This window comes from Cornus florida, unplaced genomic scaffold (assembly GCF_030987335.1).
Source record: "Cornus florida cultivar Cherokee Brave unplaced genomic scaffold, ASM3098733v1 CherokeeBrave_3.0.0_Hap2_Chr10, whole genome shotgun sequence".
Classification (NCBI taxonomy): Eukaryota; Viridiplantae; Streptophyta; class Magnoliopsida; order Cornales; family Cornaceae; genus Cornus; species Cornus florida.
In genome coordinates, this window is record NW_026775580.1 from 100,120,901 (window position 1) to 100,192,989 (window position 72,089).

The 72,089-nt window shown below is 37.0% G+C and overlaps 5 protein-coding genes and 1 pseudogene across 8 annotated transcripts in view; 4 read left to right on the forward strand and 2 right to left on the reverse strand.

Annotated features, from left to right (window-relative positions):
• LOC132276353 (pentatricopeptide repeat-containing protein At4g02750-like) overlaps positions 1–10,642 on the forward strand; it is a 20,463-nt gene extending 9,821 nt beyond the window's left edge. The window contains exons 3-5 of one of the 4 annotated variants that reach the window (XR_009470874.1): positions 4,359–4,437; positions 4,518–4,645; positions 10,370–10,642. Coding sequence is in view for 2 of the 4 variants with exons in the window: in XM_059777745.1 (XP_059633728.1) it covers positions 1,107–3,075 (1,969 nt within the window). In the remaining 2 variants the exon portion in view is untranslated. Of the gene's footprint in view, positions 1–1,106; positions 3,099–4,358; positions 4,438–4,517; positions 6,419–10,369 lie in introns of those variants that run through there. The other 3 variants (XR_009470873.1, XM_059777745.1, XM_059777746.1) reach the window with 3 other exon arrangements.
• Positions 8,261–9,900, reverse strand: LOC132276354 (F-box/kelch-repeat protein SKIP25-like; annotated as a pseudogene).
• An 18,204-nt stretch (positions 10,643–28,846) lies between the features above and the next one.
• LOC132276357 (F-box/kelch-repeat protein SKIP25-like) lies at positions 28,847–30,376 on the reverse strand. Its single transcript, XM_059777747.1, has one exon. The coding sequence runs from the start codon at positions 30,325–30,327 to the stop codon at positions 29,092–29,094; it is 1,236 nt and encodes a 411-aa protein (XP_059633730.1). The 5' UTR covers positions 30,328–30,376; the 3' UTR covers positions 28,847–29,091.
• Positions 30,377–35,934: 5,558 nt separating this feature from the next.
• LOC132276358 (uncharacterized) lies at positions 35,935–41,519 on the forward strand. Its single transcript, XM_059777748.1, has 5 exons — positions 35,935–36,195; positions 36,310–36,359; positions 36,685–36,790; positions 36,890–36,948; positions 41,339–41,519. Exons 1-5 carry the CDS (start codon positions 36,067–36,069, stop codon positions 41,388–41,390), a joined length of 396 nt encoding a protein of 131 aa, XP_059633731.1. The 5' UTR covers positions 35,935–36,066; the 3' UTR covers positions 41,391–41,519.
• A 6,735-nt stretch (positions 41,520–48,254) lies between these two features.
• Positions 48,255–50,135, forward strand: LOC132278240 (transcription factor bHLH91-like). The gene is made up of 3 exons (XM_059780044.1): positions 48,255–49,286; positions 49,439–49,861; positions 49,961–50,135. Exons 1-3 carry the CDS (start codon positions 48,255–48,257, stop codon positions 50,060–50,062), a joined length of 1,557 nt encoding a protein of 518 aa, XP_059636027.1. The 3' UTR covers positions 50,063–50,135.
• Positions 50,136–56,638: 6,503 nt separating this feature from the next.
• On the forward strand, positions 56,639–57,457 carry LOC132278241 (uncharacterized). The gene has a single exon (XM_059780045.1). It carries the CDS (start codon positions 56,639–56,641, stop codon positions 57,455–57,457), a length of 819 nt encoding a protein of 272 aa, XP_059636028.1.
• Positions 57,458–72,089: the final 14,632 nt, after the last annotated feature.

Below are 72,089 nucleotides of genomic sequence, written 5' to 3' on the forward strand. Positions count from 1 at the left end.
TAAGAAAGTGAAAATTACATTAACTTCTCATAGAGTTAGTTTGGTTAGCGTAGAAGAAATATAAAATTTTTAACAGTTTGATTAGTGTGAATTTTTTTTTTTTTTTTTCCATGAAAGTAATATTCTCGCAACTCATTGATTTTTCTGAAAATATTTTTTTCAAAAAATAAGAGAAAATTCTAATTTCTCGTGAAAGTTATATCATTATATTTTGATTCTCTATTATACCCTCATTAGTTATTTATTCAATCTTCCCTTTCCTCATAGATATATTAGAATTCTGTTATTAATTTACAATTTTAAAAATTTTTAAATTATGATTCTTCCTCACGCTCACAAAAGAAGTGAGCTAAACTAATACAGTAATAGAGTTCTGATATATATTGCAAAAAAATAAAAACTATTTAATTACCCTCATTTATTCTCCTTTAAAGATTCTAACCTTATTAATTAAACGTGGGGCACTGGCTTATAAGATGTCCCACTTAAGTATCAAAACCTAGTTATGTGGGGTCATATAAGTAAAAACACTTTTTGACTGAAGAATTGGTCTCACTGGTTGCTTATGTAATTAGAAACCCAATAATTTGGAGTCAAGACAAACATTGTGCATAAATAATGTCAATGCTAAATATTGAATTTTACGGTGCGAATGCGATTCTAAAGTGCACATATATATATAAATTGATAGGAAATAAATAATCTGAAAATCCTAAAAAGTGAAAATCCAAGCTTGTGGAAATCATCGAGTGACATCAGTGTCAAGATTTGCGGCAAGCTTTGGCATTACATGAGTTTGGTGGGATAAGGCACTTTTATTAAGGGAATGGGTTGCTTGAATATTAATTTCATTTCCAATTTCAGGACCACCCCATTCAGAGTCATCATCATCTTCTTATTTGGACTGTGTTTCATCATGTCCTGTGACTTGTGTTTGCAACCAACAGTGTGGTGTGTCATATGGATTCTAATAATTATATTAAATGCCACATAGATGATGATAGAACTACTGTGGGATCTATGTTTGGTTCCACTTGTGGGTCCCACTTGTTGCTTGGATGAACGGGCTTATGTTAACCACGTGTTTACTTAATTATGTATGTTAGGTGCAAATTCAGTTCATGTATTGCGTTGGTGTTCACTGAAACTCATTGGTTATTTCGTTATATGAGCTCCAGTGTGAACAACTCACTATATCAGTGGAACTCAAAAATCACTAGTTGTTTCAAGCGTGGGGATGTTGAGAACGCATGCCGTCTGTTTGATGAAATGCCTAACAAGAATGTGGTGACTTGGAACTGTATGATTTCTGGGTATATTAGGAATGGGAGGGTTCGTGAGGCTCGTGAGATATTCAATGTTATGCCTAGTAGGAATGTTGTGTCTTGGACGGCAATGTTAAGTGGGTATGCCAAGTGTGGAAGGTTAGAAGAAGCTCGGAGTTTGTTCGAGGCGATACATGATAAAAATGTGGTTTGTTGGAATTCTATGATATCTGGTTATGTAAACAATGGACAAGTAGATGAGGCCAGAAAATTGTTTGATTTAATGCCTGTTAAGAATTCTGTATCGTGGGTGACTATGATTGAAGGGTATTTTCATTGTGGGTTTGTAAGTGAAGCCGAGGTGTTGTTTGGTCAAGCTCCTGTAAGGAGTGTTTCATTGTATAATGCAATGCTGGCTGGTTATGCTGATATGGGATATGTTGAAGATTCACACAAACTATTTTTGGGAATGCCTCGACGTGATGTGGCTTCGTGGACTAGTATGATAACTTGTTTCTTGAGAGCAAAAAAGATGGATAGTGCTAGGGCCTTGTTTGAGGAGATGCCTGAAAAGGATGTAGTGGCTTGGACTGTGATGATTCGGGGTTATCTGTATTATAATCGGATTGAAGAGGCTACAAAATTATTCAATGAAATGCCCCATCGGGATCTCATTGCATGGAACTCAATGATTGGTGGATATGTTCAGAATGGAAGGTTTGAAGACGCTCTTGAATTGTTCATGAAGATGCCACAGCGAGACATTGTGTCATGGAATTCAATACTACAGGGATATGTGCAACAAGATGATATGATAAATGCTAGGGGCTTTTTTGGACAGATGCTGTGGAAAGATGAGACCTCATGGAATACTATGATTTCAGGATGTCAATCTGAAGAAGCTTTTATTTTACATTACCACATGTTGCAGACTGGACTTAAGCCTGATCAAGGTACATTTACCACTGTAATCTCGGTCTGTGGTGCACTTGCTGCGCATGGGTGGGGTAGAGCAATGCATCTTTGTGTGATCAAAACTGGTTTTGAAAATGATACTGTTGTATTAAGTTCATTAATATCCATGTATTCCAAATGTGGCTTTATAAATGCTGCTACTCTAGTATTTCAAGGGATGATAAACAGGGATACGGTGGCATGGAATGCCATAATCGTGGCACAAGCTTATCATGGTTCTGCTGTTGAAGCTCTCAAGCTCTTTCATTCCATGACTCAAGCTGGATTGGAACCGGATCACGTGACTTTTCTTGGCCTCTTGATTGCGTGTGCTCATTCAGGTCTGGTCAATGAGGGCTGGAAATACTTCAAGTCTATGGCGAAACATTGGAATCTGATTCCAAAGCCAGAACATTATGCCTGCATGGTTGATGTCCTTGGTAGATCAGGATTGCTAGCTGAAGCATATGAACTGGTTAAACAATTGCCTGTGGATATCCCATCACATACTTGGGGAACATTAATAAGTTCTTGTAGAGTCCATGAGAATTTTGGTCTAGGCAAACTTGGTGCACAGATGCTTTTAAGTACTCAACCTTCAAATGTAGGGATGTATATACTTTTGTCAAATATATATGCTGCAAGAGGGATGTGGCAGGATGTAGCAAATATTAGAGCATTACTGAAGCATCACCGGTTGAAGAAGGAACTGGCACGCAGTTGGATTGAGGTGAGTGGTCAGATTCATCAGTTTGTGTACAATGACATATCTCATCCCCGAATAGAGGACATATACAAAGAATTGGAGAATCTTTCCGTAATCATCGAGGAAATAGGCCCAATAATGCAGTGTTAAGGATTTTTTTTTTTTTTGTTTTTCCTATACAGGAATGTACATGTATTTTTGTATCTTTGTGTCAGTGGTTCGTGTAGATCGTGCTTCATATATAGTACCACATTTTTAAAATCTTGTAGGAGTTAGAGAAGCATGAGGGTAGCTATCTGTCTCCAGGAATTAGTTTACAAATGCAAACTCGTGGTTCATTCAATGATGTTCCAGACTTGGATTTTAATGAAATTGTATCATGGATGGTAGTCCTTTTGCATTCCTTCCTTGGCAGACAGATTTCTTGGTGGTTTTATCATTAATTTTTGGTAAGTAAGACACATGCACACACCCACCATTTCCCCTTACGGGCACTCAAATCCTCAACATTAAATTTGGAAATTAAAGAAAGTACCACTAGAGCTAAGCTCTTGGTGGTGGTTTTATTTTTCACTTTACGGTATTTTCATCCTTGTAAATATAAATTGCATTCTGTATAGTAGCTGCGCAGTATGGATACCCTGTTTCATTGTGATAGATGCAACCTAATTTTGTGACTTAAGCAGGAAAGAAGGAAGGGATTTTTATGATTAGAATATGAATTGAAGTCTTGTTCTCACCAAGCTTAATCGAGTTTGTCTGTACAAGGCAAAAGAAGTATTGTCTTAGCAAGCAAGGGAAGCTCCAAGCACTAGAACCTCAATTACTTCTAATCCATCTTAGAGTTGTACAATTCTGGGAATGTTATTCGCTCATGCTCATATGTTATTCCTATTTTTTGTAACATTTTGATTCAAGATCAGCAAACAATCAATTACCCCCTCAATGCATATCTACAATCTTTTTGCGTCCATGCTGGATTTTTTATATTGTAAAGTAAGAAATTGGGATTGTAAAGTGCTTTCGATCAGAGTGGTATATTCGGCTTTATTCCTAGTAAGCATCCATGGTTTATTTTTCTGATAAGTGTTTCTATTGTTTGTGTTACACCTTGTAAATTTGTTTCACGAAGTTCTTGGTTGAATAAATTCACTATACAATAGAGTGTTGGTTGGTTAGCTAAGATGGGATATGTTGAAGATCTTGTACGTACAAGCTATTTATAGGAATGCCTCAATTTCATCTGGCTTCATAGACTTCTACTATAATATCTTGTTTTCAGGGAACTGGGCAATGGAAAGTGCTAGGGCTTGTTTGAGGAGATGCCTGAATGGGATGTAGTGTCTTTGTGATATTTTAGGATTATTTTACATAATATGTAATTTTATCAGAATTCTAAGAATTTAATGAAGTTCCTTATCGTGATGGTGCAGGGTACTCGATGATTGAAGCTATGTTGCGAATAGAAGGTTGGAAGATATTTTTAATATTTTCATGAAGATGCCGTGCATGGTAGAATACTAGTCCATTTAATTTAACACTGCAGGGATATGTAACAAGACATAATTTATGTTCAGTGCTTTTCTGACCAGATGTGTGCAGTGACGAAGTCTCAACGCATTGCATAGAAATGTGCACTTTGGTAATGGAAATGAGCGCATCAAGGCATCAGGTTTCAAGAGTGCTGGATAGTCTTGGCTGAGCCATTTTACATTTCCAGGTAAGTGGTACTTTATTGGGTTTGGTGTCCTTGATCACTCTTGTAGAACTTATCATAAGCTCTCGACTAAACTTTGTCTGAACCTTGCAGTTTAATCCGAATTCCCTATTTCTTTAGAGTAGATAGGAAGGACATGTTAGAAAGGACACATTTAAAAGGAGACTAATTCTATGAAATAGAATCTACACTAAAAAAAATACTTCAAAAACAGGATAGACTTCATAGATTAAGAAACTAAGGTATACTGAATACTATATTCAACTCACATCTATGTGTAAAGTCTAATCTGATGAAATTGATTTTTAAATGAGGTGGGACAAACTAAATCATGTTTGGTTTATGCCTAATTTATATGCATGTGATATCCTTATTTGTTATATAAATGGGTCACCAATAAATACATGTGGTACCAAGGCCAACATATACGGCCTTAATCTTTGTTACTAGAACTCTTCCTAAATAATTTAAACATTTGAATTAATTGTCACAGAGGTTTTAATGGTGCTTAAGTTCTTATGTTATTGGGGTTCGTAGATTGGGGAATTCAAAGATCATGGATCATGAAGCTAATCTGGGGTGGACTCAGGAATTTTTTATAGGAGGGGTTGGGCTAGTAAAAAGATAATTTTCTAAAAATAAACTATAAATTATTTTTCTTTTATAAAAATACTGGTATATATTCTTAATGTAACAGAAAATTTAAGATAAGATTAGTATTTTTTAACCATTAAATTCATGGATGAAAAATACATCTGGCCAACATTGTCACAAATGTACACAAAAATTAATATACAAAGTCCTGCCCAAGCAAAGATAGAAGAAAGTTAATGGTCTTGAAATGTGCGCCATAAATGGGGGTTATTTATGGTTCTAGTGGTTGGGCTTACTTTGGACATTTTCTGCTGCTGTGAGTCTCACATGGTGGCTGCATTTAGTTATTCACAGCGTCACCATTATTAGTGGTTACTGGTGGCCGTCATTCAGGTATATCCTCCCTTGTGAGACTCTTTTACTCATCACATAGGATTGATTAAAAAAAAAAAATAAAAAAAAAATAAAAAAATAATTGTCATGCTACACACACTGAAGGTTATGGATCCCACTTGAGCGCATCAAATGGCTGGGCATCCTTCGGCCAGCCTGTTCGGTGCACCCCTTTGGTGTTAAAAAGTATTTTCCATTAGGAAATACGTCAAGCTGTTAATCATGGATGAGACCTCCAAATTAGCTTCTCAAGTCTGATAGGATTTTATGGCATATTAGATGTTCCTCTAATAGATGAAACCTAATTATCTTTAGGTTTCTTGAATCTAAATTCATTGGTGAAGAAATATAGAGCTCCATTTCTGATCTGTCATATCTTTTTTTTTTCCTACTAATTGATCTAGGTATTCCCGAAGTGTCTCGGGTTTCTTTTTTTTTTATGACTGACGAAGCCTGTGATTGTTATGCCTTCAAGTGATAGTTTTATCAGTCAACTTTATTACCTTAACCAAATACTCGATGCTTTCTGACCGAAATGTGCATGGACCTCGGTCTGGATTACCAACACTTTGGAAAATTTTGCCATCCTTCCGTGTCACGTGGCAATCCGTCCATGGTGGTAACTGGCATCCATGTAGCTATTAGTCATTTGTGCAGAAACTAGTAAAAAAAGAGTGTATAATCAAGCAATTAAAAAACAGGAGATATATCATCTCAAGTACCTTCTACTCCAAATAATTACATGATTAGAAACGGTGCAATTATAATATCTATTTTTTTTTTTTTTTTGACATTTTTTTCTAAGTGTACACATTTGCACACTCAATCAACATTGCTGCAATGGGAACGTGAACCCTCAACCTCTCATGTGGGGGAAGGAAATACCATTAGGCCAGACCCTTGGTGGTATCCCTAGCCAATTTTAATTTTGCTTCATTCATTTAGTTTGGTGTTGAATCATTTTGGTTATCTAAAAAGGACCACCTTCATTTACTCACCTAGGTCTGTGAATTTTGAATGATTTTATTAATTAGTTTTTTCTCGGATTATATTTTCTGAAAAATTTCAGTGACATGTTCAAATCGTTAGTAAGTGAATTGGATAGGGACAAAAACAAAGTAATAATTGTGATGGACTTTTAGTTGGTTATAATTTGTGTGTGTGTGTGTGTGAGAGAGAGAGAGAGAGAGAGAGAGAGAGTGGTAGTTTGATAAAAAGGGGGGAATAAATAAGTAAATGTGGGGGTGGTTGGAGAGAGGTTTGCGTTGGGAGATGCCTTTTCACTTGCCCTTTTGATTTATTCTGTCAGAATCCAAAGAAGCTTTAATTTTTTATTTGGTATCTCTTTTTGCTTCATGTGATCTTATGCATCCTTTTGAATAATAAATTTGTTCTCATTCTTTACGTTTTGGCTCAACACTGGATGTTAATGTTTTTATAGTGAATGAAAAGCAGAAAAACCTTGCAATGTGGGCATCTCCTTTTTTTCTTCTCTTTTCCCCCTTTAATGCGGAATCACCTAATCACTTTGTAATTTGTATAAGGTGGATCTAACTAACGACGACGACCATCAAATTGATTTTTGTTTTTGGTCTTAATTTTTTTAATTTTCTGTTTCCATCAAATTAGAAACAATAGTAAGAAACTGAATATATATTAATTATCTTAATTTGATAAATATGATGCTAGTCAACATATTCATAAATGATCAAAGGGGTTTTATTATTTGGAAAAAGGGTATGTCATCTCTATGAAGATCTTTTCTTGCTATCCCATTTTTGTGTAGACACATAAGTTCTATATGTGACTAATTATTAACCAATTGTTTTGCTTCTTTGAGTTTGTACAAGTATTCTTATTGATCATGTGTCGTGATCATAAGAAACATTTAATACTATTTTGTACTTTTCCTGAATTAGTGTGGGATGGAGTAGAATTGCATTGTACCTATCTTTATAATAAAAAAAAATTACAGAGCAATCGTTGGCATAACGGTGGAGTGTGACTGTACTTTTGAAAGAAAATTATATTATTATTTTCATTTTTAAAAGAGAAAATAATTGTGCAAGTATAGAGCCCCAAATACTTGCTGAAAAAAAATAGTAAAAAAAGGGATTACAGAACCCCAAATATCAAAATTTCCATTAGTGCATGTCCATACTTTATCGATCCTTCAAGTACCTTGTCTGATATTGGTCCATATAAAGTTGTACATCCATTGACATTCTAATACTTTTAGATTCATAAATATGATTCAACCTTTTCTTTACCTCAAGTTTTCTTTGCATAGAAGATCCATACTTGATTAATGCGTATTTGGAATGAATAAATTACTTTACTGTGGATGATGATGACATTGCCGGTTTACAGTTAGCTGCTAACTTCTTCATATTATAACTTTAGAGTACTTTCTTTATTTCATTAGTATATGATTTCAATGGATTGTGATATGTGTGTGTGTGTGTGTATATATAACTTGTATATAAAGTGGAAACTCTTTTTAGGAAACTATGGCATGCTCTATATAAAAAAATATTTGCTGCTTGACAAAGAAATGATATCACGCATGCACAAAAAAGTTTTCAAGCATGTTTGAAAAGAAACGGCAACAAAAGCTTATTTTATAAGAAATGAAAGTAACATTGTACTAATACATTACAGATGATCCAAAAATATTGCAGCCCTATTATGGACAATTTTTTCATAGTTTATACAGAGAGTATACCATAGAACACTGATTAATACATTGTCTGACTGTAATACTCACTAAATTACATAGAATAATGATAGATTGATATATTATACATTCATTTGAGTCCTACATGATGTTACCTCATTCATCACTCTTCTTGACATTTGAACACTGTGTCAATATTCCGGCCTGCTCATCCTTGGCATTATATGAACTGCAACCACTTCCATTTCTGGCAGCAGATCCACAACCCAAAGTTTCACTGGCCTTGCCACCACGTCCACCACCACAATCTTTTGATTGTTGGCACAAACAACACAAACCCTCCCTCGGCCAGCTGCTATCTGCTCGGTGCCTTCCAAGTGCTCCGGAAACTCCATCACCTTTTCCCAGCAATTTATATCAAAATCAGACTTGCTTAGTACACCCTTTGCCTCATCCACCACGTACATTACAGCCTCACCATCCACCACTGCTGCCGGCCCATTCCACCCTGTAACCATTCTTTCCGGCATCTCCTCCCACCGGTCCATTTCAACGTCGTAGACTGCCCCTTGTTTCACTGCATTTCCCTTCACATTCACCATATAGAGCTTTCCTCTATACCCAACTGCTTCCACAGCTTCTCTACTAAACCTACCATCTTCAAGTGTCGCCATATTTTCCCAATTCCAGTCATCATTATTCTTCTTCATGTCCCATTTCAAAAGTGACCTTCCCACATCGCCCTGGTAGTGTGTGCCGACCCCACTTGCAATATTTACTGTGCCATTCACTGAGCCAGCGATGCACCAGCGGCGCGGTGTGGACAGTGGTGGGCCGGAGAACCATTGGCTAGACACCAGATCAAAGACTAATGGACGGGACAGGGCGGAAAGGAAACCGTGTGGTGGCAGCCACGAGAACAAGGTAGTTGTTGACCGTTAGGGATTGGATTGGGAGGTTTCGTGATATGAAAGATGGATGGCGGAGGAGTAGGTGGAGCGGTGGGTCCGGTGGCGGATTTGGAAGTTGTCTCCACATCGAGATGGGGTCTAAAGAAAGAATTTGATTGAATTTGACTGATCTTGATCCTTGTTTCTTGTTATAGACCATGACGATGGTGAGAGGAGAGCATAGAGAGAGAATAATGGAGGGAAGGAAGGAGAGTATATGAGGCGTCGCCATGAGCGGCACACGGAGTAGAGGAGTGGAGGGTGGAGAGATGAGAGGCAAAGCTGTGCAAGGTGGTTTGGCAAGCCTGGTAGTAATACAGACTCATTGTTGGAGTCCTTATTAGGCTGGTGGTTTTGGTCTATCTCGGAGAAATTTTTTCTTTTGCAGTGTTTTGGGGTTGTGCCAATGGGTGTAGTCGTGGTTTTGGTTGTGGCCTATTCTGTTTGCCATAGCACTTGAAGTTGTTCTCCTTTTATCCCATTCTGGGGTTTGCTTTGCTTGTTAGTTTTGTACTTGTTGGACCATTATTCCATTTGGGATAAATAATGTATATAAACTTCTAAGTCATTGAACTACTTACATGGAAAATATTCTATTATTGTTACCTATTTGTTTATTTTTATCTCGGAGGAAACTCGGACACCCCTCTTTATTTCCACAAGAACTTGAATTCTCCCCCTTCTATTTTTCGAAAAAAAAACTTGGAGCTCTCAATTTTTTATTTTGAAAGATGAAAAAATGCTGCTACAATAGGTCTTTGATAGTTCTTTCACACTCGAAAAGGTAGGACGGGTTCACAATACAGTATAGTGATTTTTATATTCGCTAGAGAGAATTTTGATCTGATTATCAAATAACGATGATAGTCCTTGTTTGTATAAACTAATTATTTAAAAACAATTTCTGTCGTTCTATTTTTTTTTTTTGGTCGTAGAAAGGGAAAATGTCTCCTTTTTTTAAAAAAAATTTGTGTAGAGAGTTGTTGGTCGGCACTGTAAAATATTAACTAATGGTTGTATGTAAATATTAATACTTGCTTGGAATCAGACAGAGAAACAAGAAGAAAAAGAATCTCAATGACTAATACTTCTTTTTTGTTATGTTGTGTCAAGTTGAAGAACAGATATGCAAAGCAACTTGGAAGGAATACGATGCGACAAAGACCTGAACTGACAAGTACTTCATATGTAGAATTACCGAAAAATAAAAAATAAAAACTATTTCGTATTGAGATTTGAGACATCAGACGTTGAAAATTCTATCTTGATCATTCAAGCAATGGGTATTTAGGAATGCAAATTTTTTTTTAATTTTTATTTAGTGCAAGTATGAACTAGAAATTCATAATTCAAAGAATTTAACTTTAGAGTGTCGTTTAGCTCAAATACGACATGAATTTCAATCCAACTTTATAGTAACGTTTTTTTTGCAGATTATTCGAAGTTGTAATCGTCATCACTATTCTTTATTTTCATACGATAAAAATTGAAATACAGAGACGTTTGCCCACCCCTATCCCTTTACGAAGGTTGGGCAAATAAACCAATCTGAACCCTGAGTTAATGTCAAGAAGACTTTAAGATATGATTTGATCAGCTGCAAAGCTTGATGCCTCCAATATAATCTTGATTCAACAAAAGAAACGCAAGTTTAAAAGGTAATGTTGAAGGCTTGTAACTAAATTGTTGCATATTGACCGAGTATATGAAAGCTAACGTAATACACAAAAGAAACACAAACAGATGAAGTTCAGTTGAGCCTGACGGTGTTTGTCTTGAAATGCCATAAATGGGGGTTATTATGGTTCTAGTGGTTGGGCTTGCTTTGGACCTTTTGTGCTGCTGTGAAGTCTCACATGGTGGCTGCATTTAGTTCTTCATAGCTTGAGCATGATTAGTGGTTACTGGTGGCCATTATTCAGGTATATCCTCCCTTGTGAGACTCTTTTACTTGTCACTTAGGATTGATTAAAAAAAAAAAAAAAAGGAAGAAGAAGAAGAAGAAGAAATCATACACACGGAAGACTATGGGTCCCACTTGAGCGAATCAAACAGCTCCAGTGGAATCTTTATGCGCAAAACTCTGATTCAAGTAGTCATTTATTTGGTACCTCCCAAGGAGCAGGGACGGAGCCAATGAAGGGCCAGGAGGGGCACGTGCCCCCCTGGCCTGGCCCCGCTCTTTATAATATATGTAGTAATTTTTTATATTTTTTCTATATGTATGAAAAAAATTATACAGTGCCCCTCTTAAATTTTGTAGTTTCTAAAATTATTCCTTTATTTTCTCTTTTACTCTTCAAATTCTTTAAATTTCCTTAAGGGTCTGTTTGGTTAGACAAAAATTTTTATGGAAAGTGAAAGTGAAAGAAAGGAAAATCAAAGTTTCTATCATGCATTTGACTAACAGGAAATATTTTGAAGAAAGTGGTAAGAAAATATTATTTTATTAGTTTGGATGACATGAAAAGGAAAAGAAAATGATTCTACTTACCGAAAATACCTTTATAATTTTAAATAGTAAAAAAATAAATAAATTTATATTTGATAAATATTATTTATACTTAATTATTTATTTTAGTAAGGAAATAGTAAAATATGGAATAAAACAGTATTTGATATCAAAATACAATTTTTTTTGCTTTCTCCTCTCTCTCTATATATTCACTTGTTCCTATATAAACTTGAATTCTCGATCTTTTATTTTTTAAGGTAAGAAAAATAAGCTTTTGGTAGAGTGAACTATCAAAGTTCAAGTATTTATTGTTGAGGAGGCCAGAAGTGACATGGGCCGGATATGACCCGCGAACATGGCATCCGGTCCGAGCAGCTGGGTCCAGCCCATAGAGAAATACTGTCATATGGGCCGAACGCGAATAGCCCATCAAAGATAACCAAAACCCACAGAGGAACGGGCCCAGATCTAGCAGTCCATTAGTGTTTGTAAGTATCTATAAATATGAGAAGTAATGGATAGAGAAGGGGATGATTCTATTGAAGTATAAGAATTCTAGAGAGAGAAAATAGAAATGAATTCCTTGCATCTTCAATTGGCGCCGTCTGTGGGAATCGTTGAAGATTGATTGATCATTGATCAATATCGCGTGGATTCAGACCAATTCGTGAAGACGAAACTCGATCTTTGGGAGTTAGATCCAGATCTGAGCGATTGTGACCTATTCTGGAGGAATTTTAGTTCCTGTTGCTTTGACGGAAGTGGTTTCAAATCTAAGCAACAACGAGTTGTTCGATTGTGGCCGGATCTGACCGATTTAGAATTCGGAGAATTCAGATCTCGTCAACCGTAAGTATAATTCGGAGAATTCGAGTCCAAATCTGAAAAATTCGCGCTCACGAAGCTCAGATCTACTCAAGAACTTGAGATTAATGCCTTTACTCCGTTCAGGAATAATGATAGGTGAAAGCTCCAATCCGATGGAGGCTGTCCAGCAAACGAAGCTTGAGGAGTTGATGAACTTGATCAAAGCTCTCAAAAAAGAGAATGCAGAATTGAAAGCTGGAATGCAGCATCAGCAAATGCCCGCGGTTCCGCGTCCACTTCCGGCCGGTGAAGGAGGTATTCAATCTAATATCGCACATCAAGGTGAGCAGGACGAGAACAATCAGTCAGCTCTCCACCGCGATGAAAGGAGGATGGACGATTTGCCGCCAAATGTTCGTCGAGTTGAGGATCACGAAGGATCGACTCACGTTGATCCGCGACATGAGCAGATCAGACAGAACGAAGCCATGACCTTCGATCCGCATCAGGAAAGGTTCAACTGAGAGGAAGTGATAGAGGTTGATCGCCGCAGAGTTGTATCGCCTTGACAAAGAGAGCTCATTGAGGAACGGTTGTTCGATCCGTCTTATTAGCCCTCCATGGCTACACTCACTCATCGCTGTTCAGAGAGCAGATCTGTAGCTCATAGAGCTACCGCTGGGCTCCAGAGAGAGAATGAAGCACTCCGATCCGCGGCTCGGACGGTTGATTCACCATTCACTGATGAGATCCTGAATGCTCCGCATCCAAGGAAGTTTGCCATGCCAGTCTTTATTCTGTTTGACGGAACAACCGATCCGATCGATCATGTGTACCATATCCAGTTGAAGATGGCTCTGAATACGGAGAACGACTCTTTAATGTGCAAATGTTTCCCTACAAGTCTAGCCGGACCGGCGCTTAGCTGGTTCAAGAACTTGCCTAGGGGCTCCATTGATAGCTTCCGGAACCTGTGCGATCGGTTCATAAGCCAGTACTATGGGAACAAGCGTCTGCTGAAGGACATCTCAAGCCTATTCACAATGAAACAGCACAAAGATGAACGTCTCCAAGCTTTTCTCACCAGGTTTAACCTCACTAAGAGTATGGTGATCGAATGCCACCCTTCTACAACGGTTCAAGCCTTTAAGTTGGCCATGACACGTGGCACTCCGTTCCATACTAGTCTGGTAGTGAACACGTTGACGACTATGGATGAACTCAATAAAAGAGCCGATGGCTTTGTGCGCCTGGAAGAAGAGGAGACAGCCAATGCTCGGACAGCGTCGGTTGTGTAGACCGAGGATAAGTCCAAGGCAAAGATCAGGCAGAAGCAGGCTCAGCCGCAACGTCAGACCTCCTGGAAGGCAGAAAAGAGGTTCAGGGAGGAAGAGTTAATCACTTCGATGAAGGTCACTCTGGTGAGGCTATATCAGGAGAACAAAGATAAGTTTCATCCACCACTGCCAATTAGGCAACCCCTCGAACAGAGGGATCAGACTAAACATTGTGCTTTCCATTCCGATTTCGGTCATCAGACTAACGAATGCAGGAATTTGAGAAGGCAAGTGGAGATGTTGATAGCTAGAGGGGAGTTTGCGAGTTATGTCCAAGGCTCGGCGATAGAGCAGAACCGACCGATGGAGCAAGTAAAAAGAAGTCAGAAGCAAAGCTCCCACAATTCACAGCCAGTTCGTATAATCAATGTTATTCACGGTCGACCCGAGCCTAGCGAAGACTCAGATGAGCTACTCCGAACGCGCCTACGGCAGGCGCAGATGAAGAAAAGGGTCAGTAGTATGAATACTCTGCACCAACAGATCACATCGATACAGATAAAGTTCAACAGGACAGACCTGCTGCGTGTTCAAATCCCCCATGAAGATTTGTTGGTGGTCAGCTTGACAGTGGCGGACTGCCTGGTGCGCAGAGTTCTGATCGATCCCGGAAGTAGTGCGAATGTCATGCCGAGGGACACATTTGATCGGCTAGAGATTAAGCCAGAGAGGCTCAAGCCCACTGGAAATCCCCTGTTAGGATTTGATGGTAAGAGGGTAGAGCCCATCGGTATGGTGGAAGTAGAAGTTCAAGCTGCAGAACGAGCTCTTATGGAAACTTTTGTGGTTGTGGAGATTCACCCCTCGTACAATCTCCTGATGGGAAGAGGATGGATTCACAGAGTCCAAGGTGTGCCCTCAACTCTGCACTAGGTCATGAGGTGCCTCGGACCCGATGGAAATAATGTGATAGATATTCATGGGGATCAGGTTGCGGCCAAAGAGTGTTATTCCGTCACACTAAAATATGCTGGGAAAGGGAAGACGCCCATCCATTCGGCGAACCCAAGATAACAATTACAGGAACCTCCACCCAAGCAGAATAGGGGGGAGGAACTAGTTGACTTGACCGAAGAACCCCTTCTGGATGTGCAGATCGATCAGTCCAAGCCAGAGCAAACTACCAGAGTAGGAGTAAGACTGACCAGGGAAGAACAGCAGGAGCTAATTGACTTCTTGTCTCACAATGCCGATGTATTTGCATGGAGTCACCTAGACATGCCTGGAATTAATTGTAATACCCCGATAATTTTAAAAGATTTATTAATTAGGATTAATTATTTTATTTTATTTTTCAATGATTTATTTTATTTTATTGAGTGCTAGATTAATTATCTTATTTTAATTAAGTTATATTTCGTCATTATGTATGATGATTGATTGTTTGTGTGGTTGATTATTGATTGAATTATTGGTATGTTGATTTTATTGGTATTATATGACTTAGTTGTAAATTCTTGTTTGTTTATGTGCTTCATGTAATTAGTTATTTTAATTTCTGTATTTAATTAATTATCTTATTTATTTAAATTAATTGGATTGGGCTTAAGGAAAGTTGGACCAAAAGATGTGGTCTTGGGCTTGTATGAAACCTTATTAGGTTAATTAATGAAGGTCCGTGGTTATTTAATTATTTAAATGATCACTTTTGTATCAATTATATATATATATATATATATATAATTATATATAAATATAATTAATTAATAATTGTTATGGAAAGATATATATATAGATATATATTTATTGATATTTATAAGTATATATGATTTAATTAACTAATGAGTTAATTATGGAAGGAATATATATTTATATATATATATATGTTTATAGATATAAATTATTTAAAGATTATTATTTTAATTCATAATACTAGTTGGAATAGGATTTGGAATTTAAGGTGTATAAAAATACACATAAGGCTTTAGGGTTAAAGGTTTTACAAGTTAGAAAAATAAAACAGACAGAGAGAGAGGAAGAAGAAGGGCTGACAAGGAGGAGGTCGGATCTGAAAAGGAGGACGTCGGAATTGGAAGAGATAATTAAAGCTTAAAGCGTCGGTTTCGTTTCGAAACCTTCAGGCGAGTTTTCTCTAACTTTCCTCTTAGAACTCATAAGGATTTCACCTTGAGTATCAAGGCTTTAATTAAATTTATTTGTTTAAAAATTATGGTTAGATCGGAATAATTAAAAAGTATAAACTATTATATTTGATTTTTAGATTATTGGATTTTAATTGATATATATAGGTGTTATGTATATTTTAAAATCAATCTATAGGTGGATTTGTGACCCAAGAGAGTTAATTATGGTTTCTTTATTTTCTAGAATTGTTCTGTAATTTTCTGGAATTTTTCTGATATTTTTAGGAATTTATTAGGATTTATTTTCCTATTATTTGTTAGGAAAATAATTATATATATATATATATATATATATACTAGGTAACTGATCCAGTGCGGCGCGGTGTAGGATAATAGGGTGTATACGCTAATTAGGGCCATTTGATTAATTAAACTTATGTGAATTGATATGGTGCATCGCGGCGCATAAAACTTTGGTGCGCATATGTATCTGGACCATAGAAGTGGTCTGGTCGACTATGGGATTATTTGGTGTATTGCAGACCATGAGAAGATGGTGCACTCGCTGATTTGGACCTTAGATCTATTATAGTTAATAGAAAATAATCTAGTGTGAGCGTGTTCATTTGCGCACTCATTTATGACCATTGGATGCGGCATAAAGGAAGTGATGGATTCAGTGTGGTGAGCTCACGGTAGCTGAAAGAGCTTAGCCAATACCAGCACACAAGGAGGCTTGAATCCAGCGCGTGCAAGTGCATAGTAAGCACGTGGGCGCGCGTGGGAAACTATGTTGGCCTAATTCGACACTAGAAATTAAAACGGTCATAACTTAGTCATTTTAAATCGAAATTGGGTCATTCTTGAGCTCAAATTCAAGGATTTTTCGTCTTCTTTCCAATGGTACCAATTTCATTATCAGATTCCCATCCTACTAGGAGATATTTATGTTGTAGTGAGAAAGTGTCGGAAAACTATTTAAACCAATATGGAGTATTTAAAGGAAACTATTTCTGACATATGTAGTTGCACTAATTTGTGTAAATATAATAAATTAATAATTTGTTATGGAAGGAAGTGTATATATATATATATATAAAATTATTTATATATGTGTATATATAGTTTAATTTGTCTATGAGTTGTATGGAAGGATGAATATATATATATATATATATATATATATATATATATATATATATGTATGTATGTATGTATATTGATTTTAAATAATCAAGGATTATTAAAGAAGGTGTTAAACACATATATACATTAAATAACATATGTGTAGGTATATATATATATAAATCATTTAAGATGATTAATATTATCATTCTTATTTGGCATATCTCAATAGGCTGGTTGTTAAATTAATGATATGCGTATAATATGCATGTGATGGCTATGTATGATTTAGCGTATTGTTAATTTTAAAGTTAATTCATGGTTAAAACGTGGGCATGGATGAATTGTCAAATGATTAAATATATTACCTAAATATTTGTATGAATAGAATACATATATGGAAAGCATGGATGAATTGCTAATTAAATGTATGAATAAATATACCTGTAGAGGCATGGTTGAATTGCCAATGTATAAATATACTTACACGGAGGCATGGTTGAATTGCCAATGTATAAATAAATATACTTATGGAGGCATGGTTGAATTGCCAATATATAAATAAAAATATTTACAATGGCATGGTTGATTTGCCAAAGCATAATTACGTTGTTATGTGTTAGATGATTAAAATATCATCTATGGTTGTTGTATGTATGGATTGGATTAGGGTTAGATATTCTTAAATGAGAATAGTTTAGTACTTACTGGTTAGTGTATTATTTTACATTAATAAAATAATATTGGGGAAGACGTGGATGATTTGTCAAAACTTGGATTTTGGATATGTGATTTAAACAATTAAAATCATTATCGGGTTGGGATTAAATAGAGTATTTCTTTTATTATAATTTGTTGTTTAAATGATTAAACAACTGACTAGGATGGGATTAAGGTCAAAGGAGTTTTTATAAAATGAAATGGTAGATTGGTCTAGGTATGAATATTATTTTAATAATTATTTAATAGGTATGGAAATTTAATAAACCTATTAATGGATGTGATTAGTATAGTATATATAATTATATATAGACATGTATATCGTGCTTTATTAAAGTTAAAACTTTATTAGGTTTGGTTTTGATCAGAGATGATCTGCTTATTGGTTTTCAGAGGCCTGGTAGAGTGAACTTGCTCGTAGGGTTTAACCCACGATTTATTTTTCAGGTTATTAGAGGTTTCAGTCTCGAGGTTGAGGATTCGCAGTTGGGAGACTGTCATTCGTCTATTCATCTTGTGTACTTTTAAATAGTATTGGATTATTGGATAATATTTTAAGGGGTCCTTGAGTTATGGGATTTCCGAATTGTAATTGTTGGAGAATCATTAAGTAATATTTATTTATTAGTTTTCTCCAGCGGTTTATTTATTCTTTATTATTCATCTTTGTATTTTGTGCTTGTTAAATACTTAAATTGTTTTGATATCCCTTGATTTTGTGCGCGGACTTGATCAATCCGTGTTCGAAAATTAGGGGGTATCACATTAATCCCTCCGTATCCTGTCATTCCTTGAATGTCAATCCCAATTTCAAACCAGTAAAGCAGAAGCAACGAAGGTTTGCTCCAGAACATAACCAGATCATAGCCGAGGAGGTTGATAGGCTGCTCAATGCGGGATTCATCAGAGAAGTGCACTATCCTGATTGGTTGTCCAACGTCGTTGTCGTGCTGAAGAAGAATGGGAAATGGCGAGTATGCATTGATTTCACCAATTTGAACAAAGCCTGTCCGAAGGATAGCTTCCCGCTGCCTAAGATTGATCAAATGGTGGATGCCACCACTGGGTATGAGCGTTTAACCTTTCTGGATGCTTATTCAGGTTATAATCAGATCCCTATGGACCCGGCAGATGAAGAAAAAACTTTTTTTGTTACCGAGTGAGGGACATACTGTTACAAAGTTATGCTTTTCGGACTGAAAAACGCTGGAGCAACTTATCAAAGGCTTGTTAGCAAAATTTTCAAGGATCAAATAGGAAAGATTGTGGAAGCCTATATTGATGATATGGTGGTAAAGAGTAGGAAGAAGGATGATCATCTGAAACATCTGCAAGATGTATTTGATGTGCTGAGGCGATATGGGATGAGGCTCAATCCAACCAAGTGCTCGTTCGGTGTGAGTTCCGGTCAATTTTTGGGAGACATGGTCAATCGCAGAGGCATCGAAGCTAGCCCTGCTCAAGCAGAGGCTTTGATTAAGAATGCCGAGCCAAAGACGATCAAAGAAGTGCAAGCCTTCACAGGTTGAATAACTGCATTAAGTCGATTCATTTCTAAGTTGTCAGACCGCTGCAAGCCGTTCTTTGACACGATCCGGAGTCATGGAAGACAGGTCTGGGGGGATGAACAACGACAAGCATTAACCCATTTGAAGGAATATATGCAGAATCCACCAGTCCTGTCAGCCCCGGATCCAGAAGAAAAATTATATCTATATCTCGGAGTATCTAGTGTTGCGATAAGTGCTGTTCTGATTCGTTGCAAGGAAGGGGTGCAACACTCGGTGTTTTATGTCAATAAGACAATGACCGAGGCAGAACGAAGGTACTCGAAGGCTGAACGGGTGATACTTTCACTCGTAAACGCAAAAAGAAAGTTGAGGCATTATTTCGAATCCCACCCTATAGCTGTCCTAACAACTTTTCCAATCAGAGTGCTTATGCACAAGCCAGAACTCTCGGGCAGAATGACAAAATGGGCCATAGAGTTAAGCTCATTTGACATAACGTATGAGCCGAGAACGGCTGTCAAAGGACAAGCGGTAGCCGATTTCTTGCTAGAATGTGACTCTGAAGATACGGAAGAAGACCTTAGATGCAGCTCTTGGAAACTTTATGTGGATGGCTCCTCTAATCAGATGGGGGCAGGAATTGGGGTTAAACTGCAAACCCCAGAGGGTACTTCATTGAGTCAAGCACTCAGACTTGAGTCCCGAGCCACTAATAATGAAGCGGAATACGAGGCATTGCTGAATGGGTTAAAGTTGGCCAGAGAGCTACAGGTCAGAAGTTTGACTGTTTATAGTGACTCACAGTTGATTGTTCGGCAAGTAAATGGTGAGTACGTGTCGTTCTGCATAAAGCCAAGGACTTTGCAAAGATTGAATTCATACAGTTACCGAGAGAACATAACGCAGATGCAGATCGGTTAGCATGTAGTGCTTCGAGCTCTGGCGAGACATTGGCGAGGGTGATTCCAATAGGAATACTGACCCAGCCATCTATTTTTGAAGAACCTTTAGACTCTGAACCTTGGCAAGTCAATGTCATACCGTATGAACCGAGTTGGATTGACCCTATCATCACTTATATTCGAGATGGCGTTATGCCTATGCAAAGGGATGAAGCTAGGAAAATCAAAAAGAATGCTGCAAAGTACGCTATAGTGCATAACCAGCTGTACAGAAGGTCATATTCTGGCCCATACTTGAAGTGTGTCACCCCCATAGAGGCTCAGCAGGTGTTGCGAGCTATTCATGAAGGTGTATGTGGAAATCATTCTGGGGAAAGATCGTTAGCGCACAAAGCAATGACACAAGGGTATTTTTGGCCGAACATGTCAAGAGATGCGGAGGAGTTCTCTCGAAGGTGCGATAAATACCAACGGTATGGACCATTGATCCACCAACCACCTGAAGAATTGCACGTAATGGCCTCACCATGGCCTTTCGCGCAATGGGGGATGGATGTGGTCGGTCCTCTGCCAACTGCAAGAGCTCAGAACAAGTATGTGCTACTGGTCATGGATTACTTTACTAAGTGGGTGGAAGCAGAACCATATCCAAGCGTGACTAAGACTCATGTGAGACGATTTATCTGGAGCCATATTATCTGCCGTTTCGGCGTTCCAAGGTCAATAGTCATGGATAATGGCACGAACCTCGACAGCAAACAAGTAAGAGAGCTGCTGGAGGAGTATGGAATTAATCAAAAGTTGGCTGCAGTAAGTCATCCCCAGGCCAATGGACAAGCAGAAATTACAAACAGAACAATTTTTGCCTGCATTAAGAAGAAGCTGGAGGACCATAAAGGGAAGTGGTTGGATGAACTCCCGAACGTCCTATGGGCTTACAGAACCACCCCAAGGCGGCCGACTGGGGAGAGCCCGTTTGCAATGGCGTATGGTACCGAGGCGGTTATACCGGTTGAACACTTGGTCCCAACTATCAGAAGCTTAACATGGAGTCAAAGTCAGAACGACAGAATGTTAAGATTGAACCTCGATATGATAGACGAAAAGAGGGACGCTGCAGCAATAAGGCTTGCATCATACCAGCAAGTATTGGCGAATAGTCACAACAAAAGAGTGAAACACAGAGATTTTGCCCCTGGCGATCTGGTTCTGAAAAGAAAGGTGGGGATAGTCAAAAAAATGATGCCACCCTGGGAAGGCCCATACAGAATTGCAGAAGTCATAGGGAAGGGGGCATATACATTAGAAACCATGGCAGGAAGGTTGGTCAACAAGCCCTGGAATGCTACGTCTCTGAAGAGGTACTATCAATAAAAGCTAAGTTTCAGTTTTATCGGATGTTGTTTGTTTTCAATTAAGTACGTATGAACGTGCAAATTCCTGAGATTTATAAAAATAGCTTTCCTTTTCAAGGGGTTAAAAAAAAAAAAATGGATGAAAAAATGAAAAGCCAAGTGGCAAGTGGCATTCTAGCCGAGCGCCAGGCACTTAAGCAAGATAAGTGGCAGCTGACACAATAAGTCGAACGCCAGACACTTGCTAAAAAATGAAAAGCCAAGTGGCAAGTGGCATTTTAGCCGAGCGCCAGGTACTTAAGCAAGATAAGTGGCAGCTGGCACCATAAGCCGAACGTTAGACACTTGCTAAAAAATGAAAAGCCAAGTGGCAAGTGGCATTCTAGCCGAGAGCCAGGCATTTAAGCAAGATAAGTGGCAGCTGGCACCATAAGCCGAACGCCAGACACTTGCTAAAAAATGAAGAGCCAAGTGGCAAGTGGCATTATAGCCGAGCGCCAGGCACTTAAGCAAGATAAGTGGTAGCTGGCACTATAAGCCGAACGCCAGACACTTGCTAAAAAATGAAGAGCCAAGTGGCAAGTGGCATTCTAGCCGAGCACCAGGCACTTAAGTAAGATAAGTGGCAGCTGGCACCATAAGCCGAATGCCAGACACTTGCTAAAGCAAAGCCAAGTGGCAAGTGGCATTCAAGCCGAACACCAGGCACTCACGCACACGACAAAGTCAATATGAAAAAATATTGAAAGTGGGTTTGAACAGAGCATAGCACAAAAAAAGTTTTATCATCTCATTGATAATAAGCTTTGAGGTTACAAAAAGTGAAGCATTCAAATCACATAACTACAAAAGAGTATGAAATCGAGGTATCTGGAAGAGCCCTAGCTAGCTGCCTCAGTACCGACAGCCTCCTGGTTGTGCTGACCCACTTCCTCGTTCCCGTTAGCCATCTCACCCTCACGAGGTGGGGAATCGAGATGAATAACATAGTCGTTCTGCTGGGGCCCAACGTCAGCAGTGACTATGGGAGATACCACAGTTGACGAAGGAAGAGCGATTAGAGGCTGAACGGTAGAAGGAGCTGTAGTGATCCTGGAGGAAGCAATCTCCTGACACTCATCAAATATGTGCTCGGCTTTGGTGGATTCTGGGTTAACATAGACCCCCAGAGGGTCAATCCCTAGATCCTTATCAATTTCATCCGGAGTTGAACTGGTCTGGCCCTCAGCCGGAACTCGGTCGGAGAAACCATCTCGGAATCCTTGAGCATATCTAAGAGCTCCAACTCTTGAAAACCGAGCATGAAGAGCCAGCATTCCACCATTCACTCTGCTAATGGTGTCAATCAGAGCGTTGCGCTCGTCCAAAGCTCTTTTCTCAAATGCCATCCGAGCAGACTGCTCGTCAGCCAGAAGGCGCTGGAGTTCTGCCTTTTCATCTTTGACTGAATCGCGCTCAATCTGCCAGACGCTCTTCTCAAGCTGAAGGGCATTTTTTTCATCCTGAAGAGAGTCGGTCTCCTTCTTCAGAGCATTTCTCTCTTTTTCGGCTTTTTCAAGTTTAATTAATAGCTCAGTGCTTTTGTCGGCAAGAATATTATTTTCCTTATTTGCCACGTCCAGGCTATCAGAGAATTTACGAGCCCTGGCGTTCGCCATTTCCACCTGTTTTTGCATAGCCATCATACTGAACAAAGTCTGCATAGATATGCGTGAATACTGGTTAAACTGATCGCCTAGTCGGACGAAGACAAGAGCAAATATTATGAGAAGATTAATGGATTAGAAAGTAAAGTCACCTCCATGGCAGATTGGGGAAAGCGGCTGAACACGTCCTTTTGTGACAGACCCTTTGCTGCCTTAAGGTCTTTTGGAGTCCACATGCTCCTATAGTACGCTATGGCGGTCTGGCCATCCTTGATCATGGTCTCGTTCGGCTTCACGAACGTCCCATCCGTTCGGGTGTACCCGAGGAGCCCATGGTGGTAAAACAGGAGTAGAAGCAGAGGCAGAAGCTGAAGCAGAAGCAGCAGCTGTAACAGGCCCGGATGGGGCAGGAGCTCTGACTGGGCGATGCAAGAGAGCGTTCGGCCCAGAAACTCGGGTCCTCCTTGTAAGAGATTCATCCTCGAGGTTGACTCCACCGTCAGGATGAGGTCTTTTACCTCGTTCTTTATCCCGAGCACCCCTAGCAGCAGCAGGGGTAGTAGTGATCTGTGGAGATGTGCTTGGGTTGGTAGCAGGGGTGCTAATAACATGATCAATAGCCACTGCACTCGGGATAGTGTCAGAGATGGTGGCTGAAGAAGAGGCTGATGCGGGAAAGGAGGTTGCTCCAGCAGCAATGGTGGCTGGGGGAGGATTTTTCCTCCTACCAAAAGAAGGAATCTGAAGCCTGCTCATTGTATAGCCGAGGGCTGAGAGCACTAGAAGGTTGTCTGAAGTGAGGAGGTCTGAGCAAGAAGGAATATCGTTCAGAACGTATTTCTTCAAGTAATTACTCCTATCCCTACAAACACTGTAGCTCAAGTCATCACAAGGAATGCCTAAGGAGCGACATAAGAAAGCACAAAAGCGAGGAACACATGTTTCGCAGGGACAATCGTTTTTATGAAATTTGAATTTCTTATACGAGGAGACAGAATAGACGCCAAAGGCGCTCGGGATTGGGTAATCCTCTGCAGCCGGCGAAGACCAGGCCCCACTAACACCCACAATGTTATCCCTCCAACCCTTTTCAGATTTGATTGTATCCGTACATATGGACATCTTGTCGATCGGGTAAAGGTGGTAAAATGGCTCTTCAGTACGGATTTTACTGACCTTATAACAAAGGAGAAGATCTATGAGATCAAGATCCAGACCTCTGTCACGGATCAACAGTAACAGAACGGATATGATTCTAAGGAAATTTGGGTTTACCTGCAGAGGGGAGATCCCCAATCTATTGAAGACATAGTTAAAGAAGGGATGCAGAGGGAACCTAACGACATTCAGTTGAAGGTTAGTAAATAAAACCTCGCCGGGAAGAAGGCCGGCACCGGTTATAATATTAACATCTCTAGGGCAAACCCTAACTTGGATGTTGTCAGGAAGTCTAAGTCTCATACGAAGAACATCTAGATCTACAACCATGGTGAAAGCGAATGAAGTATCTAAAAGAGTAAAAAGAAGTCTACAGAAAGTAAAAAGGAACAAGACTAACCTCTGGGGTAGAAAGCAGCAAAGAGCACTGCAAGATCGCTGGAAGAATGACTCTTGAAGAATTTCACCGGATGAAATTTAGCACTGTTCTAAAAAGATGAGCGAGAGATTTGACTGATGATGGAGAGAGATTGAGACGATAAAAAGGCATGAAGTGGCATTCTAGAGCCTTATAAAGACGAAGTGGACCCGAGGGCCGAAGCGTCAGGGAGGCGAGAAGTTTATCGAATCCCGGAACATTGATTCCGGATCCGACCGCCCATTCCCCCATAAGAGTTTCTCGAGCCGTCAACGTTATGATGAGACGCCTTTGATAATTACCCCCTTATTAAATAGGGAGTAATTATAGGGGCAGTTGAGGAGGCCAGAAGTGACATGGGCCGGATATGACCCGCGAACATAGCATCCGGTTCGAGCAGCTGGGTCCAGCCCATAGAGAAATACTGCCATATGGGCCAAACGCGAATAGCCCATCAAAGATGACCAAAACCCACAGAGGAATGGGCCCAGATCTAGCAGTCCATTAGTGTTTGTAAGTATCTATAAATATGAGAAGTAATGGATAGAGAAGGGGAGGATTCTGTTGAAGTGTAAGAATTCTAGAGAGAGAAAATAGAAATGAATTCCTTGCATCTTCAATTTTCTTTTTATGTTAGTTTTAATTTTATTATTTATTTGTAAATGATGTAATTGGATATTATATATCTAATTACAACTTTCTCATTGAGAAAATAAAGTCATAGACAGATTATGTAAACCATTTATGAATCATCAATTATTTATTTTAAGATAATGTTTGATGTTAGGTATGAAACAAAATATGTTAAGATAATGTAGACTAGTTTTCACTTAACACTCTTATTATCAACAAATAGTTATGCATATATATAATAACTCTTAATCATTATCAATTATAGAAAAAAAAATATTTTACTTATTTAAGACATTTCAAAAAAAAAAAAAAATGAAAAAAATAATTCAGTAATAAAAGGAAAAAATTAATTAATTTTGGATGCACATATAAAAAAATATAAACAATTTAATTAGTAATATATGATTTTATAAAAAAACAATTTACAGAAGAAAGAAACTCTCCTTTTGAAAGAAGTCTATGTAATTAAGTAAAGAAAAAGAGAGACAACTAACATGTGTATAATAGGAAAGTAATATACAAAGTGTACAAGTTTTGCGAGAAAGTGAATTTCCCTGTATTTTTTGTAGGAAAAGTTTTGAGGAAAATTTTCAGATGCGGCAATCCTACTTTCCCCAAAACTTTCACTTTCCCTCTAACCAAACTTACAAAAAATTTAAATATTTTCCTTTTCTTTTCTTTTCTATTTACTTGACGCTAACCAAACGGACCCTAAAAGAAAAAATTAAATTTTCATTTCCTAATTGAAACTCTTAACTTTTTCCATTTAAAGTTGTCTCATTAATCTTTTATTTTTTCAATTTCTACTTCTTAAAATTCATCTTTTTAACGTGCATATTTGAATATTTTTTTTTTTCTTCTTCTTTTTTATTTTATATTTGTAATGTTTATATATATATATATATATATATATATATATATATATATATATATATTGCATGGTGCCTCTCCTGACTTGAAATCCTGGCTCCGTCATTGCGGTTAGGCATCCTTCGGCCAGCCTGTTCGGTGCACCCCTTCGGTGTTAAAAAGTATTTTCCATCAAGAAATATGTCAAGCTGTTAATCATGGATGAGACCTCCAAATTAGCTTCTTAAGTCTGATAGGATTTTATGGCATATTTGATGTTCCTCTAATGGATGAAACCTAATTATCTTTAGGTTTCTTGAATCTAAACTCGTTGGTCAAGAAATCTAGAGCTCCATTTCTGATCGGTCATACCTTATTTTCTTCTAATTGATCTTGGTTTTCTTAAAGAAAGTGATAGTTTTATCAGTCAACTTTATTATCTTAACCAAATACTCGCTTTCTGATCGAAATGTGCACAGATCTCGGTCTGAATTACCAACACTTTGGAAAATTTAGCAATCCTTTCGTGTCACGTGGCAATCTGTCCATAGTGCCAACTGGCATCTATGTGGCTATCAGTTCGTTTGTGCAGACACTAGTAAAAAAAGAGTGTATAATCAAGCAATTAAAAAACAAAAGATATATCATCTCAAGTACCTTCTACTCCAAATAATTACATGGTTAGAAAGGGTGTAATTTAAATACCTATATTTTTTTTGTTGACATTTTTTTACATTTACACACTCGATCAACATTGCTGCAATGGAAACCTGAACCCTCTGCTTCTCATGGGGGAAGAAAATACCATTAGGCCAGATCCTTGGTGGTATCCCTAGCCAATTTTCATCTTGCTTCATTCATTTAGTTTGGTGTTGAATCATTGTGCTTATCTAAAAAGGACCACCTTCATTTACTCACCTAGGTCTGTGAATTTTGAATGATTTTATTAATTAGTTTTTTCTCGGATTATATTTTCTGAAAAGATTTCAGTGACATCTTCAAATCGTCAGTAAGTGAATTGGATAGGGACAAAAACAAAGTAATAATTGTGATGGACTTTAAGTTGGTTATAATTTGTGTGTGTGTGTGTGTGTGTGAGAGAGAGAGAGAGAGAGAGAGAATAACATAAATAGGAAAAGCTGGAAACTTGTGAGTAGTTTGATAAAAAGGGGGGAATAAATAAGTAAAGGTGGGGGTGGTTGGAGAGAGGTTTGCGTTGAGAGATGCCTTTTCACTTGCCCTTTTGATTTATTCTGTCAGCAGAATCCAAAGAAGCTTTAATTTTCTATTTGGCATCGCTTTTTGCTTCATGTGATCTTATCCATCCTTTTGAATAATAAATTTGTTCTCATTCTTTACGTTTTGGCTCAACACTGGATGTGAATGTTTTTATAATGAATGAAAAGCAGAAAAACCTTGCAATGTGGGCATCTCCTTTTTTTCTTCTCTTTTCCCCCTTTAATGCGGAATCACCTAATCACTTTGTAATTTGTATAAGGTGGATCTAACTAATGACGACGACCATCAAATTGATTTTTGTTTTTGGTCTTAATTTTTTTAATTTTCCGTTTCCATCAAATTAGAAACAATAGTAAGAAACTGAATATATATATATATATATATATATAAACACACACACTCTTCATTTGATAAATATGAAGGTAGTCAACACATTCATAAATGATCAAAAGGGTTAGTTTTATTATTTGGAAAAAGGGGATGTCATCTCTATGAAGATCTTTTCTTGCTATCCCATTTTTGTGTAGACACATAGTTCTATATGTGACTTATTATTAACCGATTGTTTAGCTTCTTTGAGTTTGTACAAGTATTATTATTGATCATGTGTCGTGATCATTAGAAACATTTAATACTATTTTCAACTTTTCATGAATTAGTGTGGGATGGAGTAGACTTGCATTGTACCTATTTTTATAATAAAAAAATTACAGATCAATCGTTGGCATAATGGTGGAGTGTGACTGTACTTTTGAAAGAAAATTATATTATTATTTTCATTTTTAAAAGAGAAAATAGTTGTGCAAGTATAGTGCCCCAAATACTTGCTGAAAAAAAATAGAAAAAAAAGGGATTATAGAGCCCCAAATATCAAAATTTCCGTTAGTGCATGTCCATACTTTATCGATCCTTCAAGTACCTTGTCTATATTGGTCCATATGAAGTTGTACATCTATTGACATTCTAATACTTTTAGATTCATAAATATGACTCAACCTTTTCTTTACCTCAAGTTTTCTTTGCATAGAAGATCCATACTTGATTAATGCGCGCGTATGTGGAATGAATAAATTACTTTCCTGTGGATGATGATGACATTGCCGGTTTACAGTAGCTGCTAACTTCATACTATAACTTTAGAGTAGTTTCTTTATTTCATGAATATATGATTTCAGTGGATTGTGATATGTATATATATATATATATATATACACACACACAACATGTATATAAAGTGGAAACTCTTTTTAGGAAACTATAGCATGCTCTACATACAAAAATATTTGCTGCTTGACAAAGAAATGATATCACGCATGCTTAAAAAAGTTTGCAAGCATGTTTGAAAAGAAACGGCAACAAAAGCTTATTTTATAAGAAATGAAAGTAACATTGTACTAATACATTACAGATGATCCAAAAATAATGCAGCCCTATTGTAGACAATTTTTTTCATAGTTCATACACAGTATACCATAGAACACTGATTAATACATTGTCAGACTGTAATACTCACAAAATTACATAGAATAATACATTCATATGAGTCCTACATGATGTTACCTCATTCATCACTCTTCTTGACATTTGAACACTGTGTCAATATTCCGGCCTGCTCATCCTTGGCATTATATGAACTGCAACCACTTCCATTTCCGGCAGCAGATCCACAACCCAAAGTTTCACTGGCCTTGCCACCACGTCCACCACCACAATCTTTTGATTGTTGGCACAAACAACACAAACCCTCCCTCGGCCAGCTGCTATCTGCTCGGCGCCTTTCAAGTGCTCCGGAAACTCCATTACCTTTTCCCAGCAATTTATATCAAAATCATACTTGCTTAGTACACCCTTTGCCTCATCCACCACGTACATTACATCCTCGCCGTCCATCACTGCCGCCGGCCCATTCCACCCTGTAACCATTCTTTCCGGCATCTCCTCCCACCGGTCCATTTCAACGTCGTAGACTGCCCCTTGTTTCACTGCATTTCCCTTCACATTCACCATATAGAGCTTTCCTCTATACCCAACTGCTTCCACAGCTTCTCTACTAAACCTACCATCTTTAAGTGTCGCCATATTTTCCCAATTCCACTCATCATTATTCTTCTTCATGTCCCATTTCAAAAGTGACCTTCCCACATCGCCCTGGTAGTGTGTGCCGACCCCACTTGCAATATATACTGTGCCATTCACTGAGCCAGTGATGCACCAGCGGCGCGGTGTGGACAGTGGTGGGCCGGAGAACCATTGGCCAGACACCGGATCAAAGACTAATGGACAGGACAGGGCGGGAAGGAAACCGTGTGTGGTGGCAGCCACGAGAACAAGGTAGTTGTTGACCGTTAGGGATTGGATTGGGAGGTTTCGTGATATGAAAGACGGATGGCGGAGGAGTAGGCGGAGTGGTGGGTCCGGTGGCGGACTTGGAAGTTGTCTCCACATCGAGGAGATGGGGTCTAAAGCGAAGAATTCGATTGAATTTGACTGATCTTGATCTTTGTTTCTTGTTATAGACGATGACGATGGTGAGAGGAGAGCGTAGAGAGAGAAGAATGGAGGGAAGGAAGGAGAGTATATGAGGCGTCGCCATGAGCTGCACACGGAGGAGAGGAGGGAAGGGTGGAGGGATGAGAGGCAAAGCTGTGCAAGGTGGTTTGGCAAGCCTGGTAGTAATACAGACTCATTGTTGGAGTCCTTAGGCTGGTGTTTTTGGTCTATGTCGGAGAAGTTCTTGCTTTTGCAGTGTTTTGGGGTTGTGTCAATGGGTGTAGTTGTGGTTGTGGAAGTGCTATTGTCCAAGGCCATGGAGGGCCTTTTTCTGTTTGCCATAGCACTTGAAGTTGTTCTCCTTTTATCGCCCTCTGGGGTTTGCTTTGCTTGTTAGTTAAGTACTTGTTGGACCATTATTCCATTTCGGATAAATAATGTATATAATAAACTTCTAAGTCATTGAACTTCTGACATGGAAAATTTTCTATTATTGTTACTTTTTTGTTTATTTTTATCTTGGAGGAAACTCAGACACCCTCTTTATTTCTACGAGAACTTGAACTCTCAATATTTTTATTTTAAAAGATGAAAAAATGCAGTTAGAATAAGTCTTTGATAGTTCTCTCATTGTTATAGTAGCACTCGAGAAGGTGAGACGTGTGAGGATGCACAATACAGTAGAGTGATTAACATATTCGCTAGAGAGAATTTAGATCTGATTATCAAATAACGATGATAGTCATTGTTTGTATAAACTAATTATTTAACAACAATTTCTGTCATTCTATATTTTTTGCCGTTAGAAAGGGAAAATGTCTTTTTTTTTTTGCAGAGAGTTGTTGGTCGGCATTGTAAAATATTAATTAACAAATTGGTTGTATATGAATATTAATACTTGCTTGGAATCAGACATGGAGAAACAACAAGAAGAAGAATCTCAATGACAAATACTTTTCTTTTGTTATGTTGTGTCAAGTTGAAGGACAGATATGTAAAGCAACTTGGAAGGAATACGATGCGACAAAGACCTGAACTGACAACTGCTTCATATTTAGAATTACCGAAAAGATAACGATTTCATATTGAGATTCGACACATCAAACAAAATGAAAATTCTATCTTGATCATTCAAGCAATGGATATTAATTAGGAATGCAAATTTGTTTTTTATTTTTTATTTTTAAATTTAGTGCAAGTATGAACTAGAAATCCATAGTTCAAATAATTTAACTTTGAAGTGTTGGTTAGCTCAAATACGATATAAATCTCAATCCAAATTTACAATACTAGTTTCTTTATTTTCATATGAACGAGGTTGACCTGAGGTTGGGCAAATAAACCAATCCTGAGTTAATTTATATATCTATTTTTTTAAAGCTAATCCCAAATTGTAGCTAGGATTTGATGGAGCATGGATTGCCTGAAAGTGGCAAAAATAAGTAGTGGTGGTGGACCAAATAACACCAGGTTCAGAGGGCTTGGAAATGGACCAATGGCTAGCTGTATGATGTATTAATTGGTTTAAGAATCTTTTGTAAGGGGATACTACTTATATTGGCTTCAAAGGCATTCCAAAGAAGACAGGGTGGTTCACATATTACGAGCTCTACAAAAAGCCACTTTGTGTCAGAAAGGACCTATGAATAATTTGGGACAGAGACCTAGAAAAAAAAAAGGAGTTCTAGACTACACTTGTAGTGGATTTTAGTAGAAGTGAATAAATATAAAGTAATCTGTTTTGTTTTGAGAGGAAAAACAACTTTTTCATCCACTTTTTACTAGACTTGTTTTTGTCATCAAGATACCTTGTGCTTTAACTCCAACTCTTCAATATGCTTATGCATCATGTAATTATAAATTTATAATTAAGCTAGGCATATCTCATTTAGAGTGTTACCCTAAAATCCAACATTCATATCTCACATATTATATATTCTTAACTTTGGAAGCTCGAACCCGGGACAAAGTACAATAAATCTGAAAAAATTAAAACACAAAGTAGGATATGAAAATGTCAAAAAACAATAATATAAATTAGGATAGGACAACCATAGATGGATCTAGGCAACTGCTTTTCCAAAGAACAACGTTTGCTTTACAAATAGAATCTTGAAAAATGGATTAGAAAAAAGAGATTTATAAACATATTCTAACCGTTTATGTAGCTTTTTTTTTTTTTTTGGGCAGTGTAAGAATGATAAATTAGAAGTTAGAAATGCGAAGGTTTAAAATCGGATTCTCAAAGACAATGAAAAGCAATACAGCTACTGGATTACGAAAGCGTTTACAGAATTAACAACCCCAGTATAAGTTTCTATATTTTGACTATGAGTAGTGAGAGTACAATGTAGCAATAATGGATTAACTATCACGCAAACATGCAAATATAGGTTTTTTATTTATTTTTTAATTTTTAATTTTTTGGTCTCTTAAAAACAATATAGGTGATAGTGCATCACGTAAAAGAAATTTCACGAGAACTGAGGAGTATCATTTTTCAATGACTGATAAAGGAATTTAATTTTGAAGGCCCTTTTTACCTCTCAAGAGTTACAAATATTAAATTTGGATCACATAAACCGTCAAAGAATTAGTTTACACATTCATTTTGTTGGGGTTCTAGGCAAATAAATAAATCTATTTCACTATTCTACTTACATGCATTATCATCGTCACTCTGTCGTTGTCATCATCGATCTTCATCGGAAAAAGCCAATCACAATTGTTCTCAAATTAATCATCTCCCATTTTCAAAATTTGGAGACCACCTTCTCCAATTAATTAGTTGCTCATGACCACCACCACCTTTGAAAATAAACTTGTCTATTCCTTTACTAAAATTTTGTCTCATCACGTCCGTCGATCAATCACATGCATGCATGGTTTACATGCATATAGCCAAAACGTTGCCATATATCATATGTATAATTCATCCACTAGCACCTAAATATGGCACATGCAACGAGAAACACATCTATATTATGATCCCAAATTTCACGATCATTATCAAGAACCCGATGAAGTCAATGGAATTTCACTTTCTCTAGAGCCAATGGAGCAGTCCCCTCCACCGTCTTCTTGCCCGTTGTTATTATTATTATTATTATTCTTATCTGCCTCCCTCCCAAGCGTGGTGGCGCCCCCGAAATGGACGTGGCGTTGGCCGTTGTTGCCGCCGCCCAGCTTCCTGGTTTGGGCGGCGTCCCGATCTTTGTTGGGATGTCGGCCGACGTAACAGGCTTTGATGCAGGTGTAGATGTAGGTAAGGAGCCAGAAGAGCCATGGAAGACCTATCAATACGAGTGCTGCATTGGGATACCAAGGCTGAGAAACATCGGGTAGGAAGACGTATACAATAAGGAAGCCACCACCGGTTAGGACACAAAAGAAGAAAAGGCAAGAGATTATTATAAACCGTTTTGTTCCAGGAACGTCCCTCCCCTGCTGCTCCATTCTACCTACCTACCTATACCTACCACCTTCTTGTAATTAAATTTATCTAATCCCCCCCTCTCTCTCCTGTTTATATGTCTTTCTCTCTCTTGATTGATTAATACCTTGGTGATGCTGGTTTGAGTTGCAGAAATCAACCAACAATTACCCTCCCCTCTTTCTCTTTCTCTCTAGGTTCCAGTTTCTGGAAGTGGACGAATTCAAAAGAGACAACCAAAATGAGCGTTGGAAGCGCAAGGCAGTTTTGCACAACAACGGCTTCTCTATTTTGGGATTTTTTAATTATTTTTTTTAACTAACTTTTGGACCAATATTGCCCAAATAGCCTACAAAATATACACTCTTTGGTCCAATTTACCCAAAAAAAAAAAAAAAAAAAATTACAAAATTATGTGCCTCACCGATTTGGTATGGCATGGAGTCACTTTGGTCTTTCAACATTGGTGAATATAGAGATTAATCTATTGTACTGGCTTGACTCCCAACTTTAAGTGGTCAACTCAACCAGCTGGTATGATTTTGACTAGACTAACTAATTTTATTATTATTTTAAGCAATCCTCACCCTATGTATCAATAGATACTAGATATAAGATCTCCTAGATTGAGTGTTTAAAGTTTTGGTCGAGGCATATTATATATATATATATATATATATATATAGTAATGTTTTTTTCGCTTGAATTTTCGGATAAATAAGAGATAATAAAGATATATCATCCAAATTTGGAAGATATTAAATGAAATTTATGTGAGTGAAGGTTTGGTTCCCACTTAATGATATATGAGTGATGTCATATGATGAGGCTGTCATTCAGTATATTCCGAATTCGAGAATGTATTACTTTTTTTTTTTTTTAAAAGAAGAGAGTCAATTTTAAGCAATTCGACTCGCAGCCTGTAGTGAGTGTGCTAAAAGAATTTTTGTGAAGCATGCCAAACATAGTCGGCGTTGGCTTGCCAAAAGTGTAATACTGAATGGCCTCAGAGTGTTACATGTGCACAACATGTGTATTTTCTGTTAGAATCAGACTTCTCTCCCTTGTCATTTTAGTTATTTGTTTAATGTAACAACTTTGCATTTGAACGCATCAATTATATAAATGGGTAAATTCTCAATTTAGTGGTATTATGCATAATGTTACAATAAGATGTATTACATTATGTTATATCTTGGATATAAATATGTTGCATAACTTTTTTAAAGTTGTTGAATGAGTGTTCATTTTATAATATAACTGAGTACAATATAAGTAGATGCACACAGACCAATTTGGGAGTATTGTAACCAAACGAATCCTAATGATTTCACAAAAACTGAAACCGAACTGAACATGAGACCAACGATTTGGTATGGTTTAGTTTCACGATTCTAGCATCAACCAAAAAACAATGAAACCAATCTTCAAATTAACATAGAAACATGTTGAGATGAGGATATGGAACTAACAAGTGAAAAAATTATCACATAAAATTGATCAAGTCTTGAATCTTAAGTTTAGCAATAAATGAGAAAATGAAAAAAAAAAAAGAAGAGGCAAACAAGATGATGCTTGACACTAAACGTGATGTGATGAGGGGTTAACACAAATATGCAAGAGAGACAATATTGGTAATGGTACATACAAAGAACTAGAGAATCTACTGGAACCGAATCGAACTGAACCAGTGCTTTGGTTTCGGTTCCTCATCAATTCATTTTAGTTTTGGTTCCAAAATTTTGAAACATCAATTTTTGGTTCGGTCCGATTCTAGACTCCGAAAGCATAACCATACTAATAATTATATATACTATTTTTAAATTATATGACAACTTAAGAAAGCAATCCAACCCACAAAAAAGTGATCCACCACGACGGCCGAGGGAGGGAGGGAGAGAGAGGCAACACTAAGAGGGAGAGAGAGGATCCACGACGGCCGAGGGGGAGAGAGAGAGAGGAGGTGGAGGGGATCAGAGGTTGTGGCAAAGTGTACTGTTTTCGAGATGCGTGAATGTGAATGTCAAATAAGGAATGAAAATTTACTTTTAGGGTTAAGATATTATTATTGTAATATATATATATAATTCTGTTTTTGAATAATCCAAAACTAGAACCAAACATGGTTCTCTGTGGTTTTTTGGGACAAACTAGGAGAGGGCGGGTTGAACACGAACACACCCCATAGAAAAATTAAACACTCTACCCATTAGGTTTATTGGGTAATGCCCAATTTCTCTCTCTAATTAATGCGAAGTAATTTTGATTCCAAACTCAATTGAGTTTCAAATAACACAACATCTTTCTTACTTTATATAAAAAAAAAAAAATTAAAAAAACATCTTTAGAGGTAAAATTTAAATTTCATTATACTTTTATTCTTCTTATCCAATAAATTGGGTTAAAAAACATTAATATTTTATTTGAAAAATTATGAACCCACATGATTTTGTCACTTAAAAAACAGTTCTAATTTTAAAAGGAAATGGTAAGATTTTGAGTTTCCAAGTCACAAATCAAACAACATTAATGCCCTTCTATGTTTTCATTTTGATATCGTAGGCCACCAGAACTGGGATAACTCGTGAAGCTGCATCAGTTGACTATATATACACATACACACACAAAGACTCAGGACACTGAATCGAATGGCATGTATAATGCTACATAATCACAAAACCCCAATTTCAGTATTTATCTTCTGCGCTTTTTGGGCATTCATCGTGTGTTCAATTGCTCCCCAAAAAGTCCTTGCAAAATCTGGCAGTCCAATTTCTGTAAGCTTTCTTTGTTTTCTATAAATCAAACATCTCTCACTCACAATCTCTGTAAATCATTGGGTTTTTTCTAATATTAATTGTTGTTTTGTCGCCCCTTTTCCGGAAATACAGGACGTTGAGATTAGAGAAAAGAAAACCCAGTGTTACGAAGACATCGAGAGGTATGCTCAATTACTTCCGTTTGTTTCCTAGGAAATTATAGGAAAAGAAATTTTAAAAATAATCTTGAAATTTTCGTTATTATATGGGGACCCAATGAAACACAGTGAGTGTTATACAAAGATTTGGAAACCAAAAGATCGTAAAACCTTATTTTTTCCTAATTTTTATGTTCTTTTCTTTTCTTCTCTGTTTCTCGCTGCCCAAACAACATTTAAAATCAAAATTTGTTGCTTTTTGTTCAATTAATTTATTTTAAGGCCATATGGCTGTTATAATTCTTGGTCTAATTGTTATTTTGTTGCTGCAATTTTTTAACTTTAAAAGTGGATTGAGGGGCTTGCAATGCAAAACTTCGATTATAGCAAAGGAGAATTGCGCTTTGCGATGTTTGTCTCCGGCTTGTTACGAACTCGTTTACGAGAGCGATCCGGTGAGAGACACCATATTCAATCCTTTAAGCTTCACAAATACAGTGCCTTTTGATTACCTCTCTGTTCTGAGTATGTGATTCTACATGTTTTCATATCAGTTGGAAGAGGGAGAGAAAGATTATACCAGGAGCCAAGAGTATAAATATTGCATGCACAAGTAAGTTACACATTTTCAATAATCTAATGTTCTCTCTCTTTTTATATATATATATATACACACACATGTATACATAATGTGAAACCATGAGTAGAGTTACTGGAAGTGTTTGCATAATCCTGACTAGAAGCTTTCTCTAATCAGTGTTATTTTTTCTGGTATGAATTTGTTGTTTCTTTGATGAAATTTACACCAACTGTTACAGAATACTAGGAATAAGACTTGTTAATACAGTGGGATGATTATTAGGAAGAGAGGAGCATTGAAGATTGATGGCTGACAGAGATTTAAATTTCCATGTTTCGTTATCTTGGATCAACAATTCATAAGGAGGGATAGGAGTCTTTTATCCGAATTCCGAATCCCAATTGACTTCATTTTATATGGGATGGATATCAGATATGGATCCTAATATTGAAATATTGATTTTAACTTGGATTTATATGGATTCACTCCAGATCGACTCCATTTCTTGCCCTGGCTAGAAGCGGTTTTAGGTTCAAAATTCACTTTTTACTCTATTTGGTGACACAAAATATACTTTTTGATGGTAGAGGTTTTGCTGCGGTAGAGCCTTTAGCCGAAGCTCGAATTTGATGTTTTTTGTATTGTGTTTGTGAGCAGAGGTAAAAATTTATGGAATGAATCTATCTGTGGGAGGAGAATATTTATAAGTGTTTTGGATAATGTATTCCCAAACACTATTTGTTTTTTCACAGAGAATGCTCCCTAGAAGTCACTTTTTATATCCATTGATTGTGCAAGGAAGGAGTGATTGAATGTTGGTATGAAATAAAGGCATCATCAGGAAAAGGAAAGGATAAATCGTGTATATTATGGCTGTCAGTAAAGGCTTGATTTCGTTTTATTTAACAGGAGATATGACCCAGGTAGACTAAACTGAGATTTGTCTAGCCTGCCCTTGGTAATGAAGAGATGATTTTATCGAGTTGATTTCCAACTAGGAGTACTTCGTGAACCAACCTGCTCATAAGAAGCTTAAGTACGGCTTGTTATGGGGCTCATTCACAGCAACTGAGTAACCCACACATGGTAACAAATGTGTCAAGTTGATGAACCTCGCCTTTTTGAGAGGGCTGCAAATGAACCGAACCGAGCCGAGCCGAGCCTTGGCATGCTCGGGCTCGGCTCGCCACAATCAGGGAAGTGTTCGGGCTCGGGCGAGCCTAGAATAGCCAAGCTTGAGCGCGTCAGAAAATCAACGAGCTCGAGCTTGGCTCGGTTCAGGCTCGTCTGCGCATATATTGGGGAGGCTCTCAAAGGATACAAGAATAAACGAAAAACCACTAAAAAAGAGCAGTTTTCGTGTAGTCAGATTCGCGTAGATAGATGGAAGTTATCAAAGTAGCCCTTGAAGTGAAATCAACCTTTAGAATAGCTAGCTGCTTTGCTGCTTGCTTCTTGAATTAGATACACAGCGCACACACACATATATATATAGCGCACACAGATACACAACACCTATATATACATAACACACATATATACAAGTATATATAATATAAAACAGATTAGTGTATATATATAACACAAATATATCATATATATCAATGTGTTGAGCTTGCTTTTTTCCTTTTTTTATTTTTTTTATTTTTATTTTTCCTAATTGGTACTCACACACATATGCTTCAACTGAGGCTCGAACCCCTGACCTCTCTTTGAGAAGTAGGGGCTTGGTACCGCTAGACCACTGGCCTGTTGGTCAATGTGTTGAGCTATATATATATATATATGCACATAACGTACCTTCAGAATCATTGCAGAGAAGGAAAGAAGAGAATAGAGAAGATGAGAGGGGCTGCCGCTGCTTCGTCAATGAAAGTAGAATAGGGTTTCTTTGTTAACGTAAGTGGGTTGGGTCTTTAAAATGAATATGGGCCATTTTTTTTTGGGCTTTGTTATTTAGATTGTAGTAATGGTTTTTAAATGGGCTTATCATGTATAATTGTAATGGACTCACACATATAGGCTGGATCAAGAACTTATACATGGTTAATAAACGAGCCTTGTTCATGAGCCTAAACGAGCCTTGTTCACGAGCCCATATGAGCCGAGCCTAACGTTGTTCGGGCTCGGCTCGTTTACTAAACGAGCCTAGAAATTGGGCTCGAGCTTGGCTCGTTTGCTTAACGAACGAGCCCAAGCCGAGCCCTTAGCGAGCTCGGTTCATTTTGCAGCCCTACTTTTTGATAAACCAATCTTGAAAGGTTTGGGCTAACCTTAACTTGCTTTATAGCCTTGTTCACGAGCCCATACGAGCTGAGCCTAACGTTGTTCGGGCTCAGCTTGTTTACTAAATGAGCCTAGAAATTGGGCTCGAGCTCGGCTCGTTTGCTTAACGAACGAGCCCGAGCTGTTCATGAACAGCTCGGTTCATTTACACCCCTACTTTTTGATAAACCAATCTTGAAAGGTTTGGGCTAACCTCAACTTGCTTTATAGCCTTTATATCAAGGTAATGCAGCCTAAAGGACTGCTGGATACAAGGTTTATAACAAGGCTTTTCTCAATTTATTTGGTATATATTTTTTCCTCCATAAATCATTTTATGGTTGTTTTTAAATTTTGAATTTGCTGATGCATTTTAACTGTAGCTACTGAACGAAAGGAATCGATTTCTTTAGAACTGGATTTCATCTAAGCAAGCTTGTAATTCTATCACATTGGAAGCATGAGTCCATATGCTTTAAATTTGAAGCTGTAGAAATTTTGGTTCTTGGGTGGTTGCGTCACCTCTTATAATTCAGTTCTGTGCTAAAGTTTTCAGGAATTAGTTAGTGATTTTTTGCATAAGATATCGTCTTTAAAAAAGTTGACATTTCAAATTCAAGTGCAATTCACAAGTTCGAATTAAAAACCTGAATGTTTGATTTCTGATTGGCGTTCTGCATTTTTATCATATAGAAACTTTTACAGTTGAAGTTGGATTGAGTGAGAGATTTCAGGGCGTTGATAAAGGATAAAAAGTTGTGCGCTTTTTAGGATTTGGAACAAATTATTGAAAGAATGTGCTGGTTTTTTATATAGATTACCTTAAACCAAACAAAGATTAAATTTTACTAGTATCTTCACAATGGTGCTTGAAGTTTCAAAATTTGCCAACCTGATCATGAAGTAGTTACACGTTATTATCTTCCTCAGCATCTGAGTGATCTGTCTATTTATGTCTAACAACGGAGAGTCACTAATGGGCTGGACCTACACTGTGTAAAGGCCTCTTCAAGGGAGCATTTGCTGTTCAACAACAACCACCAAGCCTTTCTCTAATTACTTGGGGTCGGCTACATGAATCCTATTACTCTGCATTTGTTGTTCGACAAGGAAATTAATCTTGTTAGTGCATAGTTTTTTAACTGGTTCAATACTTGGGGATACTTTCATTGATTTAGTTGACCTTGTTCTTAGAGAGACTGGCCTTTCCAATTTGATCCTGGAAATTTGAACTTTGTTGTCTCATTTTTTTGTGCCCATTGGAACAGATCTGCCAAGGACATGCTTACCATTGTATACAAACTTCTCCTCGCTTGGTCTGTGTATTACTTGTGGAGAGAGTCTGAGAGAGGAATAATCGAGGTTTTCAAAACTCCTCCAACTCTCCTAATGCTCTTATTAGTTCTATCAGAAAGATTGCAGCTGATTAGAACTTTGCACAGCTCATGTTTATATTAGCTTCACTGACTTTTGTTCATTCTCTCCCTGTTCTGTGATGTACAGATCATTGTATTTTGCTAGGTTGTCGGGTCCTTTTGCCTTCCAACTTGGGGATGCCCCTGGGCTTTCTGTATTTATTTTTCATCTCAATACATAAGCCCATACAGTGAGGTTAAAATTGACACAAGTAGACAGATCACTCAAACCTATACAATCAGCTCATCTACTGGTGAAGACAAAACAGTAGAGACTGACCTAATCTTTTTGATTTTTTAGTGGTGACAAAAAACATTCGTGGACTTTCTGGTGTTATTTTGTTTAGTGCTCATAAGTTGGCAACATATTTATAAATGATAAACTATGTTGCATGTGTTTAGTCCTGAAATCTTCTAAATTAGCGATAGAGATTATAAGATTTTAATTTTCAATCTTTAAAGGTAAGGTTCCCTGGTCAGAGAGTGAACTGCAAACCTCGAATAAGAAGCCAATAGAGTTCAGTCTTGAGCATACTAAACCATGTCAGTGTCTTTCAACCTTGTCACTTTGTCTTCTTTTTCTTTTCGTCTTTTACCTTTCAGCTTCGCCTTGCTCTCGTGATTGTATGTGAGGATATTAGTCTGTTTGACTTGTTAATTGTAGCAATTATGTGTTTGTCACTACTAAACTTTGAAGAAATATTTGAAGACCCACTCCATTTACTGTTAAACTCTTTTTGCAGGTTATCAATGGGAGAGAACCTGGATGATGTTAAAGGTTCCTTCGACCTTTAGTTTATTCAAGTGTAGGATGAAAAAATAGAAAGAAAAAAAAGGAATGTTTATATTTTGTGAAACTTTATGCACTCCTCTGAATGAATAATCCCTTTCGAAATTCTCAGACTTGAATTATTTTTGATTCAATCATGGAGTTCAAAGGCTTGAGTGAAGTTTGCAGACATTGCATGAACAGATTGTGCAAATTAAGCCGGCATATGAGAGGTTCGAAGTATACGACACATTTTGAATTATGTCCCATTTTTGTACGTTGGTTGAGACCAGTGCCATTGTATGGGAAGCACTGCTTGGAACTTGCAGGGATTCATGGAAGAGTTGACATTAATTGCATATTTCTCAATGTCCAGAATTTCAAGTTGTAGAAGATTTAGATACACAGTTGATGCTTGCTTAATCCTTAGAAACAACGTGAAAGTAAAGTTGCATCTCCCCTCCCTAGATGCCGTGATGATGGGAGTCTCGTGCATTGGATTTGTCCTTTTTACTATACCCTCCTGAAAGTCAAGAAAGTTGACAATGTTGACTTGACTTTAAATACAAGGATAGACAATTAAATAACTTTTTTGTTAGAGAAGTTTTGAGCCGCACGAAAGACGTAACGATCTCTAAACTCTCCCAGAGAGAGAGAGAGAGAGAGAGTTGAATGTTTGTTGGAGAAGAGTGGGAAAGGCAAATATGAAGCAAGAGACGCATACTTCATCTTTTCTTGTTAAACAAAGACAGTAGAAGAAGAGGGAGGCACACAACTAGCTTGCCTCCTAAAGACCATCAAGTTTGATGCCTGCAAAACTGAACGTTGGACATATTTTAACTACTTCATTTTCAATTCAAGAAACGTGTCTCTCTGTCAATCCATGAACTTTGGAAACTAATTATTATAACAATTAATTTTCAAGAACCGCATAACAACAGAATATCCATGAGAGAGATTAACAAAAATATTACTCAAGATTAACAAACATCTAGTATTAGATTAACTAACACGTAATCTTACTATTTCTAAATTAATATAATATAATGATCTGTTTTGAGCAAACCATATATACTTATCCAAATGAGAGAGGGAAAGAGCATTTTGTTCATACACTTGCATTTCTTGCCTTGTCAAGTTACTCAACCTTTAGAGGAATTGCTACCTTAGAGGATGTTGGTGCTCAATCTGTTTGTTAGATTATCAGATGGAACCTAACATATAGTATCAAGTGTACCACATATATAACTTTGCTTTTTTGAAGGTAATGAGACAAACAGAACATATCAAGATAAGAAAATGAGTTTCCACACCAATTTAGGGGTCAAAATGTCAAATGCATAAAAGTAGACTTAATTCAAGACCTTCTATAACCAAAACTTTGATACAACTTTAGATTATCAATCGGCACAAATGCAGTTAGAGAATGAACTTAGTGTTATCGGAAAAAATAAATTGCCGGATGTTCTGATATCAGTTGTGGTGAAAACTCTAAAATAACAATGTTTGAGGAAGCAATTAAAAAGAAAACAATTTCAAGGAAACAGAATATACGTGATTCACCCAAAACTTAAGATTATGTCCAAGAAGCGTACCGAATAAGTTCTTTTATAGAGGTATGAATGATTATAATGAAAAATTCCCACTCTCAAACTCTCAACTCTCTCTCTCTCTCTCTCGTGTAGGCACATGCAAAATTACTTAACAATAAATGCACCCGCAATTCTCATACAATTATCCTTCAATTGTCTCTCTTCACTCACATTTGCTCACAAATCACCTTGTGTCTCACATCATACAGTGTTTTCAACCCACCTAATGTCTGATTAAGGTTGGTATAAATAGTCTCATACAAAGGAACACAACTTGCCCCACTATTCTAGCCTTTCGAAAAGTCGAAAGCCAAGTTGAAACTTATTTTCTCAAATTTCCAGCATAGATAAACTGGTTCAAAAAAAACTTAAAAACAGTTCAATTAGAGTTATAATCACTTCCAATTGGTTCAATTAGGATTACAATCACGTCCAACTAGTTCAAGAAAAAAAAAATTTGAACTAGCCGGTTCAATATGGTCAATAGCCAAAATCTTCACGCGACTTATAATCCTTCTAAGTGAAATAGTCTCTACAACCTCTAATACTTATCAATGTACATCAAATTAACTTCAACTTAATCAGAGGTACTTTATAATTTAAAATCCTAGAATGTAAGTCGTCGTTTCTGATACCGGCCATGTTAAAAACTAACCACTCTAAGATATTAAAATGTTAAAGAAGATGTAATTTTAATATTTAAATATTTCGAAGTGGAATTAATTTGGGAATGGTTGGGAAGCAACATAAACAACAAAAGCCCATGTGAAATTCCTGGCACTTTGGCTAAATGCATGTGGTTCATTAACATTTATATATTTATGAGATAACAGAAGGTTAGAAGGTATCGCTGGTGTTTAAAATGCTTAGTCGATCCTTTGGCTGTCATATTATGCATCTATTATATATTGATTTTCACACTTTTGATTAATTAAATCATATATAACCACGTGCATATATAATAAAAACACATACCCACGAAAAAATGAAATCATTCAGCAAGTTTTATCACCTTTTTTTTGTAGCCATTTTATTTCCCGTTTTAGTGACTGTATGTGGTTCTTCTTCTTAATGCTTAATAATTTTCTTTTCAAGACAAAATACAAGCAATGACACAAAGTACTCGTACAAAAGAAAGTTTCACATTTAGCAATTTTGAATCATCCAAATGCGCGCGAATTGATCATATTTTCATATATATATATATATATATATATATATATATATATATCAAATTAGGACATGCAACATGGGTTTTAGACTTTTATTTCAGAATTTTGAATCAGAGTCTATTAGTGCAACAGTATTGTTTCCATGTTTCTCTGTTTTAGAACATTAAAAATCCGTAACACAAACTTTCCATGACCTTATTTTCTATCTAAACCCCAACTAACTCGCTTGTGTTACTTTTATTTTTAATTTTTATCCCTAGTAAATTTATTTATTTATTTTTTTATCTCTCTCTCTCTCTTTCATTTTAAAAAACAAATGCATCTCCTAATTGAAGGTTGAGCGGTTGTTTAAGTTAGTTTGGGCGGGCGGTTTGCATGGAGAATGTTACTGACTAGTGGGACCCACAACTGACTGTTAATTAGATGATAAAAAAGAACACAGTTGCAGCTCTCAACGAATACCCTTGGGAGAATATCCACAATTTGTGTGATATAAATGTTCCACCTAATTACAGATATACCATTGGCTCCAAATTTTTTTTGAAAAATGCTTGGCCTAAAATTGTTAATTCGGTGAATACGTGAAACATAAGGAGGTGAGACTCATATTTTCTTATATCACATCAATAAATCATGCTCGGTTAAAAATTTTGGTTAAAATTCTAGACCAAAGTATTCTCAAATTTTTTAATGCTAAAAAGTAGGGTTTGACCTCTTAATTCTTAAATTGTGATTTCAATTATTTAACATTAAATAGTTGCTTTTTAGCATAAATGGAAAATTCAATACACTCTCCAAAGAACTTTTTTTCCCCCTCATAAGTCATAATCTTAGTTGGTGAATTCAGGGAGAATTGAAATCATAGAGGTTCCTACTCTTGGCGGCATTGTCAAATCAGTAAATAAGACTTGGTCACACTCGGTTGCATATGACTTCTAGTACAGGGAAGCAGGTGTTTAATATATAAAAGGGAACTGTCTGTTCTAACATGAATTTACATTTATGACCTTGGACTCAAAATGTTGTGCTCTTTCCTAAATCCAATATTTGATTAAAGGAAAAATTTTGCACCATTTGAATTTTGGTGCAATGATAAAAGTTTAGTTAAACTCTGCACGTAAATAAATGTGTGAATTTTATTTAAAATTTATCTTGACTGGAACCTTGTAATAATTTATCGTGTTTTGATTAATTTGTTTGCAAATAATACTCTTCCTGTTTGGCCTCTGTTCTTTCTTTCCAAACCGAAAATAAATAAAGAAAAGAAGAAAAAAATAAAAACAAAAGCTCAACCTGTAGAAACAATCATATCTATACTATTTGTTGAGTACTATATACATAATTACATGTACATTATACACATACTAATATATAATGTATCACATAATTGGAGGGTGCATATTGCGCAAGCAATGAGCTAGTAGAAACATCTTTTTTATTTAATCTCTAACTATACTCACATTACCTGCAAAAATGTGATTATCATGTGACAACTTATGGCCATTTCATGGGACTGAAAAGGAGGATAATAAAATAAAAATAAAAACATAACCTATGTTCAAGGTTTCGATATCATAAAAGAAGGTATGAACTATGATTTTTAGATGAAAATGCCTTCTCTCTTTTTAAAAGAAGCTATAATGTGAAGGCACAATTATGAAATAGAAGATGATGGAATTGGTGTCTTCGTTGTTATATACGCGTTACTCTTTATATTTTCAAGTACGTGAATATTTCACTAGAAATTTGATAAGTAGAAACTAACATGAATAAAATGTTATCAATTGAATGACATTTTGGAAAAAAAGAAAAAGAAATGTACCAATTGAATGAGAAATTCAAGTTTATCAATTGTAACAGGTTGGATAAGGCTAGGGAATGGATAGTACTAGTGGCACAAAGGAGAAATTATTGTATGGACCAAGTCCATACACCTCACTTGATGAGTTGGTGGACTACACCAATTACATGTAATAAAAAATTATTTTTATATTCAATTTGCCATATCAGCTTTGCAACATCTCTCTACAAACACTACAAGAATCAGAAGTTCAAAACCCATATATTTCAGTTTATCTATCTGTCTGCAAGAATCAGAAGTTCAAAACCCATATCGGCATATTATTTCAGATTGTTCAAAAAATCAAAACCCATATCTTTCAGTTTCCATCGCCCGCTGTTCCAGTCCGGGTTCGCCATTCGCAAGCTTCAGCCGCTGTCTCTCAACTCTCAAGCTTGTCCCTCCCCTCTCTCTCTCTGCAACTGCTAACTTGAGAATCGCGGGATCAATATGCCCCTACGCGGTCCTGTGAGTAGATCTCACTCGCGGCCACGCGCTTCTTCTTCAGCATCGTCCGGCGGTGGATGTCCTTGGTGGACTCGTACTTTGGTTCATGGCCACAACCGGGGAATCAGACCCTTGTAACTCACCATCGTTTTAGAGAGAGAAAGAGGAGAGAGACTATTGGGTTTTGAACTTCTGATTCTTGTAGATTTTGTAGTTTGCAATTGCAGAGAGAGGGAGAGTGAAATATATGGGTTTTGAACTTCTGATTCTTGTAGCTTTTGTAGTTTGTAGTTGCAGAGAGAGAGAGAGCAAGTTCAACAAAGATGAAGAAGAAAAAGAAGCAGAAGGAGAAGGAGAAGGAGAAGAAGATAAGGACTTTGTTCTGTGAACAAATGCACCAAATACATGATCCAACACATAATGGAGCATCCCAACATTCACTGTAACCATATTTCAGACAGACTCCCCAAATCAAACACCAAAAAATCACAGAAAAAAATTGGGATTTTCAATCGGTTTTTATATCAAGTTGAAAGAAACCCAGATACGAATATAGTAGATAAAGCTGTATAGAGGATTAAATTTTCACCCAAAAACAACAATCCTAATTTGTGCACAAAAACCCACAATCCCAATGATCCAAGAAGGAAAATTAGAACGAATTCTTCAACGGTAGCAAAAAAATGGGACAAGAATATTGATTTACAATGACAGATCTGATGAGACATAGTCGCTCTAGGTAAAGAAAAAAAAGACTGATGAATATTCAAAAATCATTATAATACTGGGATAAAATGATTACAAAGATGAACATAAGAAGAGTAGGTGTACGAATCGAAGAGAGTCCCAAATCTTGTTCTCCGACTAAGATGTATGAGAGGGAGAGTGAAATATATGGGTTTTGAACTTCTGATTGTTGTAGCTTTTGTAGTTTGTAGTTTGTAGTCGGAGAGAGAGAGAGAGAGAGAGGGGAAGTTCAGAGTTGAGAAGGAGAAGGAGATAGATGGAGCCGAATGAGAAGGCTGAAATAGGGGAGAGATGTTGCAAAGCTGACGTGACAAATTGAATATAAAAATAATTTTTTATTACATATGTCTAGAAGTAATTGGTGCAGTCCACCAACTCAGCAAGTGAGGTGTATGGACTTGGTTCATATAATAATTTCTCAGCACAAAGAACTCATTGTTGGTATTTCTGTAATTATCCATAAGAGCTGTGGACAATACAGGAAAAGAGAGATTTTTTTAGAGCAAAGAAATGATGAGGGAGAAAACAATGGGGTCAGTGCATATCAGGCTGCATAATGTATCAGAAATACGGAGATTATAAGTGGGCCCCAATGATTGGAATCTCAGTAACAAACTCTGCTAGCTGCTGGGTGCCAATTTGGAATTCCCCCTAAACAATTTCACTTCCAGCCTCCCCAACACAACCCAACCTAGCCTACCTTTATATGCAATTCCCAGACTCATCCCCCTCCCCCATCTCTCTCTCTCTCTCTAAAATTCTCAATCATCTTCAAGTTTATACAGTTGTTTCTATGGTAATCTCTTTTGGGTTTTCTCCAAAAGTACAAATTATTAATTGATATGGTGGTTAGTCTTTAGGCTTGTGTTTGAAAAAGATCAATCTGTGAACAAAGGCCAACTGGCACTTTCTTTCACAAACTTGTTTGCGCGCATACCCATGCTTTTTTATTTTTTTTTTGAATTCTTTCTGGTGTCAATTCTTGTCCTGATCATCTTTATGCCACTTTTGTTTCTCTTTAACTGGTGCAGACTGCAGAGACAAAGACCCAAAATAAAGGAAAAAGACCAACAAAAACTGTGATCCGAAAAAATGTATGAAGAAGGTGCTTGTTTTGATCCCAACTCTATGCAAGAAGGGGTGGCTGAGAATGGTTTTTCACAAACCATGCCCAACTCATCCACTGCTGGCTTCTCCATGGAAGAGCTCCCTTATCACCCAAATCCCTACCAAGAAGATCAGACTGCTTCAGAGGCCGCCAACGGAGTCGCGGCCGCCGCGGCTGCCATGGATGTGGAGCTTCAACAGCAACTGGGTCGTTTGGACATGGAGCACTGCTACAACACCAACCCCAACAATCATTGCAGTGACACCCATTTGATGCAGCAAGAAGTGGGAAATGACTCCAACCACCAGGTTTTATCTTATGATCATCACCATCATCATCAGTCCAATTGGGACACCAGTAATGTCCAGGAAATGCAGGACATGAGTTACACCCAACACAATCCTCATCACCAGGATCAGCAGCATTTGCAGCAGCATGTTGATCAATTGCATCAGCATCATCATCATCATCAACATCAACATGGTGGGTTCAATTCTTCCTCGTTACCAGACACTCCATACCCTCCAACACCAGACCTCCTCAACCTTCTCCACTTACCTAGGTCCACTTTGCTCCCCAATTCATCCATCTCCTTCGCGAATCCCGGGGACCCCAAGTCCACATTAGGGTTTCTTGGTGACCTTCCAGCTGCAGACAATGCGTCTGTGTCGAATGTTTTGTTTGATCCTCTCTTGCATTTGAACCTCCCTCCACAGCCTCCTTTGTTCAGAGAATTGTTTCAATCATTACCACATGACTATAACTTGAGAGCCTCAAGGGGTTACCCTTTGTTTGGTGGAGTGGATGAGAGGGAGGCCAATGGAGGAGGAGTGTATCAAGATGCTGCAGATGGGAGACAGTTTGATAATGGGGTTGTGGTTTTTAGTAGGGATATGAATTGTATGTCTAAAGAAAGAAACAATGGTACCAAACATTTTGCCACTGAGAGGCAAAGGAGAGACCACTTGAATCAAAAGTACAAGGCCTTAAGGAGTTTGGTTCCCAATCCCACCAAGGTATATATTCTCTCTCTACACTCACACATAATTATATAGCTTGCCACTTTAATTTGATGAACAACTACATATATATGTGTGTATATTAATTGGTTTTCATTAATTGTTTGACATTTTCAACATTATTGTGTTTTGGTATGAGTACAACTAAGATTGATAGAGCATCAGTAGTTGGAGAAGCTATTGACTACATCAAAGAGCTGATTAGGACAGTGAATGAGCTAAAAATCCTGGTGGAGAAGAAGAGATGTGTCAGGGACAGGAGCAAGAGGCACAAGACAGAAGATGCTGGTTCTGGAGATGTAGAGAGCTGTAACATAAAGCCCACTGGCGGTGATCAAGACCAGTCCTACAGTGGTTCATCATTAAGGAGCTCATGGCTTCAGAGGAAGTCCAAGAACACCGAGGTCGATGTTCGTATCATTGACGACGAAGTAACCATCAAGGTTATTCAGCAAAAAAGAATTAATTGCCTGATGTTCGTGTCAAAGGTCCTCGACGAGCTCCAGTTGGATCTGCACCATGTTGCCGGTGGCCACATTGGCGATTACTACAGCTATTTGTTCAACACCAAGGTGGGTAATTTTTCAATTTCATCACCCAATTTCATTGAAATATATATAGCAAATGTGGTGTAGGTGTTTTTGACAGTTTGTGTTTTGTTTATGTTGCAGCTATGTGAAGGTTCATCAGTGTATGCTAGTGCAATTGCGAACAAACTTATTGAGGTTGTGGACAGACAGTATGCAGCTATTCCACCAACTAGCAGCTATTAGGGTAGAAATTAAAAGGTTTTTATGATGAATTGGGTGGTACTATTTTAGTCCAATACTATTATTATTATAGAATAAAGTTGTTGCAAGGACAGGCATGGATGCTTTAGCAGCTAGACTAGCTTATTTTGTGGTTTGAATGTTGGGGTTTGATCAATTGCTTTTAATGAACTAACTATCTGTAATAGATGCTAATTAATTCTCATTTTAGACAATATATATATCATAGATTAATTTGAGTATAGCTGTTTCACATTTATATATATATATATATATATATATATATATATATATATATATATATGCTTCAGGAGACAAGTTCTGCTCTTTCCAAATTTGGACATGCAGGAGTACATGCAGAGAATGCCAGCATGCATGAATGGATATATATATCTTCTAACAGTTGTCTGTGCCATATATTTGGTCTTCTTTATGTTAGTTCCCAAAAAAGATTACTTGCCTATATATGTCTTTACTTTTAATTTTCAAAAACTGTTGTGTTATACTCTCGAGCTCGTTATGTTCAGTTTTACTTTTCACATATATATCCCAGGACTAGCTGTGTTCTCATCAATTTGAAGCTACTTTTTATGTTGACTGAGAGCAGGAAGAACATCTCTCTCTCCCTGTGTGTGTGTGTGTGGGCACTTTAATCATGTGCTCAAGTTTTAGGTAGTTCACATGAACAATATTGCACACATTTGACAGTAAATTAAAATGTTGCAGTCTGCATGCCTATCTCTATAATTAAATCTATTCTGTTACTATACATAGTTAGATGCAATGTGGATTTATTTTTGTGATTGGTGACATTCTGTTGCTATTCATATACTGTATATGTGTATATGTTCATGGTATTCTTTCTTCAAGATTACATAGGCTGTTACATTGCTTCAATTGCCTCTACTATCTTCTTGCATTAATCGGAGTTGAAGTTTTGACCCTCATTCTTGTTTAGTTTGGCTCACTCTTGTGATGAGATTCAACCTATGGAGTTTGTCATAAAGTAGAATAAGTTTTGAGTTTATTTGCAATATCTTATTGAGTTCCACTTTTTTTTTTTTTTTTTTACGGGTATTTTTTATTGGATTGAGCTATCAAGTGTCAATGGTTCAGAACCATTTAATAATTTCTTGTTTGTTTGACCGGATTAACAAAGTCATTGAAGAGTCTTGATTATGTTTTTTTAGCAAAACTAAAATATTTCTTTGGCATTTCTACTTGGTGGGGGCTTATAGGAAGCAGTTTTGCAGGAGCAAACTCAATGCAAAGATAGAGCTTACTTTTTTTATTCCCACACTTGATCCCCCATGTTCTACTGCAAAGTTTTTTTTTTTTTTGGGTAAATAAATATCTATTGAAAATTGATAAATGAATGTGAAGGAATTAGTGAAAGAAATATAATAAATTAATGCTACTAAATATATATAATAATTCATAAAACTAAGAAAAGATCGATCCATAAAACTGAGAAATTTTATTTCTTTATTATTATTATTATTATTATTATTATTATTATTATTATTGGGGATAATTATTTAATTCGTGAAGATTTGGGCCCTGTTTGGGGGAGCTTTCAGTTTCTAAAATTCCTTTCACTGAATTGGCTTTGAAAAATGCATTTTGATGAAAAGAATTTAAAACAAAAAAAGTTGTTTGGAGGGTAATTTTTTTAAAGCTCTTTTAACAATTAACATAATTTCACTTGACAATTATATCCTTAATAAATTATGAATAATAGTAAAGAGTTGAATTGGAATGTACAAAGGTTGGAAATTCTTCAACTGGACTCTTCAGCCACAATTGATAGCCTAATTTCCAATGGACATTGGATGATCCCTTCTCTAGCTTACCCTCAATTTTTTCAGTCTGTAAACTTCTTCTTTCAGTTGTACTTTTTACAACCTCCCTCAGAGCCATTGGATTGTATTCAATGGTTGCCTAGTTCTTCTGGTGCTTACTCATTCTTCCAAGCTATTGCTCGCTTTGCCCCTCCTTCCCCATCCTTTATTTGGCACAACTTAATTTGGTGCAAACACCACATTCCTAAACACAGTTGCATTGTCTGGCTTGCAGTTAGAGGAAGACTATATACTTTGGATTCAAAGCCTATGCTTCATAAGCATTATATTAATAGGTGTTATCTTTGTTTGGCTGAGAATGAATCACTTGATCATTTGTTCTTCAGATGTAGTTTCAGTTCACATGTCTGGAATGTTATAAAAGAGGTTGCAGGATTCTATATTTTACCCAGCTGCTGGAATGAACTAATCAACTGGTGCTCAACGCATTGGTCCTCTAGAAGATTTCTGGTACACAAACTTTTGTTGTCTGTAGCAATCTACTATCTCTGGTTGGAGAGAAATGGAAGAGCATTCAGAAATACATACACCAGCCCTAATCACATTTTCTCCCAAGTTAAATCTTGTGTCCGAGCTAAACTTGCAGCAATTAAGTTAAAATCTTGTGCTGATCTAAGGGGGATTTCAGCTGAGGTTGAACTTCATAACTTGTTTACACAAGCCTGTGGAGCAACCTATGGGCATTCTTGGTTGATTACTTAAAGCTGATTCACTGATTTTTGAGGTAATGGAGGGTACAATAAGCTGTGATTGGAAGATATCAGTGACTTCTTACTTGTTCACAAGCAACAACACTTGATTTTTGCCATGTTTCAATGGTTGCTATGTATTGTAGAGGGCCTTGAACCTATTGTTGTCTTATTGTCTGTAAATGGCCTCGGCCTTTATGTTATTTTGTTTTCCCCTCCCTATTGGGGGCTCCATGTAATTTTTATATCATCAATACAAGCTTACCCTTAAAAAAAAAAAAAAGAAGGGGGAAAAAAAAATCATAATTAAAGTGATGGAGTGAAATTGCTAACAATGTAACAACGATTAATTGGCATAGTGCAATCTACGTGATTAAATTTTTTTTTCTTGACTATATGATAGAAGTTGAAAGAGATGGACAAATAAATAAATAAATAAATAAATAAAACGAAAGAGAGAGATGGCAGCAAAAAAATCCCATTTTTATTTTTATTTATAACCATAAATCACTTTAATAACAAAACGGGTAGCCTTCAAAAAAGAAAAAAAAAATTATATATACATATATATTGTGTGTGTGTATATATATATATATATATATATTTTTTTTTTTTGAGAGAAAGAAAAAATATTTAGAATTTTACATAAGATTGAATTTTGGATGAAAGTTCATAAATCTTGAAACTCTTCAAGCTTTAAAGTCAAATAGATTCAATAGTTTATTTTCCTGCAACTTCTCAATCTTTTTGTTTTTCCTTTGTTGAATCGTTTTTCAACAATATTTTTTTCAATAAAGTTTTGTGAAATTTTGCTTAGCATTATTTTTTTATATTTTGGGTAGAGAACGAAGGAAGAAGATGATACAGAAATAGAAAGATAAAAGTTTACAATTAAATTCATAAATGAGAATAGGTTAAATAATGGACAATATAGGAATTTTATATTTATTACTTAAAAAAGTGTGTTCCTTGCGGGAAGTCGATTAGGAAGTATGTTTTATTTGCTTTTCTCAATCGGGCTTCTAAACCATTTAGACTTTTTAAAAGTCTGTTTTCATAAATTTTACCAAACACTCTTTATTATTAGTAAATGACTTTCTAGGCTTAGAAGCTCGTTTTGAGGCCACAGAAAGCCCAGCCAAACAACCCCTTGATATTGATTGATTACTATTTTAAGATATTTTGTAGCCAATTATTCTCCTAATTATGCTATATTTCATTTATATGCTTGTATTTAATTTTTTTTTTTTTTTTTTTTTTTTTTTTTTTTTCAATTTTAACATTTGTATTGCTTGGAGATTGAAGATCGAGTAATAAGAAATTGGGTTGCTAGAAGAGCATTTACTGGCTAAAATGTTAGGATATTATCAATTGATGATTAAGGAATGAATTATAGACAACTCATGATAGCTAATTCTTAGTGCATCGTGTGATGTTTCCATTTTTCCCTATTATCTATTTTTTCAGAAATTTGTCGTTGCAAGGGCATTTTCGTCTTTTGCTAATTTGCGTACCGGACACTGTGTAGTGTGTCGGTTGTGTTTGAGAGTTGATTGGGGCATTTCAGTGAGTTTAGGACTCTTTGAAATGCAAGGTTGGTCATTTCTGTATTTTTCTGTTTTTCGGGCCGGACGGTCCCGTGTGGAACCCGCTACTGGAATTGTTGCATACGGGGATTTTAGTTGGGTCCATTTGCATCCCATGCATTTTATTTAATGTGCTTTATTTGGGTTTTATATAGTTGCATATATATATATATATATATATATATATATATATTTGAGTATTTTTTTTTATTTTAAAAAAAGAAAATAAAAGAAAAAGGGGTGGGACCCACATTAATGTTTTAAGATAGGGTTAGAGGCATTTTGGCCTCATTTTCTTTTCCTCTCTCTCTCTCTTCCCGCAAGTCTCACTCTTCCCTTCTCAAATTTCTTTTTCTTTTTCCTTTTTATTTCAAAAGCTTTAAAACTTGATTTCTCCTTCATCTTTTGGTATTTTTGAGAGCCGTTTGCCGCATATTGAAAATCATGATGAGATCTACGAATTGATCGGAGTAATTCCTTGTTTGGTCCACTTTAGGGGATTCGAGATTTATGGCACAAATTTGGGGGGTTTTGCACTTCTTGAGGTAAGAGTCTCTAATTCCCAATTTCTTATTCCTTTGTGAGTTGTTCTTCAATAATTGTTATCAAATATGTTTAATTTGAGTTGATTGCCTTTTTAAATGATGTATATGTTGTGTATGAATAACATGATTATGTATATTAATTGACTTATATGAAGAACATGCTTAAGTGTCAAATTTTCATACCTATGATGCTTATTAACTTGTTAGAAATTGTTATAAGGAAGCATGTTAAATGTGTAATATTAATTTTCCCTATTCTCATAGTATTGAAAAGGCATGTGATATGAATTCAAAACATTGGGCATGAAAAAGTGTAAAATGATTTAAAAAGGATGAAAAAAAAGGGATTTTGGGGAGAATTTTGGTAAAACATTTTGAGAAAACCCGGTCGTCGCGGAGTTACCAAAGGGCCGTGGTGTAAATATAACCTAGAGGGAACTAGGGAAATCACCCTAGCGTGGTTGAGCTAGCTGGGCTCCAAATGACGCCGCGAGGGTACCAAGGGTCAAGGGCAGTAGCCAACCATTCTTTCGTGTCGCTGCGGAGTCACCAAAGGACGGGTTATATTAACAGTTTGTGAAACGATGGATGATTTTTGAAAATAGGGGGTGACATACATGGCATGACATTTGCTTGTTTTGAACTTGGAATTGATATTGTATATTCCCCGGCTTAGCATGATCCCGATTCCTATTGTCCTATTCATTGTTTGGATTCACGGGGTCACAAGAGGTGTGTCTTAGGCGCCACCTACTAAGCTTTATGCTCACCCTATCATTTAACATTTTTTAGGGCTCGGGAAAGAAGTGGCGGATGACAATCCTCCACAAGCTTAAGGAAGAATATGAATCCACTTTTGACACCTTTTGTGTAACTGCCATTCTTTTGTAAAGTCTCAAACTCTTGTAAAGTGTATTCGTTTTGGAAACTATGGCCATGTAATGTAACTATAACTTTTATGGGTAATTGGATACAACTTGAGACTATGTGAACACTTGACCATGAATGAGAAAAGAAATTATGTTTTGAACAATTATGGATACCTTTCAATTGATTAATGTCATGCTTTGTTGCTGTGAATTCGGAACTTTATTCCATAACAGGTTCAACATAGGTTTAGCATGTCTGAAGCACATCTAGAAAGCATTCCAGTGAGTTTAAGTTTGAGAAACCTTGTTTCGGCCGGCTGAACCTCACCATCAGCCGACCGAAACCTCAGGTTCGGTAGACCGAACCTCTCCACCAGCTGACCGACACTCTTACTGTAGCAAAGTCCCAAGAGCATGCATTTTGTGCAATCGTTTTAGCCGGCCGACTCTGTTGGTCAGCCGACCGAACCAGTCCTGTCAGCCGGCCGGTCAGGGGCCATCAGCCGGCTGATCCCTCCCTTTTGACTTGTATTATTTGACACTCTCTGCAAGGTTGTATCTTGGGATGTTTTGGAACCCTGGATTGACTCGTATGATAGATGTGGACACATGAATTAGATGGTATGATCTAGTTGACCTCGGGTTCGGGTAAGGACCCGGTTAGTGGTTCGAACCCCCGGGTTCGAGTCGTTACAAATTTGGTATCAGAGCGATGGTTCGAAAACCTTTAGGACGATGGGTAGAGGCCTACTTGGAGTTGCATGGGAAGTTGTTTGTATTGTTATGCAAATTATTTGCTACGTGTTTTATTATTTGCAGAAGCATGCTTAACTGCTTATTTGTTTATGTGTTTACATATTTATGCTAAAGTGTTTCTTGCATAGTTTTGCATGCTAAGTGTTAGTACGACATCATTTCATGTTGAGTCATCCACGGTGGACCTTAGTGTATGTTATTGAATCGTTTCCTTGTTTTATAGCACGATACCACCGCGTAAGGAACCAAGGGAAGTTGGCCCTATGTCGACAATGGGTGATGTTGGTGAGAGCTCTAGCTCCAATCCAGCGGAGCAGGTTGAAGATGATACACTTCTTAGGGATTTGATTACCCTAAGAGGTGTTTCCACTAGAAGGGAAAACGTTGAAACACCCATTGAAGAGGGTGAAGGCTCAGTTGAGCTGGTACTGAACCGTTTGCTACAGAGTGCCTTAAGGGCTACGATTGCTACTTTTTCGCAACTGGTACCGCAACCAATACCACAACCAGTAGTTCAAGTTGAGGAGACGCCATCACAAAAATGTCTCAAGTTGATTTCAGGGTTTTCTAAGTTGATGCCGATGATGTTTGAGGGAGGTGCAGATCTAATGGTAGTAGACGACTACATAGATCAAGTAGAAACTCATTTGACTTTTATGGATGTGACGGATGATTATGTGAAAATCGTCCTAGCCACTTACAAGTTTTCTAAGGATGCCAAGCTTTGGTGGAAGTCATTCACCAACCAGTACAAAGTGGAGGAGATGAGTTGGGAGAAGTTTAAAGAGCTGTTCTACGAGAAGTATTTTCTGGTCACCAAGAGATGGGAGCTAAGGGACCAGTTTAATGGCCTTATCCAAGGCAATATGTCAATGATGGAGTACGAGAACAAATTCACCTCACTCTCTCGCTTTGCTCCAGAGATGGTGAGCAATGAAGTTGACAAGACTTGGAAGTTTATTTCCGGTCTCGATTACAAAATAAGGCTGTTGATAACGGCACAGTACATGAAAGTTTATTCGAAGGCAGTGGAAAGAGCACTACTACTAGAAGCGGAAGCCAAGGACAGCAATGCTGGGAAGGAGCTGTAACGACCCAAACCCGAGGGTCCGAATGGCTAACCGGGTCCTTACCTAAGCCCGAGGTCAACTAAAAACATTACCGTCCTCTCCTATATCAATCCATATAGTTAATAAAAACAGAATTTAAACAGTTCATCAACTAAAAATCCATAATAATATCCATGAAATTGACGAGACAAAGTTTAATCGTTCGTCAATTTAAAATCCAGAATCCATCCATGTAATTGACGAGACAAGATTTAATAGCTCATCAATTCAAAATCTAGTATACATTTATGTAATTGAGAGAATATAATTTACTAATTCTTCAATTAAAAACCAAACCAACATTCATGTAATTGACAGAAAATATGTAATTAATTCTTCAATTAAATCCAGGACAAACATAACAGAATCTAAAATGTATTAGACTATATTATGCATCCAAAACAACTTTAGAAATCATACTCTAGCTATTTAGGTTGCTAAAATAAATGTAAACAACTAAATACTTTACAACCGTCAACCGTGTGCGACATTGCTTAAAACTTCCACACGGTGAAAACCCTTAGCATATAGAGATAAATTATGCCCTATGGGTTCAATTGAAGCATAATATCATGTTTAGAGTCCATGCTACAATCCATTAACATTTTAAAACAAGATTAAACAATTCAGTCATTCCTATCCGTTAGTAGCGTGCAAAGTTGCTTATTTTTATACTGTTTATTCTATTTGCACTACGGATCAAATTATGCAATTAAAGATTTTAAAATGCCATGAAATTTCTTTTAAAATTCTCACTCTAGTCCTTGAAACAATTCAGAATCACAAACACGTCCAAAACAGTGCCCAAAACTGTTCCGGAAATCGTCAAAACAAAGGAAAACAAGGGAGCCTGCTCTCTAAACAACAGAGCAGGCTCCAAGCATCATGGAGTTGGCCCCTTAGCCCTTGGAGCCGGCTCTATGAAGGGGGGATCCGGCTCCTAACCTCCTAAAGCCGGCTCTCTCCCTCTTTGAGCCTACTGGTCCGCTTCCTGCTCTATTTCTGATCATCTGCCTTATCTCCGGCCTTTTCCTACCCTTCTGTTCCTCCTTAAAACTGGTTCTAACAGACTAATATATATCCAGTAGCATCCCAATGATTTTTTTACAACAGTTAGAACTCATACAACGATTAAAACAATATCAATTTGTTATGCCGTAAAAACAGACGACGAACTTCCAAACTTGCAAGAATTATTTCAGACAAAAAATTAAACATATACAGATGATTAATTTGACATATAATACGCATGCAAAAACTCAATTAATATTTAATTAACATCCTAGAGACCATCTATGTATGCACAGAACACAGGTCAAGGGGAGAGAGACAGAATAGAACTTGCCTTTTAAGGTTTCGGTGTGAAACCTTTAATCGTCTTCTTCCTTGATTTTTCGGCGACCTTAGTTGCCATTGAACCTCCTCTGCCACACTTGGTTTAACCTACTAGCCAGCCCCTGTTCCTCCTCCTCCTTGGTTCAGCCCTCTGGCTTGAACCTAGCTTTCCTTCTTCTCAGTTTCCCTCAGTTTCTTTCTCTGTTCCTTTATATAACATTGTACGTGCATAGGGTTTTCCCAACCCTTTTGAAGACGTATAACAGTGTATTTATAGGCATTAATAAAACCCTAGGTCCAATTCTAATCAGAGATGGAAAACCTAATTAACTTTTAGTCCAGTTGGCGTGAGATATAAAAGACTAAAACCCTATTTTAACATTATAATTAAAAACACTAATAATTAAATCTAATTAACTAACTTAAATAAACTAACCAACCATTTAAATAATTAAAACTAATTTAATTCAATTAAAGAAAATAAAAATACAATTAAATATCCAATTAAACAAATAATTCAATATAATAACAATTAGTTAATTAATGCAATTTAATCAGGCAAACATAATAATCAATTAAATAACTAATCCACGTAAATAAAACAATTAATCAATTCAACAAAAACACATATCCACATAAGCACATCAAATACAATAACTAAATTCCAATTAAATCCTTTTTAAAATTAGAGGTATTACATTCTTCCCCCCCCTAACAAAAGGAATTCCGTCCTCGGAATTCACGAAATTTTGAATTATTTGCTTTTAAAATTCATTTCCATTCTCGTGTGGACTTAGCCTCTGTGTATAGGCGCCACCGAATTCCAATGCATCTAACCATAAACAAGGTTCCGAAATTTAATAATTCTACCCTGTCAGTACAAATATATTTATTCATATCTTGGCAACTCAACCATGCCTCCTTAAGTATAGTTAGTTATACTGTGGCAAATCAACCATGCTTCCTTATGTATATTTAGGTATACTGTGGCAAATCAACCATGCCGACAATTCAACCATGTTTTTGGCAAATCAACCATGCCACCGTAAGTATATTTAGTTATACTTTGGCAAATCAACCATGCCGACAATTCAACCATGTCTTTGGCAAATCAACCTTGCCACCTTAAGTATATTTAGTTATACTTTGGCAAATCAACCATGCCTTAATTCTACCATAAATCGATTTTAACTTAACGAAGAACTAAATCACATATAGTCCCAACATGCACATCATACGTATAACATTAATTTAAAACCAACCTATCCAGATAGACAAATTAAACATGTCCTACATCATCTGGTTCACTTGACCAGACATTCGATGTCCTGATGTACCTTATAATCGTCCGAGTGCATGGAGAAGAAGTACCGATTTTAAATCGCATTCATTCTGACAACACTAACAAAAACTACTAATCCTCCGTCAGTACCTTAAGCTCTAGTTGAGTAGAGTAACACCTTCACGAAGATCAACCCCAATATTTGCAGTTGACTTCCTTAATTTCCGTGATAACAGCCAGTGTCGTTATTATACAGGCTAAAACTTCAACTGTGAACTTAACAACGAATCGAAAGATATGAATATCCTATCGGTTGTTGAGAGCGTCCACTTCCCTATTCCCTTCCACCAGACAGAACTTAATGCAAAGTGTGAATCACCACTTTGATGCATCTAAGTCATCTTGTAATCCCTTCTATTTATATGAACTGATGTCCCACCAGTTCGAAATAAACCAGAAAGTATAGAAACTAATCAACATCCCAACCAAAATCTTGACCCTTTTTAAAAAGTCAGCAACCCCTCAACTAAATTCGTGAAAAGGCTTTATCATTTCTACCTCAGTATAGAAAATGACTGTAAGGATCTAGTGATCTCTGATGGTCCATCCCGATTATCTAATAAATATTAGACTGGGATACCAAATCATTATGTCCCTCCTCTTGCCTATCCTCCCAACACTAGATTCATATCATGAAGCTGCCTGTTTCCACTAGGATGAATAAAGAACTAAGAGTTGTGAACTTCAGTCCTTACATCCTTCTTCTCATTTGTCTACAGAAAGTATCAACTAGTCTGATACCACTAGCTTTCGTCTGCACCCATTGTTTAAATTGGAGCATCGTCAAAAGCTAATCCTGCAACTGAATCTATGCATCATCAGTTAGTGATAAACTTACCGATAATAAAATCAACCGGTAATTTCATTCATCAAAAGTCAACTCATAATGACTTTTTCACACACATCGTGCACCGCTTCCTTATATAGGCATTCGGTCTCTCCTTCTTGTCCTTGAGACACCCTATTTCTTTAATATAAGTAAGTGTCAATTTGACTCCTTGTCTCGCTTCAAACAATTATGGAACTTTTCTATCCTCCATATAGTCATCAATGTCATAGCAACAGCTAATTGTTGCGAATTATGACCCTAATTTTTTTTTTTTTTTTTTTTTTCACATTTTATACAGTGTATAAACTTTGGTTCCTCCTCCAAGTGCAACACTAGCAACCCCTCCAAATGACACCCTTATGCCTAATGTCCTGGTTACGAATAGACTAATGAAGATTTAATCAGTCTACTAATCTCTCTCGGCGTCATTCTACTAAGTACCTACCAGCGTGAAATCCTCCATCTGAACCATAGTGGCATTACAGTAATCTTTATCTACCGCAACCTCATGAATACTGCCACTTTATATCCACCATTATTAGGGCGTTGTAAAAACGAATCCCTTCTTAGCATAGAGCATATCAAACCAATCATTTTAGATTATTTGACTCGTATTGATAGTTTAACTATCCCATCCTAAATAACATACCATATTGATGCATGTCTAAGTCTAATAGATTGGCTAGAATTATGTATTTCTACCAAATCCTATGACCATATGTCCATAATCCTAGCGCACATAGCGCTATTTCTCCATGTTATTAAAACCATAGTTGGCTGATCACATACTTGTGTCCCCAACTAAACCATACTCCAAATCCTGAATAACTAACGAAAAATGAAACACGTATCACACACACAATAAAAAAAAAAAAAAAAAAAATTCTACTTCAGCTATTGTCCATTCTAGATAAGAAAACCTCATTTGAACTCAACTTGCATAAATTATTTCACAAAATCTCCTTTTATAGTTTTGTAGGTAATCATCCAACCTCGAAACCTATTCGTTCAACATAGCTTAAAAGCAACATTCGTTCGCTTAAGCAAATACCAAAGGGCTTAACCCTCATTCTCCTTGTAAGCATAATACAAATCGTCTAACATGGCTTTATCAAGCAACCTAGAACGTCACAACCTAATCCCCATACTCTTCGGAATGTGATATAAAATCACGTCTTCGTTCTGATAAGAACTTCATCAAATTCCCATCCTCTAGAAGAGTACTTCTTAAATAATTCTCTGAGAGATGATACGAAAATTTAACTGTACGTAGATTGATCCATACCAACTCTACTAGTATCATTCACTATACTACTAGTGAACAAGATCACCCTCGTGCGATCCTTCAAGATTTAATATCATCTTTATTTGCACTATGGATTAAATTATGCAATTAGAGATTTTAAAATCCCATGAAATTACTTTTAAAATTCTTATTCCAGTCCTTGAAACAATTCAGAATCCCAAACATGTCCAAAATAGTGCCCAAAACTGTTCCGGAAATCGTCAAAACAAAGGAAAACAAGGGAGCCTACTGTGATACCCCTTGAATCCGAGACATGGGTTGATTAGGCCCAAATCCGAACCCGAGGGAATATCAAACAATTAATATTTAAAAACGAACACGGAATACAAAACTGAATTCTGAAATAAATATTAAAGCTGAAAAGAATTCTACTTATAAAATCCTCAAAAGTTAATAATGTTAAAATCCAATAATCCAGAATAAAACAACTCGGGAATCCATCATGTGGACCTCTATTAATATCCCAAACTAAAACTGAAACAACTGAAATAAAATCTAAAGCTAAACATAGAAAGTAGTCCTACGTAGTCGGAGGAATGATTGTCTGTATATGCTCTGTACAACCAAGCTCTAACTCTGGAACTGACGAGCACCTTAAAAAAATAAGAGAGTGAGTCAGGCCCACATGTAAGTCCTATTCTACTATGATCCATACAGAAACCTGATACGCAGATACATCCTAGATAGCTCAACAATATCTAGAGTAGTCCATATATGTATAAGTACACACTATAAGACGTTCATTAGTCCAATAGGTCTGTCTCAGCCTGAGTAGAGATACCATGCAAATCGCACATAATGTGGTCATGAGTACCTAGACATACCAGGAAACAACACCTTTGTCCAGATATCCATCCTAGGCGATATACGCACCCTAACCATGGTCCTGAGACTCAAGCTCATATCATGGTACCATAATAATATATATAAAGTCCGTTTAAGGTATGTCATTCAAAAGGCTTATTGACCTGACACATAGTTATAAGTAGGACTTAACTTTTGTAGTTAATCCATCTTATTTCAGAATGATTAGGACTTAGTGTTTTGAACTAATCCATCCCTAGTATAGGTAGGTCTTAGTGTTTTGAACAAGCCATCCCTAATATACCACCGTCCCATACCGGTGCATATACATATATATAAGTGGGACTTAACTTTTATAGTTAATCCAACTTATTTCAGAATAGGTAGGACTTAACTTCTTTAGTTAATCCGTTCCTAGAATGCCACCGTCCCATACCGGTGCATTAAACCAAACAAAGATGCATACAATTATAAATACATCCATTGATCTCATATAGCCATGATATAAAACATGGGTACAATTTTTGCATATTATTTAGCCATAATAATAAATCTAAATAACATGCATATAATTTATTTTTATACAAATTATCAGGCATCTCAAATAAACTATCTAACATCCACAACATGATTAAACTATTTCAATTCTGTTGATTGATTTAAAATTGTTTAAAACAATACCCACAAATTAACAATTAAGATAATTTTATTCCAAACCTAGCATATTATTGTATATTATGCATTCCAGTTAATTTTCGGGTCCAAGAAATTCATTAAAATTATTTAACCAGGCCCAACCATCCCTAGATACCAACCCATGTGCCAAAATCCTACACTAGACAACCCATATGATGATTATAGGAAAATCCTAAGTGTTGACTGGTTCACCTAAACCGGTTGATGTAAAACTCCTAGATGTTAACTGGTTTGCAAAAGTCCACTGAATCTAAAAGATGTCAATTGATTCATCATAGATGTCGACTGATTTAATAACCAGTTGCTGTTTTAACCAACTGGTGTCGACTGTTTTTCTACAAGGTGTCAACCAGTTTTAACCAACTGGTCGACCGAATCACCAAGGTGTCGATCGATTTATGCAAACCGGTCGACGTGTGCACCAAACCGGTTGACCGAACTATGACAGTTCGTCTTCCACGACTCCGGCGACTACGTTTTCCTCCGTTAAGGTCCTAAGGCTATTGTTTTAAGTCCAGCACAACCCTAAACATTATGTAAACCTCTTATGCATAATTTAAACAAGTTAAAATCACAACTAATGCGATATACTTTAAACCAAATTCAAACATATACACATACAATTAACATACTGTAATTCAAGTTTTAGCATGCATACATGGTTGATTTTAATAACTTAAAGTTCCTGGAGTTTCCATAGGCATGCACAAAACACAGGCTTAAGGGAAAGAGATAGAAACAGAACTTGCCTGTGCAGTTTTGGAAATCAAAACCTTATCTCCGTCTTCTTAAGTTTTCCGACGATGGCCATTCACCATCGACCTCCTACTGCTCAACCTTCCCTCCTCCTTGGTCTGACCTTTAAGCCACGGCCACAACCCTCACCAAAGTTGCTCTATTTCTCTCACAACCTCTCTCTGTTTCTCTCTGTCTCTCAGGATGTGAATAGGGTTTGTTTGTAACCCTATGCAGACGTATCATGATATATTTATAGGCTTATTTAAAACCCTAGTCCACTTCTAACTGGCGACAGAAACCCTAATTAAATTCTAGTCGGCCTCCATGTGAATCCTAAAAGAAACTAAAACCTAAACTAAATATTATCCAACCTATAATGTAAACTAATTCACGTAACTAAATTGCTAACCAATTACTCCAATTAAGGAAAACAAAAATGCAATTATAATTAATTCACGTAAATACCATTTAATAAAATAATACATTTAAATAAAACACTTTATTAATTACGTCACATAAGCAGTCAAATAAATAATTAATTACACAATTAAACAAACAAGTAAACAATTAAATTAAGTAAAATGCAATTAAACCATTAATTAAAAAAAAAAAAATATCAGGACTATCCTTTTAAAATTAGAGGTATTACACCTGCTCTCTAAACAACAGAGTAGGCTCCAAGCATCATGGAGCCGGCTCCCTAGCCCTTGGAGCTGGTTCTATGAAGGGGGGATCCAGCTCCCAACCTCCTGAAGCCGGCTCTCTCCCTCTTTGAGCCTACTGGTCCGCTTCTTGCTCCGTTTCTGATCATCTGCCTTATCTCTGGCCTTTTCCTACCCTTCTATTCCTCCTTAAAACTGGTCCTAACAGACTAATATATATCCAGTAGCATCCCAATGATTTGTTTACAACAGTTGGAACTCATACAATGATTAAAAGAATACCAATTTGTTATGCTATAAAAACAGACGACAAACTTCCAAACTTGCAAGAATTATTTAAGAACAAAAATTAAACATATACAGATGATTAATTTGACATATAATACGCATGCAAAAACTCAATTAATATTTAATTAACATCCTAGAGACCATCTAGGTATGCATAGAACACAGGCCAAGGGGAGAGAGACAGAATAGAACTTGCCTTTTAAGGTTTCGGTGTGAAACCTTTAACTGTTTTCTTCCTAGATTTTTCGGTGACCTTAGTTGCCATTGAACCTCCTCTGCTGCTCTTGGTTTAACCTACGAGCCAGCCCCTGTTCCTTCTCCTCCTTGGTTTAACCCTCTGGCCTGAACCTTGCTTTCCTTCCTCTTAGTTTCCCTCTGTTTCTTTCTCTGTTCCTCTATATAACACTATACGTGCATAGGGTTTTCCTAACCCTTTTGAAGACGTATAATAGTGTATTTATATGCACTAATAAAACCCTAGGTCTAATTCTAATCAGAGATGGAAAACCTAATTAACTCCTAGTTCAGTCGGCGTGAGACATAAAAGATTAAAACCCTATTTTAACATTATAATTAAAAATACTAATTATTAAATCTAATGAACTCACTTAAATAAACTAACCAACCATTTAAATAATTAAAACTAATTTAATTTAACTAAAAAAAATAAAAATACAATTAAATATCCAATTAAACAAACAATTCAATTTAATAACAATTAGTTAATTAATGCAAATAAACAGACAAACAAAATAATCAATTAAACAACCAATCCACGTAAATAAAACAATTAATTAATTCAACATAAATATATATCCACATAAGCACATCAAATACAATAACTAAATTTCAATTAAGTCCTTTTTAAAATTAGGGGTATTACATTTTGTGTTTGACCTTATCCTCCTGGAGATGACTAGCTTTGATGTCATTCTTGGGATGGATTGGTTAGCTTTATTTCGTGCTACAATCGACTGCTTCAGAGGTATTGTAATGGTTTGCACTCCCGAGGGAGATTATTTCTTTTTCATGGGAGATCGAAGTGATTCCCAACCTTCATCATTGTATGGAATTCATAGACGGAGACGTGGTGATTACTTCTTGGCTAGTCTTTTAGCTGAAGAAGATGATATTGTGGAAGAGGATTATCCTGCGGTTCTTCGTGATTTTCTAGATATGTTTCCGGAGGATATGACAGAGTTACCTCCACATCAAGAAGTGGAGCTTACTATTGATTTGATGCCCGGTACCGCGCTGATTTCTATTGCACCATATCATATGGCACCAGTTGAATTGGAAGAATTGAAGAACTAGCTTGATGATTTGAGGATGAAAGGTTTCATCCGACCGAGTGTGTCACCGTGGGGCACACCGGTCTTGTTTGCTAATAATAAAGATGGTTATTTGAGGTTGTGCATTGATTACCGAAAGTTGAATCATGCCACCATCAAGAACAAGTATTCTTTGCTAAGGATAGATGATTTGTTTGACCAGTTGAGGGGAGCCAGTTATTTTTTGAAGATTGACTTGAGGTCAGGCTACTATTTGTTGCGGGTTAGGGATGCGGATATCCCAAAGACAGTGTTCCATACACGGTATGGACACTACGAGTTCCTTGTTATGCCTTTTGGTTTGACTAATACGCCAACGGCATTCATGGACTTGATAAACCGCGTCTTTCACGATTACTTGGACCAATTTATGGTAGTTTTCGTGGATGACATTCTTGTGTATTCACGGACTCGGGAGGAGCACGAGATCCATTTGAGCATTGTATTATAGATTTTGTGGGAGCACCGATTGTATGCCAAATATGAGAAGTGTGAGTTTTGGCTACAAAAGGTGAAGTTTTTTGGGGCATGTTGTTTTAGAAAGTGGAGTGTTAGTGGATTTATCGAAGATAAAAACGGTTTTGACTTGGAAGCAACCCAAGAATGTTTTTGAGATTCAGAGTTTTCTTTGCCTAGCAGTTTATTATCGTAAATTTGTGAAGGATTTTTCTCATTTGGCAGCACCTATGACCCGCTTGACCCGAAAAGGGATCAAGTTTATATAAAATGAAGCTTGTGAGTCATCCTTTCAAGAGTTGAAGACAAGGTTGACTACAGCTCCAGTGTTGGTGATACCCGAGCACGGCTTTGGTTTTGTGATTTATTGTGACGCTTCATGGTGTGTCGTCGCACCAACGTCTAAAGATGTGCAAAAGATAGTGAATGTGCAATGTAGCCAAGTTTTACATTTATAAACGCCACTACTACCATTAATTAAAAATATAGCAAGGGTGAGTAGGGATTGTCTCAAGGGATTGAAGGGCTACTAGTAATGGAACAATGCTTAGGGTTAGTAGGTCGAGTGATCAAAGGTAGGTTGTTTGGTTGATTAAACTACAATTAAGATTAAACAAGATTAATATAAAACAAGTAATTAGGATACAGAAAACAAGAGAGAGAGATCTTGGGATTTAGAGATCACCACTAAGCATTACCTTTCTCTACACTTAATTCACAATTAATGAGGGGAAGGTATATGTTGCAACAATAGTAAGTGTGTGTCGTTGTTTTAACAAGCATGGATGACCAATTAAGTATATATTGTCTAAACAACACAATGAATAGCACAATACATCAAATTAAGTCATTAATCCTTCTTTAAGATCACAATCCAAACACATCACATAATTAGAGAAATAAACTACTCACATTTATAAGTATGGAACATCAAACAACAAGCATGGATTGTCCTACCATTTAACAACTAAGGTAGCTACACTACATTTAAACTAATGACATGGAAATTAAACTAATTAGACTAAAGGAGAGGCATAATCTATCAAGAAATGAGTATGAACCATCAAATAAACCATAAGAGTATTTTATTAAGCACTATGTCTTGACAATCTCTAGATCTATAGCATTAACACACATAGACATGCATCAACAACACAAGAGATAGAGATAAACACATAAACAACTATCCTAGCATACATAGACATATGAATAGAATGAAATGATCAATTGGAAGAATTAAACCACACAAATCATTGAATAAACAAGATCTATGTATATAAATATATCAAAACATGTATTACAACACAAATATCCTAAAAAATACATAAATCAAGGTAAAGAAAGCATGCTTAGGGCTAACTCTAGCCCCAAGAAAATGTCTAGCCACTCATGAATGGTGTCCTCCAACCCTCAAGGGCTATCTCCATGGTAGAAGTGCTCTTCTTTTTGAGGAAGATGGAAAACCTCTCACGAATGTGTCTAGCCTCCTCTTCTCTTTTCTTCCTCTCTAAGAATTGTATCTAAGACTATCAAAAACTATATGTAAAAGTGGCTTATATTCCTTATATAGGTAGCTCAAATGTCACACCCAATGGTCTAGGCTCGTACACAAGGGTTCCTCCAATGATTGCACAATGAGACAACTTTTAATGAGTTGGAGATATATATTTTTCGGATTTGAGAGGGTTCGATCGATCGAACCTGTACTGTGATTGATTGAACATGGCTGAGATCTATCAAACTTTGGTTGGATCGATCCTCCCATGGCGATGCCTTTTTGGATAAGGACAGATCTGAGATATTTTGGGGAATGAGATAAAAGTGGTAGGTAGGGTGGTACAACAGGATAAGATGGAATCTTTTCGATCGATCTGAGAATTGTTGGATCGATCGAACTTTGTGGGATCTTTGAATAAGGACAAAAGAGCTTGGATCCATCTTAGAGAGTCTAGATCGATAAACTTTCGATCGATCGAAGTATTCTTGAGATCGATCGAACTTACTGAATTTCCACACTTTGCTTCAATCTGCGTCCACTTTGCTCATTTCTTCCATCCAGCTTGAGTTAGCTTCTTTTAAGCTCTTATTTGGTTGAATTAGCTTATTTTGGGGATAAACACCTAAAAAGGGCAATAACACGAAATTAGTCTAAAACGGGAAAGTAAGATAGATAAAGGTCCTAGAATACTTAAGCTTAAGGGGTTTAAATGCGCACTTTTCAGCGCTCATCACTTCACGTGATGGTTTGGGTTGTGTGCTGATGCAGGATGGTAGAGTAGTGGCTTATGGGTCTCGACAGTTGAAGACTCGTGAGTACAATTACCCTATTCATGATCTGGAATTAGCGGCAGTTATGTTTGCTTTGAAGTGTTGGAGACACTACTTGTATGGTGAGAGATTCGAGGTGTTCTCGGATCACAAGAGTCTCAAGTACATTTTCTCCCAAAAGGACTTGAATAACAGGCAGAGGCGATTGGTTTAGTTCTTAGAGGACTACAATTTTGACTTGCAGTATCATCTGAGCAGAGTAAACGTGGTAGCAGATGCCTTAAGCCGAAAATCTCGTGGGACTTTGGCCAGTTTAGCCATTCAGAAATGGAAGATACTTGAGGATCTGGTAGAGATGGGATTGCAGTGTTTTGATGATGATGTTTACAGTGAGTCGACATTTTTATTTAGTCTTGTGGATCAGCCTACTTTTGTCGGACGAGTGATTGAGTCACAGAGACAGGATCCGGATTTGGATGCCATTCATGCTTTGATCTCGAGTGTTGAGACTGTGAAGGATTAGACCTTACATGCAGATGGAGGTCTACGGTTCAAGGACTTGTTGGTTGTTTCCACAGGATGTCGCAAGGATGTCTTACGGGAGTTTCACACTTCCCGCTTTGCAGTTCATCTAGGTGGTACAAAAATGTATCATAATTTGAAACGCCAGTATTAGTGGAACAGAGTAAAGAAGGATGTTGCACAATTTATGGCTAAGTGCCTTACCTGTCAGCAGGTGAATACCGAGCATCAAAGACTAGCCGGTTTGTTGCAGCCATTGCCTGTTGCGTAGTGGAAATGGGAGCAGATTGCTATGGATTTTGTGATAGGTCTTCCTAAGCCCCGGAGGTGCAATGAAGCCGTATGGGTCATCATTAACAGACTGATCAAGATGGTTCACTTCTTGCCTATTAAGGCAATAGATGACGCAGAGGCGTTTGGAGTGCTTTATGTAAAAGATATTGTAAGGTTGCATGGAGTTCCAATAACCATTGTTTCAGATAAGGATGCCAAGTTCACTTCGAAGTTCTGGGAAGGACTTCAAGTAGCGTTTGGTTCAGGGTTACACCTTAGTACGGCATTCCATCCACAAATAGACGGCCAATCGGAGCGTACCATCCAGATCTTGAAGGATATACATCGGGCTTGTGTGCTCGATCTGGGAGGTAGTTGGGAGGATCACCTTTCACTTATTGAGTTTACTTATAACAACAGTTATCAGGCGAGCATTGAGATGGCTCCATTTAAGGTGTTGTATGGCAGACCTTGTAGGTCTCCAGTCTGTTAGACTAAGGTAGGCAAGACAGCCGCCTTAGGACCCGACATAGTACTCGAGACCACTGAGAAGATTAAACTGATTCATTAGAGATTGCTTACAGCTTAGAGCCGACAGAAGAATTATGTGGATAGGCGGGGATGACCGCTATCTTTTGGGGTAGGAGACCACGTTTTTCTACGGGATTCTCCACGGAAGGGTTTGATGAGGTTCGGGAAGAGTGGCAAGTTGTCGCCACGATTCATTGGACCGTTTGAGATTTTAGACCGTGTAGGAGAAGGACCAGTTCAGATCCTTGACACATAATAGAAGGTGTTAAGAGACAAGACGATACTGTTAGTGAAAGTTCTTTGGAGACACCACGGAGTTGAGGAGGCTACCTTGGAGCTTGAACAGGAGGTTCGCTTTAAGTATCCAGCATTGTTTTTTTCCCCAGTTATGGCTTGATTTCGGGCGCAAAATCCTTTTAAGTTGGCGAGATTGTGATGTTTCCATTTTTCGCTATTATCCATTTTTTCAGAAATTTGTCGTTGTAAGGGCATTTTTGTCTTTTACTCTTTTGCGTACCGGACACTGTGGAGTGTGCCGATTGTGTTCGAGAGTTGGTTGGGGTATTTCATTGAGTTCAGAACTCTTTGAAATGCAAGGTTGCTCATTTCTGCATTTTTATATTTTTCGGGCCGGACGGTCCCGTATGGGACCCGCTACTGGAATTGTTGCATACGGGGATTTTAGTTGGGCCAATTTGCATCCCATGCATTTATTTAATGTGATTTATTTGGGTTTTATATAGTTGCATATATATATATATATTTGTGTGATGTAAAAAAAAAAAAAAAAAAAAAGGGTGGGACCCACATTAATGTTTTAAGATAGGGTAGAGGCATTTTAGCCTCATTTTCTTTTCCTCTCTCTCTCTTCCTGCAAGTCTTTCTTTCCCCCTCTCAAATTTCATTTTCTTTTTCTTTTTTACTTTAAAAGCTTTAAAACTTGATTTCTCCTTCATCTTTTGGTATTTTTGAGAGCCGTTTGTGGCAAATTGAAGATCACGGTGAGATCTGCGAATTGATAGGAGTAATTCCTTGTTTGGTGCACTCTAGGGGATTCGAGATTTAGGGCACAAATTTTGGGGTTTTTGCAATTCTTGAGGTAGGAGTCTCTAATTCCCAATTTTTTATTCCTTTGTGAGTTGTTCTTTAATAATTGTCATCAAACATGTTTAATTTGAGTTGATTGCCTTTTTAAATGATGTATATGTTGTGTATTAATAACATGATTATGTG

Coding starts and splice junctions, on each gene's coding strand:
- LOC132276357 (XM_059777747.1), bottom strand. CDS start 30,327: ATGGCAAACAGAAAAAGGCCCTCCATGGCCTTGGACAATAGCACTTCC.
- LOC132276358 (XM_059777748.1), top strand. CDS start 36,067: ATGGCATGTATAATGCTACATAATCACAAAACCCCAATTTCAGTATTT. Junction 36,196..36,309: donor AATCTGGCAGTCCAATTTCT/GTAAGCTTTCTT, acceptor CCGGAAATACAG/GACGTTGAGATTAGAGAAAA. Junction 36,360..36,684: donor TGTTACGAAGACATCGAGAG/GTATGCTCAATT, acceptor TAACTTTAAAAG/TGGATTGAGGGGCTTGCAAT.
- LOC132278240 (XM_059780044.1), top strand. CDS start 48,255: ATGTATGAAGAAGGTGCTTGTTTTGATCCCAACTCTATGCAAGAAGGG. Junction 49,287..49,438: donor TGGTTCCCAATCCCACCAAG/GTATATATTCTC, acceptor AGTACAACTAAG/ATTGATAGAGCATCAGTAGT. Junction 49,862..49,960: donor GCTATTTGTTCAACACCAAG/GTGGGTAATTTT, acceptor TTTATGTTGCAG/CTATGTGAAGGTTCATCAGT.
- LOC132278241 (XM_059780045.1), top strand. CDS start 56,639: ATGGGTGATGTTGGTGAGAGCTCTAGCTCCAATCCAGCGGAGCAGGTT.